At 42.7% G+C, this 72,089-nt stretch overlaps 1 protein-coding gene across 1 annotated transcript; it reads right to left on the bottom strand.

Moving 5' to 3' along the window:
- Positions 1-10,106: 10,106 nt before the first annotated feature.
- LOC145412965 (protein gooseberry-neuro-like) lies at positions 10,107-42,702 on the bottom strand. Its single transcript, XM_080282788.1, has 6 exons — positions 42,663-42,702; positions 37,851-38,182; positions 27,474-27,588; positions 11,498-11,669; positions 10,961-11,196; positions 10,107-10,546 (listed from the first exon to the last, which is right to left on the bottom strand). The coding sequence occupies exons 1-6, from the start codon at positions 42,700-42,702 to the stop codon at positions 10,107-10,109; spliced, it is 1,335 nt and encodes a 444-aa protein (XP_080138914.1).
- Between the last annotated feature and the right edge of the window lie 29,387 nt (positions 42,703-72,089).

Genomic DNA, 72,089 nt, shown 5'->3' on the forward strand with positions numbered 1-72,089 from the left:
CACACAAGCAAATGCAGCATATGATTCATGAGCATGCGTGTCCAACGGCGTCTGTGGCAGGCTCGACCATGACGATTGTCAATTCTCTTCCACCCCATAAAGTACCCCATTCTGAACACTTTTGAAAGGTGAACTTTACTGAAACCTGATCTTTTTATCAGACTCCACAGCTCATAGTTCATATTGTTTACTCCTGTGTCCTCTTGTATTTAATAGTTTTCATAACTGACAGTTTCCCTCGCGTGTATATTGAGTGATTTTCGTTTTACTTTTCATTCATGCTTAACTTTCAGAAATGGTAAAAGTTCAATATTTTTTTAGCTTTCAATTTTCTTCCTTTTCAGTAATGTTCATATTTCAGTAATGTTCACTAATACTCACCTTTCAGTAATGTTGAACTTTTAGTCATGTTCAGATTTCAGTTTTGTTCAGGTTTTAGTGTTGTTCAGATTTCAGTATTGCTCAGCTTTCAGTCATGTTCAACTCTCAGAACTGTTCAGGTTTCAGAATCGTCCAGGTTTCAGGAATGTTCACATACGGTAATATTCAGCATTCAGTAATGTTCATATGTCAATACCGGTAATGCCTAGTTTTCACAATTGTTCTTAGTCTCACGAAGCCGGAATAGTTTCGTCGGCAATAAAATTTCGTAATTGTAAGCCTTCTGTATCGTCGATTTTAACTGTGGCGATGGATTTTGCCTTCTAAATAAAAGTATATATTTAGATATATACTAAATAAAAGTATATATCTATCTATATACCTAGGCTGCTTCCCCCAAGGAAAGGGAGGTAGCCGAGACAGGATGACTCACTCTCCATTTACTCATCCATTCAAACACATTCATTCGCATCTTAGCCCCAAAGGGGAGAACGGACAGATCCTCACCGCACCACACCGCACAAGGGTCAACTGGGCAATGCAATCAGTGACATCCGCAGCAGGGCCCGACAGCAGAACTGGTTTACCCCTGCCACATCATAACAGACCCATCCCCTTACCCGCACCTGACCTGACTAGCTGATCAGACCAAATGCGGGAGAATATCCGCTCAGGGCTGCGTCATCACTTATTCATTCACAATTTCTCTCCATTTATTTCTGTCACGCACAGCCACTCTTCCTTGCTCAACAGACATCCCTCTCGCATCCAGCGCTCTCTTCACACTGTCCATCCATCCTATTCGTGGTCTTCCTCTCAGCCTTACACCTCTCACATCAGATCTAGTTATCTTTTTCACCAATCGCTCATTATCCATTCTCTCCATATGCCCAAACCATTGCAACACCCTCTGCTCAACTCTGCCAGCCATCTCCCGAACAACTCCAGTTCTCCTTCGCACTTCATCATTTCGCACCCGATCCATACGCGTCACTCCACACATACTCCTCAGACATCTCATCTCCATTACATTCAAACTTTTCCTCTCTGCTACACCCATATTCCATGTTTCAGCCCCATATAATGCAGTCGGTACCACAACACCCTCATACAGCCTTCTCTTTACATCCATTCTAAGCGAACGACATTTAAACACTTTTTCATTCCTCCCAGCACCTTTCCTACTTCATTTATTCTAAACTTCACTTCTGCATCTATTCTTCCATCCACAGCAACATGTGACCCTAGATATTTAAAACAATCTACCTCCTCAAGCAACTCACCATTCAAAACTATATTCATCCCCCTACCATCTATCAACCTCGTACACTTCATCACTTTACTCTTATTCTCATTTACTTTCAATTTCCTCCTTTCACACACCCTTCCAAACTCCTCTACCAACTGTCTCAATCTCTCCTCTGAATCAGTCACCAGTGCAGTATCATCTGCAAACAGCAGCTGCTTCAGATTCCACTCTCCTCCATCAACATTTCTACCAGACTCAGACCACCTAAAACTCTTGCATTCACCTCCCTTACAACACCATCCATGTAAATATTAAACAACCAAGGCGACATCACACATCCCTGTCGCAGCCCCACTCTCACGGGAAACCAATCACTCACAGCATTTCCCACTCTTACACACGCTCTACTATTTACATAAAAACTTTTCACCCCTTTTAGTAACCTACCATCAAGTCCATACAATCTTAAAACAGTCCACAAAGCCTCCCTATCAATTCTATCATACGCTTTCTCTAAATCCATAAATGCCCAAAACACATCCTTGCCTTTCGCTAAATACTTTTCACACACTTGTCTCACAGCAAACACCTGATCAACACATCCCCTCCCTCTCCTAAAGCCACACTGCTCATCACTAATCACTCCCTCTGTACCCTCTCTAACTCTCATAATTAACACTCTACCATACACCTTACCTACAACACTCAACAGACTTATACCCCTAAAGCTAGTACATTCATACTTATCACCCTTGCCTTTATACAACGGGACCACACAAGCACTTGCCCAGTCAATTGGCACCATACCTTTCTCAAAGCACACATTCAACAATCTTACTAACCAGTCAACAATAGTCACTCCACCACCCTTCAGGCATTCCACAGCACACCCATCCATACCTGCAGCTTTCCCTGTTTTCATCTCCTTTTACTGCCTTCTCCACTTCCTCCTTCGTGATCAAGGAATCATTCAACTCTCCCAACACATTTATACCTTGCACCCTTCCATCCGCCACAATCTCAGCCACCCTTTCCTCCTCTACATTTAACAATCTTTCAAAATACTCTGCCCATCTCTTCCTTACTGCATCCATCTCAATTAACATCCTTCCATCCTCTGATTTTACTCGTTCTTCCTTCCCAGACTCTCCCTTTCGCACCCTTTTCACCTCCTTCCAAAACATTTTCTTATTCTGCTTGAAAATTCTCTGTCAGCCGCCTACCCCACCTCTCATCTGCTGCCACTTTAGCATCACGCACAGCCCTTCTCGCTCTATTCCTCTTCTCCTTATACCTTTCATATGACATCTCATCCTTCCTCTGCAGCCACACTTCATATGCACGTCTCTTCTCAGCCACAGCCATACTTACTTCCTCGCACCACCATTCACTTCCTTTTCTTACACCACCACCCACACGTCTCACACCACACACCTCTTCTGCATGCCCCACCACAGCACTCTTAAACAACTGCCATTCCTCCTCCACGCTGCCATTTTCCCGATCTTTCACTGCGTTCCACTCATCTTTCAATTTCTCCTGATACTCTATCTTTTTCTCTCTTTTATCCAACTCACTCACTTTCAAAACCTCCCTGCCACACCTAAACCTCCTAGCTCTCATCCATCTCTTTCCTACTTTTAACTTTCCCTCCACCAGGTAGTGGTCAGACATACCTCCACCCTCCCCTCTCAGAACTCTCACATCCAACAATCTTCCTATTACATTCCTAGACACAACCACATAGTCCATCAAGGCTCTATCAACAACCCTTCCACCCTCCTGTCTCACCCATGTATACTTATAAATATCTTTCTTCTCAAACAGCGTATTCCCAATCACCATCTCTCGCTCAACACACATCGCTATCATTCGTTCCCCATTTTCATTTATTCCAGGCACACCATGCATACCAACTACACCTTCAACTGCTACATTTCCCACTCTAGCATTCAGATCTCCCATCATTACCACATTCACATTCGCTTCAAAACTCTGCAGACACTCATCAACATCATTCCAGAAAGACTCTCTCTCTTGTTCATCCCTTTCACTACCAGGCCCATATGCACTCACAAACACCCACAACTCACGTTCAAATTTCGCTTTCACCCACATCAGTCTCGATGACACCTCCTTCCATTCAATCACACATTGCTGAACTTCCGGACTCACTAACAAGGCCACACCTTCTCTTGCCCTTCCTCTATCAACACCTGACAATCTTCCATTCACACTTCCAAACATAGATTCCCCCTTCCCTTTCATCTTCGTTTCACTGAAAGCTAACACATCCAACTTTCTTCTCACAAACATTCTCCCAATCTCCTCCCTTTTAGCCTCAATCGTACTACATCCACGCACATTCATAGACCCAATCTTCAGGGTACGAGGATAACTCCATCCCCCATCCCTTTCTCTGGCCTGTCTCTTTTTAGGAACTACAAAACAGAGGAGGGGGTCCCTAGTCCCCTCACCCCGCCCCTTTTAGTCGCCTTTTACGACACGCAGGGAATACGGTGGCAGTATTCTTCCTAACACAACCTGGCCGCAGAGGTGTTGTGTCCCCCCCGCTTGTAAAACACACACACACACACACACACACACACACACACACACACACACACACACACACACACACACACACACACACACACACACACACACACACACACACACACACACACACACTGATACAGTATTGCAAGAATTTACTGCAAATCTCTCAGAATATATTCTCAGTTTGCACAGCTGCAGGCGCTTCCTAAATACAGCACGAGCAAAGATTTTCGAAACTCAGTGATGTGGTTTTCAGATACCAGCAAAGTTTTCAGACTATTACGCAAGTGTTTCTTAAGAAGTTGAGCGATATTACTGTCTGCGATTGTGAGTCCCCTTCCCCCCCCCCCACACACACACATTAAAAAAAAAAAAAAAAAAAAGTTTGCGGACATGCTTCAAGTTCCGAGCCGCATATTTAAGTCCAGGAACATTTTACAATAATTTCTAGTTTTTGTTGGCAAGAGAGGCTTTGTATCACATCATTCTAGGCAATTTATTTTGCATATTTCACCTTAATGACATCTTGTGTACTATTTATATCCTTCTAATATCGACACAGTCTGCATCATACACAAGAACATTAAGGAGTAACAGATAAGATCAGTCGCTTAAGATGAGGGTATACGAAAAGCTCTTCAATATTCCATAGTGTGTCGCCTGTAAAGAGGTCCATCCAATAAAGCATAAACAGACACAACGTTGCCACATTGCACGAGACTTGAGGCTAACATGTAAACGCAGGAGTGGACGGTATTGAACAGTTGGCATCAAAAGTTCTGTTGCCTCTCTAGCTTTCCTCTCCATCGACTGTGAAAATCAGTCTGGCAGATCTTCAGCAACCGACACTGTTGGCACTGTGCTCTGGCTAAATAAAGGCATTACTGTAGGTTTCTGCAGATTCACCACACGGATTTTCAAAGTACTTAGAGAGGAGCACAAGAGGCTACAGGACTTCTGATGTCGACTGTACATCTCATTTTCTTTTTTACTGATATACTGGAGAGGGGATACGAAAAGTAAGACACAGTTTATATTGATTCACTTTATTGAGAGTCAGTTCTGCAAGCAAAACAGGTTCAGCGCTGGAGGTACCCAAGTCTGTGTTAGAGAGGGAAATGGAGTGAGGGATGAGGGGTACCGGTATGATTAATTTCCTGCTATGACGTCTTATACTATACGTTATTCTTTCACCAGACGATATTATTTGTTAGGAAGGGCCTTGTTAAGTGAGGGGGGGTTAAAGGAAAGCTTTTATAACTCCTGCTGTTTCAAGGGGTCTTTCCTATGCAAAATCGACTGGTGGTAGGAAAATTAGATAAAGACGTCATCGTGTGTGTGTGTGTGTGTGTGTGTGTGTGTGTGTGTGTGTGTGTTCATGGAAAACATAATTAGGTAAAGATAGGTAACAACTACGGTCATTAATTATTTTACGAGTTCACTTTCTCCAAACACTACGATCATGCCAGCCTGACCAGTGATATTCAGGAGAGTCAGAGTTCGGAACCCCAAATGTGTAAACGAATTTTTGCCCGCGACTGTACCTGAGTAATAATCGAGAAATACCTTAACTTGGCGAAGAGTTTCATCATTTTGCTTCTTATTTCCCGTTGTTCAGGGGCAGAATAAGATCGTACAACAACTCTACATCCTTCCCGTAGCACTTCTGCGTGACTAGTAACATATTCTAGCGTTAATCTCTTGTTGCAGTCTGGAATTCAAGATGGGGAGACGGCAATTTTAAGCCAGGTTAGAGTGGACAGAGTAAAGCGTTGTACAGCAGTGTTCATGCTTTCGTACAAGCTACTCGAGTTTACTTAGAAGCACCGGTGTCCTTATATGTGTACGTGAAGGAAATAGTAGTTGATGTGGGCGTAGTGAAGTATATAAAGTTGCCCTCAGTAATATAGGGTGGCCCATAACTAACACTTTTTTCCCACTCGGCCGGATGATTTCTACCGTGTTACGGGAATGGCCCTGCATCGTTTATTCATTTCCTGTTCGTAATGCCACACCCACGTACACACCAATACACCGAGCCGTCCCCACAACACACAAGATGTCATCGGGCTAGTTTTTATTGGAGCGCTATTTACAGATCACCCTGCACTTTTACAAGCGTGGGGTTTTGCTGGAGTGGGACGTCTTCACGTGGTAGCACCAGTTTACCTGGGCGACTTCTCTACCAGGTCACACAAACGTCCCTAATCTCCCTTCTGATCCGCTGAAAGGAGGAAATGGCTGCGGAAGAAGGGCAACCGCAAGCTTCTGTCCACTGGGTTCACGTTTCAGACCACGTTTGGGACCACAACATCAACAACACCAACACGCCTGAGGTTCCAAACTGCTGAAGCGTAAGTCCAACCCTTTCAACTCTCCTGAATGCTGATGGTCTGTTTAACACGGGACATCATTTAGGTGGCATAGGAGACTTCGGAGCAACTCTTTCTTAGCGATTTATCGTGCTCAGTACAACCTACCATTATCTTTTGTTATTTACATCGTTTTCATATCGACATAGTGTGCATCGATAACATGAAAGAGAAAATTGTGAGATGCTATGTGCAAAATAAATCGCTAAGGAAGAGGCGTTACGAAGTCTCCAAAGCCACTCAGAATGCGACCCAGGATGTAATAAAGAATTCTGGCCCAGTTTGAAGATCGCGTACAAGCATCGTAGACCGTAACAGCACGTTTGATGGTTCACTCACAGCTTGCTTTACACACACTTAACTAAAACTATGTACACGTGTGGTTTCCGCTATGCATTAGTTTCATCTCTACGGTATATACAAGCCAGGTGTTTGTCTTCCAGTGTGCGGTATGTGAGAGTCAGTCAGTAAACCAAATAAGCTTCATAACCTCTCGCATCAAAACTACGAACATAACCATCAGCATCATACCTGCGAAGTATATGCCGTAACTTCCTCTCTACGTAACCAAACTTGCGCTAACATAAAGCAAGAACTTAAACCCACACGCAGTCTTAAGCCTAGTAGTAGTAATAGTAATAGTGGTAGTAATAATAATATAGTAGTAGTTGTTGTAGTAGTAGTAATAGCAATGGTACAGTGACTTTTTTTGTTTTCATTCGAGAACCCTGTACAAATTTTGCTTCCTACACTGCATGAATTAGAAAACCCTCACCCCTTCAGCACGATTACGCCTTTTTTCTTTATGCTATTGCTGGCTCCAGACGATTTTATTCAGCAGCGGCGAGGGTCTTCGAGATGGAAATATTATATATGGTTTGTCACCCCTTCACATTTAAAATGTTCTGTTACTCGTATGCTGAATAAAATCGCCTGGAGGTGGTAGTGGTGATAGTAGTAGTAGTAGTAATAGTAGTAGTAGTAACAGTAGTAGTAATAGTAGTAGTAGTCCAAGGTTCATCTAAAACGTGAACCCGATGGACTGATCATCTGCAATTCACCATCCTCCTTTTGCGGGAGAAGGAGGTAGCTAAGGGGTGCTTGTATAGCTAAGCAGCTGAGCGACCTGGTTATATCGGTGTCACCACACGAAGGCGTCCCTTTCCAGGACCTGTCTAGTTGTAGCAAGAATGAAATAAAAATGGCGTCCGCGGGCTGAAGGGGTTGAGGTGTGATGCTGGAAGTCCATGGTGTTCATCGGCGTCTGAGAATTTTGTGCGCATGGGTACGTGAGGGAGGGTGGCTTGGGCAGGAGAGAGTGGAGACAAGTTCTGATGGAGGACCGTATCTGAGGTGGCGTAGGCAGTTTCGTATCACCCTTACTTAGCTATTCGTTTTGCTTATTGCGCCTTAAAATTCTCTAGTAGACAGATAAAGATAGATAGATACTCAGACTATCATTTAATCATAGTCATTCAGGGTTCTCGAATGAAAGAAAAAAAAAATTGCCCGTAACATGACGCTGACTAATGCACACTAACAGTTACCTTTGGCTAAGAAAATAATAATTACACTGATAAGAATGATAAGGAGATGATCGGTGAGTGAGGTGTGTCCCTGGGTTTGGGTATGCTAAGATTAGTGGTGTTTGAAATGTAATGGGTTTTGTGTGAATTCAGTTATCTCTCTCTCTCTCTCTCTCTCTCTCTCTCTTTGTCTCTCTCACTGCATTTTTGTCTATTCAACTGTCTAAATATTAATTCAAGTAAGACACCGTAGACTCCTGTACTGATCTGCCTAACCCCCTATCCTAGCCTGCTGGGACGCTAGGCTGAGAGCTAGGCAAGGCACTAGCATGAGTCGCCAGGCAGCAAGCTAGGAGGGGATGGTGAAGATGGTGATAATGGTGAAGTGGATGATGGTGGTGACGATGGTGTGGGGATGGTGAAATGACGATGATGATGTGGATGGTGGTGGTGAAGACGGTGTGGGAGATGTGATGGTGATTGTGATGTGGATGATGATGATGATGATGATGGTGGTGAATATGAGGTAACTGAAGATGATGAGTGGATGGTGGTAATGATGATGATAAATAAAGGTGGTTAGAGATGATGTGGTTTACGATGTTGGTGGAGATGTTGATAATGGCTGTGGTGATGAAAAGCGATGATGATGATGATGGTGGGAAGCTGATTAGATAATACTGGTGATAACGGTGAAAACAGTGATATCTGGTTGTGTTTATGAAAGTATGGTGATGATGATGATGATGGGGAGGACTGTGCTTGTTGAATATGAAGGTGAAAGTGAACCCAAATGAGGCAGTAGTGTAAAATAACGTTACCAAGGCGATGAAATGTTAAAAATGGTGATAGTGTGAACCATATCACTAAAAACACGCAGTTGGTGATAGTGCTATGTGGTGAAGATGAAGGTTATGACGCGTGTTCTCTTCCCGCCTTCACTCTCACTCCTGGACTCGCCTGGACGGACTGGAACGCTTAACCTTTTCAGTACGAGGACCACATCGACCCCCTTCTAGGTCAAAAAATCCCCCCTTAAACTGAGGAAAATCGTCTGGAGATAGGGTTGCATTCTAACTGTCTTTTGAGATTTCGTAACACCTCTTCCTTAGCGATTTATTCTATTCAGCACACCTTTTATATGCTGTTGGTGAATTTTTTGTTGATGTTAAAGCTACATAAATCAACTAACTAGAGAACGATAGGGTGTAATATGCAAAATAAATCGCCATGGAAAAGGTGTTACGAGGCCATCTTTGTCATCTTGAATACACTCGATAAAATGAATAAAAAAATAAAATTCGTCTTCGTTCTGAAAGGGTTCAACAAGGGTATATGGTAACAAGTCCAGAGGGGTGAGGAAGGGGACGTACAGGGAGTTGGAAATGTTGCCAGTGTGTTGGATATGATGACTCTAGTCCGTTCATCTTAACTTGGCTTAGGTTTTAGTCCTTTTGCAGTTTATTCCCCATAGGTCATCGGTGGAATAAGATGATACTACGGCTCTTTCTCCTTTCCATAGCACTTACTCGTGACTAGCGGTATGTTCTGTTGTTAATCTCTCGCTACAACTCAGCATTTAAGATGGTGAGTTGGTAATTCTAGGCCAAGTTAAAGGGAATGGAGTATAGGAGTAATTTCTGTGGTGTATTCTTTGTGTGGGACGGCTGCAAACATAAAGACAAAAAGGGGAAAAAATATGTACAGTAGCTTATATAAATTTGGTAATCATTTTGTTATTTCCTGTTGGCTGTTGTTGTTTGAGTGCATAGGTTAGTTAGGTATGTAGATTATTGTGTGTGTGTGTGTGTGTGTGTGTGTGTGTGTGTGTGTGTGTGTGTGTGTGTGTGTGTGTGTGTGTGTGTGTGTGTGTGTGTGTGTGTGTGTGTGTGTGTGCTTATTCAGTTGTGTACTTTGGCTGATTCATTAATGGTTCCTGTGTACGTCTGTGTAGGCTGTAGTACATGTGTACGTGTGCTTGTGTGTGTGTGTGTGTGTGTGTGTGTGTGTGTTTGTCCTTTAGTGCACCCTGCCGCACATGAGGGAAGACGGGTCGGCGAACTGAGGGAAGTATGCCGGATAGGCTGCGGCTGTGGCGGTGGTGGGAGGAACGTGGGTCTTGTCGGCCATGGGCGGGGCGGGGGCGGTCATAGCGTGGCCCATATTATAGCCCTGCCCGCCTAAAAGTCCGCCCAGCTGATCCCCGCCCAGAGTTGAGAATCCAGTGTTCCAGCCGCCCATGTGAGGCGAAGAAACACTCTTGACGCTGTTCCAACCTGTCGCCTCCGTGGGTGCTGTGGAGGCGGCTGTGTTCATGGCGGGGGTCATGGAGGGCATGGAGGTCACTGGGTAGGTCATGGCGGCCATAGGGGAGGACATGAGCGCGTGAGAGTTGTCGGTCGGGAAGCTGGCGGCAGTGTAGTCGTAGCCGCCAGGGGCGCTCTGCCACGCGGTAGAGGCTGGGGGAGGGAGGAAAGAGGGTGATGAAATAGAGAGAGAGAGAGTATATGTGTGTATGTGTGCCCACGCGCACGTGCATGTGTACTTTCAGTAAGGACGGAAATGCAGGGTCATGAGTGGCAAAGGAATTGTTTTGGGAAGAAGTGACTGGACGTGGTTAAAGTGGGAGGCTAAAAGTTGAAGAAAGAGTGAGTTGTGAAGGGTGATGTATTCCTGACAGATAGGGCCTATATGAAGATCCAACATAATGGAAACTTGTGGTCGGAGAGAACTTTGAAGGATACGGGTGAAAGAATGAAAGCAAACATGGAAACAGAAAAATGTATGAGCAAGACTTCGAATAAACGTGCATATATTGCAGTTCATTTTTTTAATAGCAAGTGAAAAAAAAACGAGAGAGGTCTCATTCTCACAATGATAAGCTGCGGCCGCGCTTGCTGCTGCTGCGACTGCGGTGTGGTCGCCGGCTGGAGGTGCGTACTGGTTCATATATGAGGTGGCTGCGGCGGCTGCGGCTGCTGAGGGCATGGCTGCAGCTGGGGGCATGGTAGAGGAGAGCCCCGCCAACTGCTGACTGCTGAGGTGCTTCCTGAGCCGCGCCCGCCGGTTGCTGAACCACACCTGCACACGCGCCTCCGTCAGCTTGGCTCTGCGCACCAACACAGAATGTTAACTCGGCTGTGTTTTTCAGGCCATTTTTTGGGGTTACTGGTATCATATATTGCCAAGTTATAGGTGTTACGAGTGCATATCCCCCCCCCCTCATCCCTCTCTCTCTCTCTCTCTCTCTCTCTCTCTCTCTCTCTCTCTCTCTCTATGTTTATATATATATATATATATATATATATATATATATATATATATGTATATGTATATATAACTACCTATCTCTGCCTGTTTTTCCATGTCACTGTTACTCTCCCTCATCCTTCATCTCTCCTTGTACTCACTTCTGTGCAAGCTCCTCCCTGGTGTACACATCCGGGTACTGGGTCTTCTCAAACGACCTCTCCAGCACCTCCAGCTGCTCGGCCGTGAAGGTAGTCCTCGAACGTCGCTGCTTACGCTTGAGTGGGATGCCAGGCTCGCTCTCGGTGTCACTGTCGTCACTACCCCCACCACCTGCACGGAGAGACGGACGGGTTAGGTTGTACAGTGGGAAGGGTTAGATAGACAGATAGATACATAGATAGGTAGACAGATAGATCGACAAACGGATTGATAGACACAGACAGATAAATAGATAGATAGATAGACACACAGATTGATTGATTAATTGAGAGAGAGAGATTAATTAGGAGGACCGAGGGAGTACCAAGAAGAAACGAAGACTTTATCTATCAGTCTGTTTATCTATCTATCCGTCGGCCTACCTGTATCGAACCGGATGTATCAAACTGCAATTAGGCCCGAAAGGAGAGGATATCACGTGATCGGAAATGAATCGTTTGTTTCCAATGTCGTCGCTCACTCACTCGCGCCAAATAACCTTTAGATCTCGAGTCATTACGAAAAATAAAAAAATAGAATACTCTTTTTCGTATTGTGTTTGGATATATGATAAATATGATGCCAGTAATAGATAAAGTAGTTGATAGACAGAACTAAATAGACAAGTGGTACATAGATAGGATTGTACTTAAATATGTGGTGGGTGGGTAGATCTGTGGATTGATAAATGGTGGACGGATAAAATTATAGGTATGGAAGTGGCGTGTGTGTGTGTGTGTGTGTGTGTGTGTGTGTGTGTGTGTGTGTGTGTGTGTAAACAAGTGGTGGATGGGTAGAACTGTAGACAGACAAGAGGTGGCTGAGTACAACTGTAAACTTAAGAGTACAGCAGTGAAGACCGTATATGTAAGGAAAAACAGATGTAATTCTTTGATAACAGAAATGTACGGTAGTCTGCTACATACGAATAATATAGAAAAATAGATAGATAGACAGAAAGATAGATACTTAGACAGACAGACAGATCGATGGCTGGATGGACAGTTAGATGGATGACAGATACAAAGATTTATACAAACAGGAGCGCTGAATGAAAAATACAAGCCATGAAGGTAGAGAGGCTGATAAAGGTACAAAGAAGTCACGATTCACCCCCTCCCACTCCATGCTGGTCTGTAGTATTTCATTCTGGCCACCTTCGGACAATTTTATTCAGCTTAGGGAAGATTTGGGTAGTGTACTGTAGGTGTAGCTTACATTCTACCATCACAGCTCAACCCAGCTATATTCTCTACTCCATAACCATACTGAAGCATTAATTCCACAACCACAACTACGCCACACCACCACTCAACCACATCCACAACATAAACCCAACAACCAGCACTACACCATTAATTCCACCACTACAGCCACACCATCAATTCCACCGGAGCATCAGTTTCACATCCACATCCACATCATAAATTCCGCATTTATGACTAGGTTCTCAGTTCCACACAACCACAACCACACCATCATCACCTCCATAAACACCACACTATAGATTCTACACCCACACTCACAACCACACCATCACTTCCACAGCCACAATCACAACCACACCATCACTTCCACAGCCACAATCACAACCACACCTTCACTTCCACAACCACAGTCACAACCAAACCATCACTTCCACAACCACAGTCACAACCACACCATCACTTCCACAGCCACAATCACAACCACACCATCACTTCTACAACCACAGTCACAACCACACCATCACTTCCACAACCACAATCACAACCACACCATCACTTCCACAACCACAGTCACAACCACACCATCACTTCCACAACCACAGTCACAACCACACCATCACTTCCACAACCAATCATAACCACACCATCACTTCCACAACCACAGTCACAACCACACCATCACTTCCACAACCACAATCATAACCACACAACCACACTCACAACCACACCATCACTTCCACAACCACTCACAACCACACCATCACTTCCACAACCACACTCACAACCACACCATCACTTCCACAACCACACTCACAACCACACCATCACTTCCACAACCACACTCACAACCACACCATCACTTCCACAACCACAATCACAACCACACCATCACTTCCACAACCACAATCACAACCACACCATCACTTCCACAACCAATCATAACCACACCATCACTTCCACAACCACACTCACAACTACACCATCACTTCCACAACCACAATCACAACCACACCATCACTTCCACAACCAATCATAACCACACCATCACTTCCACAACCACAGTCATAACCACACCATCACTTCCACAACCACAGTCACAACCACACCATCACTTCCACAACCACAATCATAACCACACAACCACACTCACAACCACACCATCACTTCCACAACCACACCATCACTTCCACAACCAATCATAACCACACCATCACTTCCACAACCACACTCACAACCACACCATCACTTCCACAACCACAATCACAACCACACCATCACTTCCACAACCAATCATAACCACACCATCACTTCCACAACCACAATCACAACCACACCATCACTTCCACAACCACAATCACTTCCACAACCAATCATAACCACACCATCACTTCCACAACCACACCATCACTTCCACAACCACAGTCACAACCACACCATCACTTCCACAACCACACTCACAACCACACCATCACTTCCACAACCACACTCACAACCACACCATCACTTCCACAACCACAATCACAACCACACCATCACTTCCACAACCACACTCACAACCACACCATCACTTCCACAACCACACCATCATTTCCACAACCACACCATCATTTCCACAACCACAATCACAACCACACCAATCACAACCAGACCATCACTTCCACAACCACAATCACAACCACACCATAAATTCCATAACCACACCATAATTTCCACAATCACAACCACACCATCACTTCCACAACCACAATCACAACCACACCATCACTTCCACAACCACAATCACAACCACACCATCACTTCCACAACCACAATCACAACCACACCAATCACAACCAGACCATCACTTCCACAACCACAATCACAACCACACCATAAATTCCATAACCACACCATAATTTCCACAACCACAACCACAGTCGCACCATCCTTTCCCCAGCCACAACACCACCATTTCGTCTTAGCCAGCATTATGGAAGCAGCAATTAGGAGTTAAGAATATTATTGCCAGCATATCAGAGAGAGAGAAAGAGAGAGAGAGAGAGAGACGGGAAAGAATAAGAAGTGAGTGGGCCATGAAAGTTAATTATACCCATTTCACACTTAGCCCATTTTTTTCCATTGCAACTTATTTTACGTAAGTCAGTGGCAGAAAAAGTCAGTAATTCAACATCCCTCTCATAATACTTCTTCGTAACAAGCATCATATTTTATTGTCAAACTTTTACCTTGTCTCAGCTGTTGAGGTGGAGAGATGGAAAAGCTAGGCCAATCAGGAGTAAGAGCAGCGTAGTGAAGTGAGCAAGTAGAGAGACTGAGTGTTATTCCATGGGTAGTTTATTGCTACCCAAATCAACAGTACAACCACCACTCCAGCCTTCACAACTACTACCATTACAGCAATTACAACTACCATTACAACCATTAAAACCACCATTACAACTACATTTTCTGCTATTAAGTGTGTACAATAAACAACCACGAGCAAAATAACCACACCTACCACCACCAGTACACCAACCACAACAACCATCACAGCATCAATACATCTACCACAACAGTCACCAAAATATACACCACCGCATCAACCACATCCACCACAATAACTGCTGAATCACATCTACCACCAAGTCAATCACAGCTACTATCGCATCAACCACAACTACCACAACTGTCACCGTACCATCTACCACCACATTAACCACAACTACCACCATCGGCCGCAGGATCACAAATTTAGGGTTAAAGGACTTTAAGGGAAGGATGAGTCAGGGTGTTTTAGGCTCCTTCTGAGAAGCGGCGGAAATTTGCTCTCCTTTTTCTTGAGAGAGAGAGAGAGAGAGAGAGAGTGGAAGGAGCAAGAGGTAAAACTGCAAGGGGCAAGTGGGGGAAATCAGGAAGGTAAGAGGGAAGAAAGGAAGGAGGGAGAGAAGGAAAGGAAAGGAGCAAGAAGAAGGGAGGGCAGCAGGGAGACAAGACTGAAGACGGAGACGGGGAATAAGAAAGGAGGGAAAGAGCAGACGAGAAGGAGAAACTGACCATAAGGAAGGAAGGAGGGAACAGGCAAGATGAGTGGAAGGGAAGCTGTGAGCAAGAAATAGGGAGGGAAGGATTAAGCAAAGAGCAATAAGGGGCATCAAACAGAAATATGAATTAAGTAGCAAAGAGGGAAGAAGTTAGGCGGGGAGGCAGGAAGTGAGGGAGGGAGGGAGGCAGGCAGGCAGGGAGTGAGTGCGTGCGGGAGGGAGACAGGGAGTGAGGAATGGGAGAGGGGAGTGAACGTAGAATGCAGGAAGTGAAGTGGGTAAGGGAGGAATGCAGAGAGTAACGGAAGACAGCAAGGAGTGAGTGAATGCGGGAGGTCGAGAGATAGACAGCGATGAGTGAAGAAGTGTGGAGTGAGTGAGGAATGCAGGGAGTGGGGGAGGGAGGCGGAGAATGAGAGAGGCTGACTGAGACAAGCAGGGACTGAGAGAGAGGTTGGGAGTAAGGAAAGAAAGCAGGTTGTGAGGGGGGTATTGAGAGAGAAAAACAAAGGGGCAGGAAAAAGGTGGGGGAGTCAGGGAGTGAGGAGGACTGAAGGAGCGAGGGAGGTGGGGGGTAGGGCAAGTGGAGACCTCATAACCATAAAGCAGCCGGGGTGGTGGAGCGGCAACCTGGGAGGCCGTATGTGGGTGTGGGTGGCCCTCTGCCTGCTTACACACACACACACACACACACACACACACACACACACACACACACACACACACACACACACACACACACACACACACACACACACACACACCACTATCACCATTTTATTTTATCCAGTACGCCAGTTTTTATGCAAATGAAATTGCTGTGGGAAACATTTATCATTTGCACAGTATTTTTTATGCCTACAGTATAATGTATTTTTCCTTATCATAATTGTCACTTATATATAATCAGTGTTCATTATTTAAATATGATAAATATGTTACTCTATATATATATTGATGTACTATAATTTTCTACCAGCACAAAATTAGTGTACGAGAGTTTTTCAACTTTAATTTCGCTTTATATAGTATGTCACGGTGCTCATGTAGCCTCTACTGATAATGGCACTGATAACGTTGGCAATTCCTTAATCAACATTTCTTTATAATCTAAAAAAAAGGTGGAAGGAAATTGACGCTTTTTGTGACTGGTATCTCTCTCTCTCTCTCTCTCTCTCTCTCTGTATATATATATATATATATATATATATATATATATATATATATATATATATATATATATATATAATATATAATATATATATATATATATATATATATATATATATATATATATATATATATATATATATATATATATATATTGTCTCATTTTAGGTGTTGACATTTTGGGAATGTAAAGAAGCGTGTTTCAGGACGCTTTCTGTAACCTCCAAGTTTTACCATACTTGTGTCAGTAAAAAAAGCTGAATAGTTTATTGAGAGAGAGAGAGAGAGAGAGAGAGAGAGAGAGAGAGAGAGAGAGAGAGAGAGAGAGTAAAGTACCTGTTCGATTCTCAAATAAATGAAAGCTACATCATAAAGAAAACAAGAAGCGGTGCTAAGGCACAGCAAACCCGTCCCCGGCAGTCATTTTAGTGCTGACGTATAAACACAACAGGATATCTAGTCAAATATGTCACATATCAAATTTCGAGTAAATCGGGTGAAAGTTGACGATTTTATGGCCATTTGAAATTTTAGGCCCGACCCACTTGACACTGATCCCCCTACTGCTAACTGGGGGGTGACCCCCCTGATGCAGTGAAGCATGTTATAGGATGCAGATTTGAAAGACGCACCTTTAGGTTTTGCTTTCATGTCGATATGACCAATCTGAATGGAGTTATGGCGAAAAAACGATTTTTACCCGTCCTTTTTTTTTGGGGGGGGGGGCCTACAGCCTGGGCCAGTTTGGCCCAGAATTTAAGCAGGTGATCAGAAGGTCATAGCCCATCATCCCTGTAATTTTATAGTCTGTCTCAGGAAAAACGAATGTAGAATATCGTCTATTTTACTCCAAAGTCACTGTCAAAGGCCGAAGGCATCTGATTTAACGACCTGTGGGAATACAGGCTGGCCAGGGTCAAGGCCTGATGGCAAGAGGCACACACACACACACACACACACTCGTCATTAACGTGGCGAATGATTCCACCAGTGAAGAAGAAGGTTTAGATGAGGGAGACATGAATATCGAGAGAGAGAGAGAGAGAGAGAGAGAGAGAGAGAGAGAGATTGTATTTTCAAGGGAAATTTTAGAGTATAATGAATATTTATTAAGGAAATGCTACTGTTGATCCTTCGATCAGTAAAACTATTGTAAATCAGTTTATGTTTTTTCATAACATTTTTTTTTTCATAAAGAATAGTAATAAAACAATAAAATTAAATAAAATAATTTTTCTTCATCTTTCATGGCTATTTCATTGGCTTACCATAACCCTCCCCACATTCTGACCCGGGCCACTCCCATCCTCCATCCCTCCTCATATGGACCGATATCTGGGCACACCACCCCCCTGAACTCAAAACATCATCCTTCCTGCCTTCCTATCCATCCCCATCCCCTCTCTTCACCTAGCTTTTTGCCCACATACACAAAATTTGCACACACACACACACACACACACACACACACACACACACACACACACACACACACATGAGCTGGGATCAGCAATCCGTTTCCCATTGTGACCTCTATTTCCTTACCCAAAATTCCTTCCCTATCCCTAAGGACTTCCCACTTCACCTGTCCCTTGTTTCTCTCCGTCTTTGTGCCGTGATTAGAAATCTGGACAGAATAGGGTTGAGACTGAATGGCTTGTTCTTTGTTACTTTGTTAAAACGATATATATAAACAAACACGTTTTTTTAAATAACTGACGACCTACCAAAAAATCTATCATTCTATCAGAATATATATATATAATATATATATATATATATATATATATATATATATATATATATATATATATATATATATATATATATAACTTAGAACTATAAAACTTATATGTAAACTTCAGGAAACTGGCAAATGGGGACCCCCCTTAGAAAATTCCTTGGTGCGCCCCTGCTGGGCACTGATAGATAAATAGAGGCTTCACATTGTTTTATTAATTAAGCGTCGTGTGTGTGTGTGTGTGTGTGTATGTTTTTTCATAGTGATAGCTGAGTAACCTATAGGGAAGAGGAGGGATCGGATTAACGGGATGGGGGGAGGGGGATTCCACCAGTGAAGAAGAAGGTTTAGATGAGGGAGACATGAATATCGAGTGATAGAGAGAGAGAGAGTGAGAGAGAGAGAGAGAGAGAGAGAGAGAGATTGTATTTTCAATGTAAATTTTAGAATATAATGAATATTTATAAAGGAAATGCTACTGTTGATCCTTCGATCAGTAATACTATTGTAAAGCACTTTATGTTTTTTCATAAAGAATAGTAATAAAACAATAAAATAAAATAAAATAATTTTTCTTCATCTTTCATGGCTTCCCAACCCCTCCCCACATTCCGACCCGGGCCACTCCCATCCTCCATCCCTCCTCATATGGACCGATATCAGGACACTGACAGATAAATAGAGGCTACACATTGTTTTATTATTTAAGCGTCGTGTGTGTGTGTGTGTGTGTGTGTGTGTGTGTGTGTGTGTGTAGAGGAAAGAAAACGGAAGAGGGAAGGAGGAAGGTCCAGAATCCCGAGGGGACCTCTTAATCCTTCACACGGTCACTCGTGTTCCGATTTTGGCAAAGGCTTTGTAAAATTCTCGCATTCATGTTTCCTGAGAAAGGGTATAGTCAAAATCGCACCTGTAGTTTTCGCGTAAAGTTGTTAATAGACAGTCAGACAGACAGACAGGCAAACAAGCAGACAGACAAACCGAGTGAAAGCAATACCCGACCCCGAGCTCCTCCGGAGAAGGGACGGGTAACGAGGAGAGGGGAAAAAATGAACAACGCTTCCCTATTTTTACCGCGCCACCAACTTTTTTCCCTAGGTAGACGTGAGCGGTGGCGGCGTCTGTCTTGGGGAAAAAGACAGGAAAAGTACAAGTCACTGAGAAGGGAGTCATTTTCTTTTCTTTTTTTTTTTTCTTTTTTTTCCTTTTTTGAGGGTGGATGATGTTTTTTCTCATGGACGAAAAACAGATGAACTTGCTCGATAAAAAGAGATATAGACTACGTTAGATAATTTGGACAGTATATTCTCTTACTCTTCCATCTCCGTCTATTTCATTCCACATGAGCTCCACTTAAGCCTGTACCATCCACCCATCTACATTGCATTTCCTGTCATTTCCACCTGTCTACCTTTATCTCGTGTTTTATTATTATCAGTTGTTTTTATTTTTATTATTATTACTGGTAGTAATAGTTGCAGCAGTAGGTGTTGTAGTCGTAGTAGTAGTAGTCGTAGTCGTAGTAGTAGTAATAGTAGTAGTACTGCTACTATACTATTACCACTACTGCTGCTGCTACAAATAATTAGAATAATAATAACAATAATAAAAATAATGATAATAATGCTACTACTACTGCTACTGTTATATTATTATTATTATTATTATTATTATTATTATTATTATTATTATGTGGTAGGTGGGGGCGCTCACCATCCACTCACTCAGTGTAATGCTGCTCTCGGGTGTCTGCCCAGTCATCTCATCCATCCTTCTTTCCTTTCATCTTCTGTCTTTTTTTCCTTCATTCTTTCCTCGTCTTTCTGCCTACGGGTGACTTTACACTCCCTCTTCTGTCTTTAATTCCTTCATTCTTTCCTATTCCTTCTGCCTGTGGGTGACTCTACACTGAGTGACAAGCCAACTGGTTTCCTGTACCCCAGGAAACCATTTACTACGCTGGGTAGTAACCATATAACCAAATTTTGGCGCCTGGTGGTTTAGTGGGTAATTATTGTGCTCCAATCGGATTGAGCAGGTGAAGGTTTATATCCAAGGGGTGGTTGGGGTTGATTGCTTACATAATGCCACTCAGGGATGAGTGAGGTTGGTCACTCTCATCTTAAATGTCAGGACCAACTGCCTAGCCCCGGGCTCCTACGTTCCTCATGGGGCAACGTAGGATTGGATGATGAATGGATGGATTATTATTATTATTATTATTGTTATTATTATTATTATTATTATTATTATTATTATTCATACCATTACACAAATTTATCCAGCTTAGGAGAAATTAATGGTACAAGGGTAGTAAATGTTTGCCTTCTCGAACCCCTTCCGTGAGAATGAAGAAAATTATTTGGTGAGAGGAAGAATTAAGCACAAATGGAGGTACAACGTAGTGAAGCGATTAGCCCCACGACACTCCTCTCCATCACCTGACGACACCTCCACTCACCTGCCTCTCACCTCCATGCCACCTCCACCCACAAATCATCCACAGCTCGCGTTCTTCCACCCACTACCACAGTACCTCACCATCTCTCTCTCTCTCTCTCTCTCTCTCTCTCTCTCTCTCTCTCTCTCACTCTCTACCAACGCATCACTCTTCCTCCATTCGCTCCCACCCACTTTTCACCTCTCCACCTCCTTCCACCTACTAATCATTCCTTCTGCACCTCTTCCCACCCATTTTTCACCTTCTTTACCGCTTCCTTTTCTTCTTGTTTTGTTATCGTACTTGTAGTCATCTTTGTAACAGCCACGAAAGGATTATTGGGTCATTTGATATTTGCTTTCCTTTGTACTCTTCCTGCTCCCTCTTCGACTAGATCTTTCACTCAAATTTCTGTCCTCTCTCACTCATCTTTCACTCCTCTTCTACCTCTCCCAGTTAACATTCCACTACTCTTCTATCTCTCCCACCTGTCTTTCATTCATATACACCTGCATCCACCCACCTCACACTCAAATATTACTCCTTCCATCCCACGTTCCGCTCTCCCTAACTCTCTCCCACTCACCCCTTCCTCACCCCCAGTCACCCTTCCTGCGCCCCCTTCCACCCAGCACGTATGTAATGGCCAAATCGTGTAGCTATTAATGTCTGCTTTGCTTTACACGACTAAACATCCTTATTTCACCGGGTCGACACCTTTACTGCCGCCCCCCGCCGCCCATACTGGAGTTAACGAGGGCGGTGTGGTGGGTCCCGCGCCCGCCCACTCTCACCTCCCGCCCACACGCCTCCCACTTTCCCACAGTCTGCTCCTACGCATCCCCCGACCTTCTGTCTGTATCTTTTATCTCACCGCCGTTGCTGTGTCTGCCTTAGATACTCCTCACACTCGCTACTCTTTCATCACCTTCCTGCCTACTCTGCCCCTCTCTCTCACCCTTCTGCCTACTTCTCTACACCTCTCCAGCTTCCTCTTTACCTACTCTCCTACCTCTCATTTCACCTGTCTCTACTTCCCCTCCTGTCAAATTCATCCTGTCTCTTTAACCACTCCTTTGCCTGTCAGCTTTACCCCTTCAGCCTATTGTCCCACTCATCATACCCATTATTCTTCCATTCCTCTACCTTTATTCCACCTTCTTCCCTATCCTTCGCCCCACCTTTTCCCCCACCTCTTTACCCATACCTTGTCCCCTACCTTCATCCTTACCTTCACCTACCCTTCCTCCCCTGCCCTTCACCCCTTCATCCCCAATTTCTCCCTCACCCCTCACTCACAGCTTCTCTCATACCCTTCAATCACACTTTTCCCCCAACCCCTCACCCCCACCTTTCCACTCTCTCCCCTAGCTCTCATTCTCGCGTGTCTCCATTATCCAACACCTCTCCCCACCACAGTGCATCCTGTCACCGCCTGTCCACCTATCCACACCTACCTACTATTATCAGATACTTACACGTCCACCTATTACTGCACCTGTCCATTCATACGTCCGTGAACATGTACAGGACTTATATCGTACTCCACTCCTTTGTTTACATAATCAAACACTCTTTCATACTTCCACTCGTACGGACAACCACTTTCTCTTTCACTCTTCCTGCTTATTATATCTCTTCTTAATCACTCAGTCAGCCACCATTCAGTTAGTTCAGTCAGTCTCGCACTCATTCTCTCTCTTATTCAGCCATTCACGTATCCAAAACACCGCTCACTCGATCTAGCACTTCCCAGATCTGCTAATCATTTCTTCTTCTGTTCATTCAATCGGTCACTCACTCCTCCCTTCGCTCACTCAGTTAACTACTTAACAGATTATTCACTCACTTCATCCCTGCACTTTTTCGCCTAATCACTCACTCACCAACCAAACGTATCCCACTTACTTATTAACCTGTTCATCAAGCCACACACACACACACACACACACACACACACACACACACACACACACACACACACACACACACACACACACACACACACACACACACACACACACACACACACACACACACACACACACACACACACACACACACACACACACACACACACACACACACATTCTCTCATCTTCTTCAATAATCCGTTCACCCAGCTACATTAACAAGTCCTAATAGCCACTTACTTTCCACCGTCCATCCACAATACTAAGAAGGCGCCTTAATCACTCCCAAGGTCATACTCAACCTCTTCCTCATTACCATCCATCATCGACATTGCCAAGTCTACCAGAATTGATTAATCTACCAGCTTTAACCATTTCACTTATTCTTCTTCCAGTACAGATTAAACTGCCAATATTAACAACCATTTTACTGCTCTGGACACCCCCCTCCTTTTCTCTTTTTCTTATTTTTTTTGTTAAAACTCTCGCTAACGCCAGGCGGATTTTGTGTGGCTCAGAGAAATCCTAATCAGTCATGTGCTTCAAAAAAACCTCACTAATTCCACTCCTTTCGATGGACGCATGAAGGTACGTTTTTTTTTTCTTATTAACACCGTGCGATGTACTTCACCTGGAAAATCCTTAACATTCAGAGGACTAATTTTGTCTTCTTAGGCGTTGCAGTTTCTTACCTGCACGACTGACTCTATCTCTTGCATGAGGAGTACTGCCAGACACCCTAAACCAGTTGTAACTATATCCATAACAGCTGCAGCAATAAGAAACTACCTGCTACCACAACTACTTACTACCACAACCACCACAACTACAATGTAACACAATTAAAACTATCACAAACCACCCAAAGCCTAATCTACATATCACCATAACCACAAACCACAACTACAAACCACGCAAGCCACAACCACAAAAATTACAGGCCATCACAACCATGAATAAAAAACCACTACTACCACAGCCACAAATAGCCACAACCACGACTACAAACTATCACAGTCACAAGTACAGATTATTACAGTCACAACCAAATATCACAACTACCACAGTTACAAGCTATCACAATTGCAACTATAAACCACCACAACCACAAACCCACAAACCACCATAACACCAACTCAGACTCATCACAACTACAGCTACAAGCCAACACAGCTCAGATTACAAACACCCACAACCACAACTACAAACCACCACAACCACAACCTCAACTAAAAGCTACCTTAACCACAACTACAAACCACCACAACCACAACCACAGTCACACCACCACAACTGCAAGCTACTTTAACCACAATGACGCCACCACAACCTACCACCAACATACCCGCCAACCTCACACACTTTTACTGTTACATTCGACATTACAAGAATTACCGCACGTAAAAAATATAATGGTTTCCGTTCCCATCACATTAGTGGATCGAACTGGACTCTTGTGTAGTTTTATGACAGCCTGATTACTGTTGTGTCGCGTATATCGTGGGCTTATTAGGAGAGTTTATGTATGTGTCTGTATGTATGCAATGGACGATGAATAAATGTACATATAAGTATTTTCTGCTCATAAGTGTTGATAATGAGGGTAATTATAATGCATGAGAACTGCCATTTAGTGAATATGTTTTGCCTTCACTTGGCCCGTTTAATAATATGGATGATAATAATAATTAATAATAATAATAATAATAATAATAATAATAATAACAACAACAACAAGCCGGTAGGCGACGATGGCCAGCTCCAAGCGGGCCAAGCTTTACCAGCTGCGGAAGTTAGTTTCGATAATAAAAGTCATATCTATATGACTTTTTTTTTTTTTTTTTTTTTCAAACTGAAGGGATTAGGTATGGACTTCAGTAACCCCTTCAACACGAGAGATAGTTTTCACCCTGAATAAAACCGTCTGAGAGTAGCATGAATAAAATAAACAAGACGTCCTCAGGCTGAAGAGATTAAGTCCTGAACAGAAGTTGAACCTTTATCTGCTCCCCGATAGAAGAGGAAGGCTCAGGTAAATGCCTATCGACGAGTGTCATTGAAGGAGACATTCAGAGTTTGATGTCCCAGTCTTCCCCCACTGCACCCTAGAACACGACCCACAGTAGTTGGTGTTATATCCAGGTCCCCAATTGTAATGTTGGGGGAATAGGGACAAAGGGGGAAACAGACTTTGTCCGACAATCTGACCGGTCGGGAATCGAGCTGGAACTGTCAACCACACACCACCGGCTCCTCATCCCCGGTGATAGAGGAAACCAGGGGTGGGACTCTCAGTTGTTTCTTGTAATTTATATTCCTTTTTGCAGGAAGTACTAGTGACACTGGAAGATTCTGCACTCTCCATCCCTTGTCCTTCGTGCTAAATAAATGTATCTTTGCGGCTGTTGTTCTCCCGTAACAATAATTTTGTTTTTTGTAGGAGGAATAAGAAACGTGGGTAGAATCTACTCTCTCTAATTCTCTGTACGTTTTAGGAAAACAAAGCATAGTTTCAACACGGAATCAATCATAACTGTATTTATGAATCTATCACGAGGCTTCCTTCATCGCACATAACCAGAGAGTGCTTTTAAGAGAATCAGAATTGCTGTAGTGTTAGCCCTAAAAATGAGTTTCGCATGATCGTTTCCTGATACTGGAACTTCTATATAATTTCTTCCGAACAATCTGTTAATCGATTTTGATGCAGACAGTCAAAAAATGGTTAGTTATGTAATGCAGAAGAAAATTTTGAAACTTAAAAAAAAATGATTAGTTGAGAGCTGATGTTCTAAAATGCTTTAATCTGTGTTCCATAATTCTTATGGGATCCAACCTTCATCGTCATAAATGATTGGTCTTACTTGAGGCAGAATCATCAAGGTCTACTGCTACTCTCCTAGGATTTATGACTGGATCGTGTAGCTTTCTCCAGTACAACCGCTGCCGTGAAAATTGCGCGAATAAACTGTTTTGCCGCGGAACTAAACCACGGAACACGCAACATCGCGCTGCATCCGGGAAACGTGTTGTCCGGAGTGATGGATGAACGGCTTGTGTTGCGTGTGTACGTTACACGATGATACTCGTATATACGTATATGCCTAATTCCTGTTATCGTGACGCTGTATATTGCTGAACAACGGTAAGCGTTACTTACAGTGAATAGGGATAAGTTTGGAAACAGATTGATATGTATGTTATGTAAATGCGATTCTGTTAACAGAACCATCCTTACCGCCATTTCATTCTAATGATTATATTTTCGTTGTTCGGATTTCACTGGTATCATATACATCCCGCCCTCCCTGGCTTCCTCTCTCTCTCTTCCTCCATTTCACGTTGTTTTGGGAGCTGATGCTGAGGTCAGAAATAAATCGAGGACCAGAACTGTTAAATGACTGAGACGACGAAAAAGTGTTACTTAGAAATAGTATTACTGGCGTTACATTCCCGGAGCATATTTTATGAAAAGGTGTAGTTAGTGGGGGAAAATGTGATGTTTGTCCTACCGACTGAAGTAAGTATACTTCGCTCGCGAAGAGCTAAACTCTGTGGTCCAGTGAGTATAGGTACTGGTGTACCAAGTGCGTCAAGCTGGGGGTGGTTGTCAACAGGCCGAGATTTTCGAAATCCCGCAAGCAACAATGAACAGTCTCGATAACCTAAATTACAACCTGGTAAAATATTTTCTGCGTAATAAATACTTGCAGAAGGGATGGTGAGACCAGCAGTTGAGTTCATTGTTTACGCATTAGTGTAAGGTATTATTCATATAAACAGAACAACTATTGACAACCAGTTGTATAGAACAGCAGAACGATCACAAGACTGAATGAAGTCCACATTCTCAAACCTATACAAATATGAACCTTAGCCATCAGGTAGCACTATCATCGCCTAGCGTAAAAAGAGTTAGGCATGTGAAAAAAAAAAAAAGTATTTTGCTTAGGATTCGTTAGTATTGTAGTCAGTGATATGGTACTTTTGAAACTTAAAGAATTCTAGGAGTTAAGACTAACATACAAGGAGTGCAGAACCACCATGCACAGTATGTTAGCAACACAGGTCGTACAGTAATAGATCATCAACAAAGTAATTTCAGGACACGCTCTGGATAACGTCAGAGTTGTTTTCCTTGTAAGAGTCGGAGTAGCTTAGGATCAGCACGACATCTAAACAGTATGAATGTTTAAAAATGGTTGCGACTCACAGGACTCACCCAGAATGTAACTGATGATGTTGTAGGTTAGTGATGTAGTAGCCTAATCAACACACAGTAACATTACACCAAGAACGCATTGATCAGCCAAAGACAAGTACGACTCCCACAGCTTACCAAGGATACCGTCGATACTGCGATTCGTGTAATTGCATAAAAATCAACTTAATATCAACACAGCAATATCAGCTAGAGATCAATACTACTCCCAGCACTCACCCAGGATGCCGTCTATGCTGTGGTCCTTCCTTGGGTCATCGTCCCTCTTGCCGCCCCTCAGGATCCTACTGATGGAGCTCACGGACGGTGCCGACGCTTTGTCCACAATGCCCTCCTGAAGCGGGACAGGGGACAGGAGGGTCAGTGAGGGGACGGGAGGGGGAGGGGATCATGCAGGGGGACAGGGAGGATGGTTACGTGATACTCAGGTCAATACATTGTGAAGGTTGATTGGCTAGTATGTAGGTTGATTGAAGAGAGAGAGAGAGAGAGAGAGGAAGTACCGGTATTCATCTGGCTTATGTTTGTACAATTGAATGTGATGCATGTTTGTATCAAATATGATCAGAATGCAAAGGGAAAGGTGATGTGGAGAAGTTGTTACTAAGTAAGGATGCTTATTAGCCGGGGTGATCCATCACAGAATATGGCTCATGAAACAGATGAAGGTGGTGATGCTTCTAATTACATGAGAGCTATAGTAATATGATGATAAGAGTGATTTTCTTTTTTTAAAAAGCAGAACAGAGGAAGGAAAAACAAATGAGGAAAAAAAAAATAATCCATACACCAGATTACTGGTGTCCTCCATTTATAAAATATCTGTAACACTTGGACTTGAACTGCTGTTGGTTGAAGTTAGGAGGGAAACAACTCTGGGGAAGCGAGTTCCAGAGAGATGCATTTCGGGAAATGAAAGAATTCTGATAGGCAGAAGTTCTACAATTTGGCTGAGTGACGTTCCGGTCATGAGCGCTGCCAGATGCCCGTTTAGCACGGGGGAAGGCGTGACGAGGTGGCACAATGGATGCAACTTCGTCTGAGCATTTGCCATAAAAATACCTGTAAAATAATGCAAGGGAGGCAACATTCCTTCGTATTTGTAGGGGAGGTAGTTTATTAGTAATAGCAGGGTTATTAATAATTCCAGCAGCTTTGTTCTGAATTTTGTCTGGTTGTTTTAATGCAACCTCTCCACATCCACTCCACAAGGGTGAGCAATATTCATGCTGAGAGCGCACGTGACCCATACAAATTATAGCTAACTGCTCGTCAGTCAATAATTCAATGTATTATTTTTTGGAAAACGACGCAGTAGTGTTGCTGATCATATAAACTTAAAACCATCCAAATAAAAGCACTGAACCAATACAAAGTCCCCCATCACCCGAATAACGCTAATCGACTCTTCAGATATGTAACTGGCAAACCTTAGTCCAGAAATGACTTACATCAAATTCCATCAGGTGAGCATGCAAGGTTAGCCTACAGCAGTCACACTCCTGCCATTCTGCTTCTAAATCTCTCCAGTGGTGCCTCTGAGCGCTGGGGGCAATCGTGTGTGTGTCCACCAGATAACATCCATGGCCTCTTTGACGTGCCATCCACCCTCATTGTTGATATGTGGTGCGTGTGAATAGCGAAGAGCAACGCGAGGATGACGTAGGGAAGATATAAAGAAGCTTTGTAATGGCGCCTGCACGATCCAGCCAAGGATCATACCGGAGAAATTTCCTGTCTATTGAAGCGGTCATCGAATGTTGCAAGGAGTCAGCAAATGAGATGATGTGATAATCCCGTGCCTCCCCTCTGTCCTGTTTGTGTACTTCCCGTCAAACCCTGTCATTCCTCCTGCGCTGTCATCCCGTCTCCTGGCTACTCTGTGTTTAGCTATTCAGGTCTTGCCCGCCCATCCGTCGCTTGGAGGTCATTTTTACCCTTTATCGTTATTCTTTTTCTCCCTCACGGTTTGACGTATTGTTAATGTTATTTGTTACTCGTGATGTGCATGTCGTATCCTCTCCTCCCACCCGTCACTTTTACTTGTTACCTTTGATCCACCCTTCCTTCACTGTCCCTTCCTACTGTCTCCCTCACCTTATGCCACCACTGTCCTCCCTCACTCCACGCTGTCAGTTTTCTGCTGTCACCCAGTTGCAATACTACCTCTCTCTCACATTTTGTTTGTTAAGCTCCTCTTCTTCATGCTGCATGGCCAGCTTTCCTCTCATTATACAGCCATCCGTGCCCCAACTGCTAAACCATTATCAGTCCCTCACTCTGTACCTCCTTTCTTCCTTCTCCATACCACCCGCTTTCTCTGCCACTCCCTGACCTTCCCCTCAGTCCCCTACTCTTTCCTTCGCTTAATCACCACTCTCACTCTACCTTACCCCCTGTAGCACTAAAATACCAATACCCTTCTTACAGTACCACAAACCTAGGGTATCTTCCCACTACCCAGCTTTCCCCACAACCGTCATCCCCACACATTCCAACATTATTGCCTCTCTTGTTTCCTTTCGTCGCTCCCAAAATATTTGCAATTCCGTTTTCTGCACTGCTCGGTGTTCTTTTTCACTTTCACCTATATGTGTACCTGTATGGCTTGATGCATGGGAGTAGGGGTTTCCTTTTCCGGCCCTAACTTAACCTAGCAAATGGAACAACTTAATATTTGTGTAGAGTTACTGTGGCTCGTCTGAGTGTGTCTCGAGTCTAAGGTCTGAATCCAAGCTACGTTGGACATCTAAAGTGGGTTCTCTAAGTATGCCCTGTCATGTGCTTGAATATGTTCGTACTCTGTCGGTTCTATCTGTGGCATATACAGATTCTGACACACAGACGTAGCCATTACTACATTTCTGCTTTCTCATGCGTCACTCTTCTACAGACCCTCCTTCCCCATTCATACTTCGCCAGCTTGGGGAAGGATTAATTCTGGCTATCATGTTCCCTCCAAGGAGAAACCAGATTTTATATTCAACCTGATAAGGACTATTATAGATACAGCATTTTTGTACCTTCAGCTTTACGGATGACAGAATAATAAAACTGACTTAGACTACAATTAACCCAAACAAACCAGATTCTTACAGCTATAGGGCAGTGTGAGGTGAGGGTGTGGGGAGTGACGGGACAGGCAGACGTCCACATACTCAAAAGAAGTGACAAAACAGGCATGACAACTGACAGGGCGAAACGGATAAATGCGAAAAGACAAGAGAGAGAGAGAGAGAGAGAGAGAGAGAGGTGGTGGTGGTGGTGGAGGAAGACAGGAGGTAAGAGAGGTAAAGGGTGAGATGAACCCTGACAGGCAGGGGGGAGGAGCTCCTGTCACTTCCCTGTCCGCTGTCATTTTACCTGTGTGGGGCTTATTCAGTGTGTGTGTGTGTGTGTGTGTGTGTGTGTGTGTGTGTGTGTGTGTGTGTGTGTGTGTGTGTGTGTGTGTACTCCTTTCTCCGCCTTCTTTCTTCTTGCTTTTCTATCCTTGTCCTAAACTGATAGAATGGTTTTGGTAGTTGTAATCTCCCCTATACCAAACAGCCACGAGAGGACCAACAGGCCTGTTGCTGTATGCTTTTCTTTGTACTCTCTTCTTCCTTTTCTCGCGTTCATACAAACTCACTGCCTCATTTTCAATTTCCTTCTTTCTTTTCATACTTTAAAGTTATTTTTCAATGTCTGTCTGTATCTGTCTGTCTGTCTGTCTGTCTCTCTCTCTCTCTCTCTCTCTCTCTCTCTCTCTCTCTCTCTCTCTCAGTCATATTCATCTCTTCAAGCCTACCTTCCTATGACCTCTCCATTTTACTCCTTTACCTGTAACATCCTCATCTATTTCACCCCAATCCTTATCTGTCCACTCATAACCTCCTTCCATCCGCCCAACCTCCCCTCCCCCTTTTATTGCCATCCTCGCATCTCTCATCTCCCTACCATCCTCCTCTCTTTCTACCCCATCTCTCCCTTCTCCGATCCCCCTTTCTCCAGTCTCTCCACCATCCCTTCCAGTCCTTCCTTTTAACAGCACATCTATTCTTTTTCTGTCCCAAAAGCTGAGTTCAGTGTCTTCCATATTCCACGGTTCTTTTATCGCCATCCCAATCTGCTCCAGTTTCTCCACCTTCCTCTACCCTTGTCTAGTCTCTGTACCTTCATCTCCCCCAATCGAGTCAGTTCTGTTCTTCTTTTCCTTTACAGTCTCTCAAGTCTCTCCCCCATCTTTCCTTCTTCTCTCTTGTACCACAGTTCTTTGCCATCATCTCAGTCTCCTCAGCCTCTCCTCGTTCCCCTTTTCCCTGTACCCTATGTCACACTTCATCCCACAATCCTTGACCTCTCCCCACCCCCTTCCTTCGTTCATTTTCCCTCCACCTCCTATCTTCATCTTAACTTCCCTTCCTCTTCCACCTTTCTACTTGTTCTGCACCACAGGCTTTTACATCCCTTCTTCCATTTCTGTCCATCTCATCCTTCTGTTCCATGGCAGTCTCCCTACTTTCCTCCTCTTTCCCTCCATAATCCTTTATTTCCCCTCTCCTTTCCCTCCAACTCCATCCTTCTATCTCAACCTACCCCACTCTCTTCATGTTCCTCCTCTTCCTCCTCCGCAACACTTTACCTTCCACTCCCATTCCTGCGTCCCAGTCCACCCACTCTCCTCCTCTTCCTTCTTCATTCCCTTCCCACAACTCCCTTCTCCCCATGCTTACTTCCCCTACCTCCTCCACGTTCATTCTTTCTTCCATAACCTTCAATCCCCTTTCACTCTCATTCCTCAGTCCCTCCTTCACAGTCCTATACTTCCTTCTGTCCCAATCCTCCTCATGTTTTCTCCTTTCTCTTCAGCCATTTACCTCCCTCCATCCATCCCGTTCTTCCATCCCAGTCTTCCCATCTTCTCTCAATCCTTCTCAACTCTTTACCTCTCTTCCTTCGTCTTATTCTCCCCACCTTTTCTCCTCACATATCAACCCTTTAGCTCCTTCCCTCCTTCCAGTCTCCGTACTTTTATTCTCTCCCTCCTTAACAACCCTTGACCTTCCTCCCTACACCCCAGTCTCCCCACCCTCCTCAACCCTTTACCTCCCTCCCTCCCTTCATCCATCCATCCATCCATCCATCCATCCATGGAGGTAGGACTCCACGCATCCATCCATCCATTCCAGTCTCTCCACCTTCTTTCCCTCCTTTGCAACCCATACCTCTCCCCTTCAGCCCTATCCCTCTATCTCAGTCTCCTACCATCTCTCCCTCCTCAGCTCTGTACTTCCCTTCTTCCATCCTATCCCTCCATCCCAGCTTTCCCACCTTCCCTCCTCCCACATCAACCCTTTTGCTCCCTCCCTGCGCCCCATTGCCTCTCTCTCGCTGCCCAACAATACGGATAATTGTGAGAGCAGATTAACCCTGTGATAGCACTAATGTGGGCCCTTATTGCCTACCGCCCGGATTAGCGAGGAGGGTTGGTCACCGCGTCGCTCTATCTGGATCCTATCGCACTCACCCACTTTTTTTCTTTTCTCTTTTTTCTCTCCACCTTCTTTCATCCCGGGTATATTTTTCGTCCTCGGGCACATCAATTACTGTCGTGGTCTTCATCAGCGCGGACTGTTTGATGCCCGTTGCTACTTTGAATTGGTGTGTTTGCTTTCAGCCGTGTCGGTCAGCAGTACTTTTTTCATCGTGTAGGTGTTGATATGGAATTTCCTTGTTTCTCTCATACCTTTTCAAACATCAGTTTATACATGCGTCTTTGTCTGTCTCGAATTATGCTTTCGTGTATGCATAGTTCTGTTTTTGTTAAATTTTCCTTTACACATTTGTCTTCCTAATTTAGTTTCAGGGTTGGATTTTTTTGTGGGGGTCTTCTTTCCCTACAGTTTCTTGGTTTTCAGCTTCGCATTTATTTTTCTAGTAATCTTCGTATTAAAGTAGGTTTAAAGTTGGAGTTCTAATACAGTGTCATTCTGGTACATATGTCCTTCTTAAACCTCTTGCTGACTTGGTAATGTCGTGATGCAAATGTTTTTCCATGCACTCCTGAACTATAACATGACCCAAACTGCCAGACCTGTACATCGGTTTCCTGGTGAATAGAGCCATACCTTCTCAAAGTCCCCCTATGCCTCTAAGACCACCCACCCAGCCCGGCTTCGATCTCCCTTAATCCGCTCACTCCCACCGCCACTTAAACTTGACTTCTTAATCGCTCTTAATCCCGTCTCATTTTGGCGAGGGCGGCCGGTCGTGTCCATCAGAGGCAAGGCTGATCACGGTAGGCGAAAATGGACTCTGGCTGTGAGACTGAAGCTTCTGTCAGAGTGGGGGCAAGGGCTTGAAGATAGAGGTGTGTTTTCTCTTTGATTTTGCTTCCCGCGGTTAGTCTTTCTATTTGTCGTCTATCCGTCTTTTCCGTCTTTCATTATTTTCCTTCACTGTTTAACTCGTTGTCACTCTGTCTTTTTCTTTCTTCTGTCTTTTCTTTCACTGTGTAATTCGTTCTGTCTTCCGTCTTTTCCTTCGTTTAGTATTTTCCTTCTCTGCTTACCACGTTCTGTTTCTCCGTCTTCTTTTCATTTTTCCCTTCACTGTTAAGCTCCTCTCCTCTCCCTCTTTTCATCAGTGTTGAATTGTTTCTGTTTTATCTTTTCCATTATTAATTTTATTTCTCCCTCTTCTGCATATTATTTGATCGTTTCTCTCTTTGCTTTTTTTCTTAACATTTAATTTTGTCTGTCTCGGCCTACTATTATTGCTCTATATTTCTTTTACTCTTTGGATTTTCGCACTGTCTCTCCGCTTCATTATTTACATCGTTTTTTTTTTTTCCTTAATGTTTAATTCTTTCTGTCTCTCGGCCTAATATTATTGCACTGCTTTTTCTGTCCTCTTTGTCTTTTTCGCTTTGTCTCCCCGTGTAATTATTTACATTCTTCCTTTTCTTTTTGAGGAAAAGTGTTTCGTATATACAGTAGTGTATGGTATGAAATAAAGGTTTTTGAATATTGTAAAGATTTTCCACAATGGTATGATAATGCCGTAATCAGAGAACTCCAAACATGAAAACCATGATTTAAGACGAATATAACTGAAATAATGAAAACAGTTCTGATTATCTAGATGCATAATTATCCATTTGAATCCAAGAGAAATCTAACATTAACTCAGTATGTCATCTGATGTGTGTGTACGGAATGAAGACTTGGAGCAAAGGAGTGAATGATTTGGGGGACATGGTAAGGTTTCGGCAATTGAGTAAACATTAGACTTATTGTAATAAACGGAGAGAGGGAAGTTAAAATGAGTGGTTATCAGTGTTTTCGTGTGTTGTCCCAATGGCCATTCATTTTATAGAAGGATGGGATTCAGAAAGAGGTCGGAAAAGGTACAAGAGTGAGAGAACCTGGAGGGAAGATGATGGAAGACGGTGAGTGATTTTATTGTTCCGTATCAGAAGTGTCCAAATGATACGGTATTGTGTGTTAATAATAAATGTGGCTTTTTAGAATGGCTCGGAGTGTTATTTATGAGGAGCATTGTCTGGAAGCTGATATGTAATTAAGAGTAAAGTGATGCATGATGACTGAACGTGACTCTCAGTGTAGTGTGCAGGTGGATGGAGAAAGACTTGATGTGACTAATAATTTAACGTAGTGGCAGAAAAGAAAAGGAAATGTGAAAGTCAATGACAGGTAAAGTGACATACAGAAGAAAACTGGTTAAAGTTATGATATTCTGATAAGGAACAGAAAACTAAGCACAGAGTCTGCAACAGGACTACATAAGGACGTGTTAGTGTTCAAATTAATGTGTGGGTGTGAGAGGTGGGTATGGCATGAATATCGAAAATTTAAAGTAACAGCAGTGGAAATGAGACTATCGATGAATATAAGGAGGCGTGTAGACTGGAGAAAATAAGAAATTTGAGGTCCGTGAAAGATGTGTCTCAAAGGATTAAACAGTATGGACTTTTTATGGTACGGTAGCACGGACAGATTACATACAAACTAGGTGGTGAAAAGAGAATGATTATATGATCCAATGTGATGGTCGGAGGCAATGTGGAAGACACCCTGATATGGACTACAAGGAAGCAGACGGGCTGAGAAAAGGCAGAAGTTGATGGATGAAGTATGTATGGCAATTTATATAACAAGGGACGCTCCCCTTTGCATCATGACGATCGACGAAAAAGTTTGTGTATGGTGGAGCCGAGAACTTCGAAGGCTTGGATGATTGAGTGATTATATTCCTGCTTGTGTGTGTGGGTGTGTGGGTGTGTGTGTGGGTGTGTTTCAGTTGTGGATCCTCCTACCCAATTTTTATGTGGAAAATAGACTTAAAATAACATGAAGGAATTCTGTGTGTGTGTTTCCATCTCTTTCGTCTTATTTAGCACCTCTGCGGCGGAAACAGAAATCGTGGTAGTCATTCAGTAAATTAATGGAATCTGCCCAGTACACTCGATCTCTTAAAACGTGATTGAAGCTGATGAGTAGGTATTCTTTTTAAAACCCCGAGAGAAAGGGACGCAGGCAATACTGAGAGAGTGGGACAGAGACACCTATGTTGCCAAAGGTGAGTGGACAAGCTGAGAGACTGAGTTCTGAGGTAGTGGTAACTCCTAATGTAATGTCTGCCGTAACCTCATCGCAAGTGGTGCTAAACGACACCTGGGAGAGACGCTTTTTTAATTTTTGAAGACCTCGGTAATATAATGAGAATCACCAGCTTCATGAATGAGGCAAGTAAGGCTTCGTACAAGATCAGTGTTGAAAATGGGAGGGAGAGGAGAAAATAAAAAAGAACACTAAGAACACCACAGTCTGTAAATATAGACATGTCCATCAACAGTAAAAGGCTTGCACTGGCTAAAAGGGAAATTAGAAAAATAAAAATCAGCCTGATGATAAATCAGTGGAAAAGTTTAAGAATTTACAATTTAGATTAAGATTGTCTTTGTCTGAAAAGGAGGTTCTTAACTTTTTTCACTTGCGTTTCCCCATTCCATCTTACGGTTAGGAGATTTTCCCCTCCCAATCTGATTACCAGAAAAAAAAAAAATCATTATCTTTTATTTACGAGTAAACTTGCACAGCTGCAGCCAGGAACGGTCACAGTTACGGGCGCTCCTACCCATACTTCACAGCCCAGGCAGCGTTATTAACTTCCAAGTGTTATATTGTTATTTGAAATGTTATGCTGCCGACCCATTACACACAATTGGAGGAAGGCTCTTCTCATTGTAATGAAATATTTAAAAAAAAAAATCTCATTTGTTGTTATAATGCACATAATTTCCCTAAAGAATCTTCATATTGTCCCAAGGGGGAAAAGTCACCCTCCCCCCCCTCCCCGTACAGAACCCATGGTCTAAAGCACTTGGTAAACCCGGTAAGTAACGATAAGTTGCACCCGCGGATGAAGGGGGCTTACAATGTGATAGGATTGGAAGAACACTAGTGGTGGAATGCAGATGCTTCTGTTTATTATTATTATTATTATTGTTGTTGTTGTTGTTAAATTACTGAAAATCAACGAGACATGAAGTATAAAGTTAAAAGTGAAATAAGAAAAAAAATTGCCAGGCGAAATTTAGACTATCACTTCCATCATCGCAACCCTTGTTCCCCCCGACAGAGGAGTGTGGAGATAAATGCCTCATATCATCTGGTGGGCGTTTGGGGGAATCACTCGGATTACCCCGCCCGACTGTGTACACCTGTGACGGCCATAAATCACTGGCGGGATTAGGGCGAACACGACACTAATGACTTGTGACCTGGCATGACCCGACCCAGTGACCCCCGGATGATCCTAGCGGCAAAGGATCATTCCCGGTTAATCCCATTACCGCAAGTGGCTGGTAATTGACCCCGGGTTGTCGCCTTCTCCTATCCACTCTCCTCCCCCCACCCTCCACTCCGTGAAACAGCCTGGTAATTACCTCATCAAGAGTCGGGTCCTGTCATGAGTTATGGCCGGGTGACGTGTCGGGTTTGCTGTGTTTACGAATTATTCCCTTCTTTATTTTTACTCGTTTTCAGCTTGTTGTTATCCCCGGCTGTTACTCTGCCTAACTGCGGAAAAGATTTATTTACATTCCTACCGGCAATGCAGTGGCTGGTGATTGTGGTTTCTCATGATCGGAGGAGTCAGATACTTAATATGTAATTTTAGTACCAGCCTGTTCACCATGCACAGTCAGAGAATATACCTCACTAGCCAAACGAAACACAGGAATTACAGCTGTAGGATAACAAAGTGCTCAGGAGCTAAGGCTGTGAATGCAAAAGATCCAACACAATGCATACTCAAACACAGATCTGCACCAAACCAACTCTACCTGCAGCTAATACATGACAGGTCAACACAATGCCCTGCCCATGACCCGCACACTGTAAGCATTACACACAGTCCTGCATACCACCCCACACCTGGCATATCATAAATTCACAGGTTACACACAGCCCTGTCCAACACCCCACACCTCGCACATCATACGTCCACAGTTTACTCACAGTCCTGCCTATCATCATGCATATACTAAGATTTATACTATACAAATAACTCTGCATTAAAGCCCCCTCTCACCTTAATGAGTTTGTCCCTGATCTCCCACGAGAAGACACCCGGGTTCTCCTTCTTGTAGTCGTCTATGCGCTTCTCGACGTCCGGCGTGGTAACTTTCGGTTTGGATCCGCCGATGACGCCGGGCCTGATAGATCCGGTCTCCTGGTAGCGGTTGAGGATCTTGGAGACGCAGCCGTGGGAGACGCGCAGCTGCCGCGAGATGACACAGGGACGCACGCCCGCCGCCGCCATCTCCACGATCTTGAGGCGGATGTGGTTGGGGAGAGGGCGGCCGTTGATGAACACGCCCCCCAGCTGGTTCACGCGGCCCTGACCTGTTGACACACCACCACCTGCCTTCAGGGTTAGCTAGCCTGGTCCTCAGACATGCACCCTACATGGCTACGACACACACACACACACACACACACACACACACACAAGCAGAAACGGTAATTGAAACAGCCAGTGCAATATTGCTGCCTTCAGGGTCTAGGCTGCCGTAGTCCAGATCACTTATGGGTAGGTGGAGCTCAGCGTAGTACATAACCATCATCACGATTTGTGCCCGTAGACCACTAGATCACCAGACGTTTAAGAATTCACACACTCGGAATAGACGCACGCGTATAAATGAGATGCATACTCCTAAATAATGTATACACACCAGCATAAACTGGACATACACAAACAGTCCACAAGTAAACACTTTGTTTGCAAAGTGAATATTTATTTTGGATGTCATTTTCAGGAAGAGGAAGACAGTTGCCTTAGATAGAAAATATATATATATTGTCTATAATGAGTGTCTGCCAGCACTCTGCTCATCTTAGGTTATTGCGAATACTACACACACACACACACACACAGTAAGATCAATTATCACTTTGCTCTTCCTCTGAATAGGGTATTAGTTAAAATTGAAGACTACTCAGTAAAGATTTTGGATGTGGTTCATACCTATGGGTTGGTTGTTTTTCAATATTTATCTTTTCTCCTATAGGCAGATATACAGCATATACTCTTTTTTATATGTCACTACGCTATGAGTCCCGGAAGGATACCTAGGCCTGATCTAAGTTAAGCAAGAACAGGAGAATAAAAAATAATATTATAAGAATGGATCTTTGCTTTTATCAGAACAACTTTCATAACAAATGTTTTGATTGTTGATACTTAAAATAGGTAATAATATAATCACGAGAAGAGGAATGTTAAAAGAACTCTGAAAATCGGATAAGAACTAATGGAGATGACTTGTTAAACACGCTTTATTGGAATGATAGCAGTAATTTAGCGCAATAAACTGAGGAGCAATTTTTCAGAGTGTTGGGGCCTGATATGTAAAGTCTTCATTAACACCTTCACTACCAGGAGGCTGCCTTACCACTTCACGCCGAGGACACTTGTATTCATTATTTTGTCGCTACTGCCAGGTGGATTTTTAGCGTATGAAAGATTTTTAAAGAAGAAAGGAATCACTATACCCTTCAGTAATGCCATCACTACTAGGGGACTCTCTCAAAGTAGAACTGTCTGACCGTGGCAGGAAAAAAATAGATAATACGTAATTGTAACAGACGGTATGAGTAAAATAATATCGTCCAGTAGTAACATTAGTACAATTAGATAGGCGTTTAATTATTTCGTCTGGTACAAGCAAGAATAATATAAAACAAAGGTAAGCGCAGTGACAGTTTAACCTTTACTCTGGCCCGGTACCGACACCTTCCCGTCCGCCACACGTCCACTGATCGCTACGCAGACTGACCACAAACCAGGGGTGGGTTACACAGGCATATTGACACACACACCACAAAGCCAGTCAGGAGACAGGACGTGTGTGCTGGGCATTCCCCAGGTCCTGTCCTGCCCACTTACTGTTTTTTTAATCAGCCCATACCCCACTGACCGGGCTAATGTATGGCCCGGCCTGCACTATATGTGCAGGGAATCTTTCAACGAAATCAACAACAACGGCATATTGACGGTCCAGTTCCTGTCGTAAGTTAAGATTTACTGAAGCAGGAAGAACTAGAGATATGGGTGGATTCCGTGCTTTGTTTTCTATTTTCTTTGTGCAAGAACCAGACATGACTTTAATTTGACACTCCCAATTATTTTGAATTTTTTAAATATTATTATTATTATTATTATTATAAGGAGGAACAGGAAATATGGGAAGACTGCGCATAAATATTTTCAAGAACACACCTCAGGACAGATTCTTAAGTGAGTCGCACAGGCCACATTGTCATATACCCCTTGACTAAAACTTTCAAAGATAATTAATTTCTTTCAGTACGGTGGCTTTTTTTTTCTTTTCTTTTCTTTTTTTTCTTTCTTTTTTTTTTTTTTTGGCAAATACTTTCTGTCGCCATATGATTTTATTAAGTGTATCGGCAGGTAAAACCTCCTATACTGATGGGGTTCATGAAGGCTTTACCTAACCCATTTTGTGTGTAAAGTTTCCTGACTTAAAAAAAAAAAAAATCATCTGAAGACAGGAGAGTTAAAAAACGGAGGCCATCGTCTAATTTAAAAAATTAAAAAAAAAAAAAAAAAAAAAAAAAGGTAAAGTAGTTTTAACGAACTGGATTATGCTGAATTGGAGAGGACACCTAGACAACAGTGTCAGCCTTGGCAGCCATGGTCAGTGTCTCAGTATGCTGCATCGAAATGCACTCTTATCACGACATGAATCTATTATGAAGCTGTATCATTATTTGTGAAGCTTTATACATTGATGATCATATATATATATATATATATATATATATATATATATATATATATATATATATATAAGCGACCACCTGTCAATCGCTTTATAAGCGACCACCTGTCAATCGCTTTATCGGAACCAGTGTTACAGTATAAAGATACTGAATTCTTTGTTTTTTCGTGATGCTGATGCAGTGTGTATATTCAGTACTGATACTGTCGCCACAAAGAAATGAAAATAATGTTGGTGTGCAGTACATTTCTTCAGTTGGTATACTTGATAAAAGATTGAGAACAAATGCCAGCAATATCCTTGTTATGCTTTAAATACAGAATATATTAAGATTCATTGCTTGGTGAAGTGTCACGTTGCGAGCGAGAATGAGATTTACCAACTAAAATAATCTGCTAGTCTTCTTGGTCCGAGTTTATCATGAATTAAATCATGAAGAATTTTGGTGTTCATGATGGGTCAGACTTACTGTTTATAGCTAACGAAACACACACACACACACACACACACACACACACACACACACACACACACACACACTACCCCGTCCTGATGTGTCCATGAAGTATCTCGGTAAGGCCATACTCTCTCGTCCGACTGACTACCTGAATTCCGCCGTGTTATCAGAGCGAGAGTTTTACCGCAATTACCACGCCTCGCTGATTGCTTCATTATCCCTTTTGTCTATGCACGTGCGGGGGTTAATTAGAAATGGTTACGTCAGCCCGAGCATTGTGAGGGAGCCGGTCGGTGGAGGGTAATAACAGGTCCAGTGTAAATTATATGTAAATAGCCTCATATTGCCCCTGCGGAACCTCTGATCATTAAAAAGTATTGGCCGTGGTTGAGGGCATAACACGCTGCCGCTGCTGCTGCTGGAATCACTGCGGTTCGTAATGCCCCGGGTGATGGTTGTGTGAAGATGAGGGGGCATAGGGTGAAGATCTACTTAATATTTTCTTGTTCAGGAAACTTTTTTTTTCCCTGTAATAATGATTAAGCGTCCTGCGGCAGAACAAAAGTTGTTTATATCATAGTAATGTCTGAGCTGTTTATGGTCAGTTTAAAGGAATACAGAATTTCAGTGAATACGCTGTTGGTCTTTAAATCTCTTATATTACAAATACTGCATACACTAAGCTGTGTTAGTGTCACCTTAAATCTGTTGATTTTCTCATGCAAATCCTTGAAGTTAATGTAGCAGATATAAAGTTCTTGATGGAAAGACTTTTCCAAAACACATGCAAAAATGTGACTGATGAAATAGCTTTGCTAACAATTTCTATGTTTGTGTAGATATGGGGCACAAAAAGCAACCATGTTTATCTGCTCAGATCAGACTTCAGGGATGGAATTAGGGTGTGTAGGCTATATTAAATTATAATTGTAGACAAGTCTAGGATTTAGTGAGTTGGGCTAGTGACAGCGAATGTAATAACCACAACTGTTGAGATCGACCAGTTATATAAGTGGATCCCACTACACACGGTTATCATCGTGACAAGTGCATAAAATGGGTGTGAAGGAAATACAGAAAAAAAATAAAAAGTAATTATTTTTTTGTATTTTTTCTAACTTTTCGGACCATACAAAGCCCAGTGAAGCCTTTCTGAAGAAGGGCTATCTGTCATCCGAAACGTTAGAGAATAAACTTAAGTTCTTTCATATGTGTGCTTCCCTCCAGACCATTTTAATCAGTTGTTATCAGTGTCTAGCGGGCGAGACTGCAGCGGTGGGTGTCGCATTAACCTTCCGTGCTGGCGGAACTGCCCTCCGCTGCTCGCATCATCACCATTACCGCCACTCAACTCTTTCCCACATGCGATGGTACAATTTGGTCGGCGTGGCTGCGGCCGGTTGATATGAGGCAAGAACTGGTCCCACCGGGTAATTGGATATGCGTGAGGAGATCGACTGATGATGGGCTCACTGAAAAACTTTGAAGCACAATTGCGAACACTGTCATCGCCCATGAATCTCTATCAGCGAGTTTTGGTTCCCACGGTATGACTGCCCGGTCTGGGTTACTGATGGTTGTGTAAGGTATTGCTGTACCCGACCTGATCGATAACCCACTTAAATCTTACAAATCTTACCTTGGAATGGGTAGCCGGAGAAGATAGGCCTAATCGTCATCTTGAGAGTCCGTCGTCACTTTTCCTCCAGCACGCTGGTAACCGACCAACCACCTTGCACGGTTGATGACGACGAAGCACGCGTCGCTCAGTCCTTTTAATGTGTTTAATGTGAGAGAGAGAAATTCCGCTGGTCCCTTACACCTCGTCCTGTGGTTAACAAGCCAGGCACTGTCGGCGAGACCTTGTAAGGGCCGCGCCACCCACAAACTCAGGTGTCAAACTACAAGGCGGTACACTGGGCCCACCACTTTTTGGCCACCCAGGCTCCGCCCCCACCCCGCCTCGCCATTGGCCGGGGCGTAGCAGCGGTGCCTTTGATACGGGTAGGGGCGGCGGTGATTGGTGAGCGGCGTGTGAAGGAGTTGATGAGGAGGGCGTGGCCTGTCTCAGCCTGCCTTACCTTCGACGTGGGGGGCAGCCTCGCCGGGCGCCACATTCCTACCTCTCTGAAGGGTTGTGGATATGAGCAGAATTTATTCATGTAATTCTTTTGTTAATGTAGTTTACTATTTTTACCTTCTACCTTGTTAAATACAGCACACAGAAAACTTGCCCAATTAATATCTATATTTGTATCCGGAGGTAAATGCCCCGGAGAGATTTTGTTGACAATGAGGAATATTAATGAAGAGGAGGGCAATATCTCAGAATATCAGATCAAGATAAGTTATTTACAAGCGACGGTGAATAGCAGGTAAAATTCATGGTGCCAGCAGGACACGACACGGAAAAATTTCGGGTGAAAGTGGACCACATTGTTAGCGCTGAGGGGGAGATGGGGAGATGAGGAGGGGGGACGCCCACAGGGAAGAGAGAGGGAGGATATAGAGGCTATTTGGGTTTGGGACCTTAAAATGGAAAAAATGAAATTCATATTCAAATTAATATTGATAATAGTAATAATAATAATAATAATAATAATAATGAACTACTAGTGTGTTGGATGAGTCGAGGTTAAAGCTTTCATTTACTCATGTATACGTCTATCTTCAGAACAGCAGTAAGATAGAATTACTGGTATATAAAAGTGAAATTACAGCTCTTTTCATTATATGCTTGGGGTTATAAAACTAAGGATATATGAAACGGACTTGAACAAGAAAAACAGAAAGAACTGAGGAAGAATATAGTTTGATATATTGCAGCGTTTTACATTCCCTGAATTTGCATACTCAAGCACGTAATATTTTACTATTCGCAACTGAAGAGCACAACACGAATTAAAAAAAAGTCACATCCGTTCACTGTGCACTTTTTTTTTTTTTTTTTTTTTTTTTTTTATAACTGTGATGTGTCAGGAAAGCCACAGTCACAAGGCGTCGGGTGGGAGATGCGAGGTTCACATTTAAGTTAATGAAATTGCACCTTGCATCCCTTGATTTAATACAAAGTCATTTACAAACTATTATATTTTGAGTGAGAAGGAGATTTTATCATGGAAGTGGCAGAAGAAAAACTTAAGGATTTATAAATGAACCATATATAAAATGAATGTAACTGGACTAAAGATGGAGACAGGTTTCTAGCAAGCAAGAGCGTGGGTGAACAGTTTGCATCTTTTCATTGTACTGTCGACTACATAAAGACACTCTGACGAACATGCATGACGCATAGTTCTTAACTTGAACTTAGCTACTGTATATTAATTGTTTAAGTTTCAAGAGGCACTAATTTTTACAGGGAAACAAGGTACTGGAGTTAGATTGGTGGGATGATATTATAGACTGTCCCTGCTGCAAATCTGGGATGTGTACCAAAATATCACTTTTTGTGTGTTGCAACTGTCACAGTAAATTGAGGGAAATAGAATATCATCTTTTCTATGTGGCATCTGTACTTACATTCTGGTGACTTAACAGCGACAGCGAACGTCAAATAATGCAATTTAGAACAAGCAGTACTAAGGTACTGGAAAACCAAATAAAGTTTTGTAACCAGCATGTTAGGTGTTATTAGATAAATGTTATTGGCGTTGATAGTGGGGTTATTTGAAATGATGATTGATATTTAACTTTGTCAACACGAGGAAATGTTTTATTATTTTTATTACCAAAGCGAGTGCACTCATCTCAGTAGATTTTTTTTTTTTTTTTTCCCCCGAGCTTCAGGGACTGGATAAGGCCTTCATTTACACCTTCAGTACCAGGGCATAGCTGTTTAAAGTCATCTGGTCTCAGCGAGGACAAAATCTTAATGAGGTCGTCGAACTGAAGAGATTAATTTTGAGTTCTGTATAAGACCGCCACCAAAAATTTCACAATCAAGTTGTCAGGAATATCAAAGTGAAATACAAAAACAAATCGAATTCTGATAATAAATTACTTCCATGGAGACTTCTTTGTCCTGGGGATTAGCTACGACTCTTTATAATATACTCTCCTCTTCATAGACTTGCATGTGTCTGTGTGATAAAGCAATACATAGTTTCATTTGCACAATGTAAGGAAAATTAGCCCATTTAGTAGTAAAACGTTGTCTTTCATTTTTATTAGGTCACCACCAGACGATTTTAGTCATCTTAAGAGGATATATTGTAGTCCTGGTGTTAATAAAAGGCTTTATTGTACCACTTTATGAAAAAAATTCTGAATAAAATAATACTGTCTGGATGGGGTAAGAAAAATGGTGTACTGAGGGTGTTCGCCCCAATACTATGATGGCGCCTTTTTTTGTTCGTGTTACCACCAGACGATTATATTCAACTTACGGAGGACATCTTGTAACAAAAAGGGTTAAAGGAAGTTGATCTTACCTCTTTACCACAAAACGTATCTGCTAACCGGTGTATAATTTGGCGAGTCATTTAGTGGTAGCAGTAATAACTGAAGAAAAAGTCCTTGGGCTGAAGAGGTTAAGACTCAGAACAACAAGAAAGACGATGGTGAACTAAAGTTTTAATTGTCCAGGAACACTTTAACATTTTTAACTCGTAAGCAACAATAGGTCACTCTTTACCTGAATATACTGTATGATGGTAGCAAGAATATAGTAGTCCAGAACTTTTTTTTACTCCTGACCATCTGTAAACCTCTTTTAAAGTGAATGAACCCGTCTTACAGCAGCATAAATAAATAAGTTACAAATTCTGTCGTCGTTTGAGCTAAAGCTACGGATTCCCAGCGGGGAGAAATCCTATATTTGGAGGAAGTCTAGTTGCACATTATTTACGAACTCTTTTAAGCTTTAAGCCGCGTGCGTGCGTGTGTTTGTGTGTGTGTGTGTGTGTGTGTGTAAGATTGCTTTTTTTATGCCTTTATCGTTGCTCATACAGCTCTCGTAGCTTACACTTCCCTGCCAGACTATGCTCTGTTCACTTTAACTGAACGTAATATTACCATCTCTTCATCTTGAATGTTCAGCTGTAACGAGAGATTAACACTAGAATATGGTGCTAATCACGAAGAACCTCTGCGGAAGGAAGTACTGTATTATACTGCCACTGAGCTACGAGGAATAAACTGCAAAGGAGGAAAATTTCTGTCTAATAAAATTGAATGAAATATAGAATGAATACTAAAGCAAAGTGCTACAAAAATAAAGTTATTTCTGATTATTCTTAATTGATACAGGAATCTGTTTATTCTGCAGTGTGTAACATAACTGACAAGCAAAGTACACAACAAACATTTCCCTAAATTATTCTTTTTTTTTACCTCTAATTGGCCATAAATTGTCATCTTTTCAACTTGAATGCGGAGTTGTAACAGTGGATTAACAATGGAATATGATGCTAGTCACACAGAAGGGCTATGGAAGCGGTACAGAGCCGTGGTATTGTCTTTTTCTGCCACTCAGCTACTTGAGGTAAGCTCCAACGAGACGGAAATCGGGCCAAGTCAGGGTAAAAAGGGTGTAGGATACTCAACAATCGCTTTACACATCCAGGTACACAGGTCTAAGTTCGAACAGACTGGGGTAGTGAAATTCTGGCTAATGATTCTAATTGTCGGCAGGGGAATCCAGCTCTGGAATATGTTGCAATTTGGTCAAGATCCTTCATAAATACATTCAATGACGGCTAGAGGGGTGATTAAAAGCTGACATCTAGGCGTTTTATGATTTACCTTGGTTTTCTTCTTGTTATAGTCTACCGAAAACACTTTATACTCTCCTTCCTATGGTATTTCTTGGCCAGTCAAGTCATTTTTATGTCAGTAGTCTATGTTTGTTGTGTAATATACTGGATGTAGTTCAATAATACCGGTATATGGTGTATCGTGGGTTAGGGGGCATGGGAAAAGGGTGCCGGTATAGTCTTTCGGCCGAGTGTAAGAATTTGCCTGCTGAAGTTTAGGAACACTTTATTTTAATATAGCAATAACAATGTCAGACTTTGCTAGTACCTTTCCCTAAATGAGTTAATACGAGAAAGAGTGAGAGATGTATCCATGACACCAGGTGATTAGAGTCATTAAAAGGTATTTGAGGTGTAAAGTAACTAGTGTCAGGTGTTTCAGAATCTCTTCTTTGCATTAAACCAACCAAGACCCCCAAAGGTTATCACATACATTGCTAAAGAAAGGAGAGTCATTAGATAGACCAGCAGAGCAGACAGGTAGATAGTGAGAACTTTCTACATGCCTGTATGGAACAAAATCTCTTCCCCCTTTCCCCTGTACTCTAAGTTTGCTAAAAATAAAAAAAAGTAACTATATTATCCGCATGTATACTCTTGTTCACATACAATCCACTGTTTGCCCTTGATTATGTTTCGCACCTCCGCTACTTGCTTAGGCGTTTTTCTTGTATTTTTACTTTGCAGATGGGAATGGTAGTTCCTCTAAGCGTTATCGCAAAACTGCAAAAACCTAATGAGATTTTGATAACATTAATTCGGTATTAATCTAACCGGCTGGAGTTTGAAGCACAGGCGTGCGAAGAAATCATTGACTAAACTTGTTCTCCAAAATATCACCGTTCAATAGTTCATTTCATAACCATAAGGCCAAGTAATTTCCATGAATGTTTATGTCATCTAGTGGTGTGGCCAGAAGGAGCCGGGGTAGTACTGGCCACCCCTGAAATATGTCTCACCTCCCCAATGACCACCCCAAATTTCCGGGGGAATCACCCAACACTGCCCTCCCCCCTCCACGAGTTCTCCTTGGGCCACCTCATGATTGGATTTGGTCACCCCTTGGCTGCTCCCCCCCACTTTTTTTTTTTTTTTAAATCCCAGCTACGCCCCTGGTGTCATCTACAGTATGTATATTTCGTGTTATCTTCTGGTATTGTACGTCCTAAGATTTGCTGTTTTTTTACTCTTATGTTGTATTATTACTTCCGCCAAGGAGGTTATGTTTTTGCCGGCGTTGGTTTGTTTGTCTGTTTGTTAGCAGGATTACTTAAAAAGTTATGAACGGATTTTGCTGAATTTTTTTTTGGAGAGATAGGATATGGCCCAAAAAACAATCCATTAGAGTTTGGTGGTGATACGGATCATCATCCGGATCCAGGAATTTTTTAAAAGGATTCTTCACCATTGCAGGATAGTGGCAATTTCAACATTTTTGCTTCTAGCTCGATAAAGAATGCCTACAATGCTTGCACAAAAATTACAAGATAACATCTCCATAAGATCTACCACACGCAGGGGTGTGGACAAATGGGGGATTGTTCAGGCCAAGGCCTTGGTTCAGGCTTGGCGGAGGTTTGCATCTCGGATTGCTCTTGTATTATGTTTGATTTTCCCTCCCCTGATACATCACTGTGTATTCATCTTTCTGTTTTTCTAGCTGTCCTTATGTATTTATGTCTTAGTTTACAAGTGTACTCAGTTTTCTTCACTATCGCACTACCGGCACTTCCGCAAAACGTCATATTCACTGTTAGTATTCCAAACAACCCATCTTCTGGCTCTTGGTTGCCTCCCTTCTGCTGCTTCTGTTTATTAATGTACTCTCTGACTCTCCCTTGCTATGTTGTTTCAAGTATTTTGTTGTTACACCCCTCGTAATTTACCGCCCTTGCTGAATCCTTTTAGTTTCCTCGATCTTGTAAGCCTACACGGACACATAGGACTTGATATCATAAACCCAAACAGCAATTACTCAGGAAGAACGTGTTAGAAGAATTCATGTATCGGAGACCATGGTGGATGCTGACGTACTGAAGTATATACGTGTAATTCTTTTCCGGTGTTTGGTATGGTGAACAAAGACAACGCGGTGTGGCTTTCGTTTTGATTGCATCCCGTGTACCCCAGATCTTAATTATATTTTTTACCACTTGGGGCTTGGAGACAGGAGTGTATTTTCAGCTGATACGTTTTTTGACTTCAGTAAATCATATAACGTTAGCGAGGTAAATATGTGTTCATTTCCGTGTAATAAATATTCTAACAGTTGAAGTTTCGAGGCAGGAAATATAGTCTGGAGTTTTCCTTAGAGAGATTTTCTTGTTTACCTCGAGAGCAGAATATGTTGTTATTGGTATGAGCAGAGTTTATGCTTGGTGAACTATATGACAAGCTCCCATTTCCGTCTGGTGTCACTGTTATTGACCAATGATTTCACGGCAACGAGAAAACAATTTGCTCAACGCCAGAGGTAGGGGAAACGGGGGGTAATCTTTTAATGGAGGGTAATAGAAGAAAGTGATGAAATTGTATCAGTATGAGCTCTTTTCTTTCCCCTCTCGATAACCTTTTTCTCCTTGTTTTCCTAATAGTTTTTTTTGTACTTCCTCTCCTCAGCTCCGTTTCTGCACCTCGGTTATCCTCTTTTCATTCATTGACTCTGATATCTCGCATTTTCTTGTCCAAGTCTTACGTTTTTTCGTCGTAATATTATTTTTCCTTATCCTAATCTTTCCTTTCTCCATTCCCCCTTTCTCACTTCTCATTTCTTTTCCATTTTTCTGAGATTTTCTTTTCATTTCTCGACACACATGTCTCTTCTTCATGATTCCCGTCACTTTATGCTGTAGTCTACCGTTCACCAGCCATCACCTGTCCTTTGAGGCTGCCGTTTCTGCCGGTAAATACTGTACTATCAATAATAAAAGTCTGTATATCCATTAAACTGAGGCAGACCGAAGACACCTTGGTTACTGAAGAATATAATGTTCTCAGTATCTGTGAAATTGGGCTAGTGCCGTACATTTTACTTACTGATTAATGACATTCCACAAGACAGTAGTCAGATGCAGTCGTCACACAAAACAAACAAATAATAAGTGCCACGTAGTCCAAGAATATCCTGCAGTAGGCCTAACACTGATAAACTGATATACTGTAATTTCAAACACTTTCGTTTTTTTTTTTTTATGCAAGGGAGAAGGAAGCAAAGCCGAGGGGCCTGCAAATTGCTCCCTCCAAGAAAAAAAAAAAAAAAAAAAGATAATAGAGAGATAACACATAGCCTTGACCTTGACCTGCACTCATCAGTATGCGGCTAGATACGCGGATATTTTTATTAACGCGAAGATTTTAAGAAGGTAAGTTATGAAATTCACTTATAAATCATCAAAACCAAATTTACTGCCAGTGTGACTCGCGATGCTTCGAAGCCGTGCTCGTTGTTTCGGGCTTTTACATCCTTTTTGATCTTTTCTTACTATTATTTCCTGCCAGTAGATTCTTTTGATTTTACATTTGCATTTCTTGATTTTCCGGCGACTATATTAAACTATTTATCTGTTTATTTCACTTACGTAGCCTATGAGTACGATAAGATTTATAATTTACCTGCAGATCCTGCCTGCCGATTGTGTTAATCTTAATCATAAAAGGCTCCTAACCCTTTTACTCAAATAATTCTGCTTTTATGATGACTCTGATATTATTTTCTTCTCTAATAGTTTCCATGTTAATCCTTAATCAATGCAAGTGAAATCTGAAGCTGCAGTCCATTACAAACATAATAGGTTGCAGTGGAGATGCTTCTAGTTCACTGTATTTTTTTTTTCTCAATTTTCTTGACATGTGTATATTAATTTGCACTTGTCATATTACGAAAGTATAGCTGAAAGGTGGATGATGGAATTTAGCGTTATTTATTTATTTTTTTTTTTTTTCGCCTTCACTATTATTATGGAGATGCGTTGTGGTCAGTCATCTTCCAGGGTTCAGGTGTGGACAACAACAACAACAACAAGAGAAGTTTGGTCACACCTCAGTACAGTGTGAGGAGCCAAGTGTAATCCAGACTTTCCAACCATCAGTCGTGAACTAAAGTGGCTTGAGTGTCTATAATTATATTGTCTTTTAAACATGGGTTCTGTTCGGTTTGCCATTTGAACAAACTTACCATTTTAATATTGTCATTATGCATTTGATATTATGATCCACATGGTAAGGTCGATGTTAAGGACTTATATTTCCTTAAAATGTATTTCATTCAAGAGAGAGAAAGTTTTTGGCTGTATACCAATTATCCTTCTTCAGCAAATTAGGTTTTTCATTAAAATGTTATGGAGTCATTAAAAATTATTTATGTGCTTCATTTCTTAATAGTTCAGGTTTTATACAGATTATCTCCCACTACAATCTATCGAGATTCATCTATCGCTGTCAGTATCATCATTTCCCTCTCCTGACCTCTTACCACCAGCACGTTCAGTGATCCATACATGATCATCGTCACTACCAACGGATCACTAGCCCCTAGTGTCATTAGCCAGTCACCATTACCCAGACCTCAGCTTGCTAACGAATACCATAACCATGTGAGGCGGCCTAAACGCACACTCTGGCCCATCAACATACCACCACCAGCTGCCACAGTCACTATCACCGTCCATCACTCAACCCTTTTGATGGGTGCTGGCGAGGGGGACATAATATGGTCTAGCAGTTCCGGTATCCGGTTATACAAACGTCCCCTAACTCACTCCCTATCCCCTGAAATGAGGAAGGTAGACTGCAGAAAAGGGGCAGCCTCAGTCTGAACGGGTTTACGTTCAGATGAACCGGCGTCATAACGACAAACCCATCGATACAGGAACATCTTTTTAAATTTATTCTTGTTATCCACACGAATTCATTCAACTTTGGAAAGATGACTAGTCGTGAAAGGCTAATGAAGGGAAAGTTGTATTTGATAATTCTTGTAAGTCTCTCCAAAGCTTAATATAATCGTCTGCAAATAGCAAGAATGACCTCAAAATGCGTTACCGAATTGAAGGGTTAAGCCACAGTGCACACCCTTACAGTCTGTCCCATGAACATCAATACTGTCTTTTTCATATGTACTGTACATGAGCTAGGGTAACCATGAGGCCCATCAGTCCATCTACGTACCGGCAGATGGCAAAACACACACCATCGCAGACCACCACTAAGGAACAAACACCGATCTGTGTATGCCGAAATACAGTGAAGATATCTCTGCTAGGAATGATTGACAAGAGAGGGAGGGGCAATACCGTGATGAGTTCGCGACCTCTGGAAACCTGCCACTGCAAAAATCAGATCCTCAGCTTGTTGCATTTATAGGGAGGTTTGAACTCAGGAACGCTTCACCCACTTATTTACTTTGTCATGCATATTATTAAGCAGTATTTGCGTGCTTTATATATATATATGTCACGGGGTTTTTATAATATCACGGTAATTTTGGAATATATGCTTTAAAAATTATTTAATTTGATAATAATATTCAATAATATTGAAGAGCAGAGACAATGATTGTCTTGCTACATCAAGCAACGATTACTTTACGCTGACTTGCTAAGATTCTCAAGAACGAGAATTTATAAACTTTCTCAACAGTACACAGCAGAGACTAATTACTCACAATTGCTGAATTACTGTACTGTTAGCCTCTGGAGAAAGTTACATCACCCCTGACAATAAATAACTAATACTAATAATAATAACATCAGGTTCTTGCTGATGCATTAACTCCTGGCACAACGGATTTTAAGTTAATACAACAAGACTGGTCTAAGTACCAGTTATGAATAGTAAATGTTTATGCAAGCTAGGAGCTGTATGGAAAATAAGCTTAATTATGGAGAAATGAAACAAGATTTTTACTCTACATTAAGCTCAAGAAATAGAACTGTTAAATTTATTAATCACAAAAATAAATTTAACATTACATTTCAAATCAAATTAAATGAGACGCACTTTTCGCTCACTCGCACAAAAAGCTAAATACTTACGCCTAGGAAAAACACCTTAACTAAGCTCTTAAAACTAGGAAATACACAAAGGAAATACCAGTCGATGAATACTTTGTATCACCCAGGGGGTGGGAGTTTGAAGAAACTGATACTCTGTGGAGCTTGGGATGCTAGCTGACCTCTCTTCACTTCTGAGCACAGTACCTCTCTCCGTCAAAGCCGCCACTAGACTGAATTCAAATAATGCCTAAGCAGGACGCACAGGCCACCGGAAGAAGGCGTGGCTAACGGTTGAATGAAGCAGAGGCAAACGATAAAGAAATAATTGTATCGCTCAGTAGCGCACTTAGTGACGTGCATTAAATCGGTCACTTTTTGAAAACGGTGACGAATTATTTGAAAAGTATACCCCGGAATGGAGAGAGAAACGGTTAACTGAGCGATACACAGTGAGTTTTCCACTAATAGTTCGTGGCTTCTCACAAAAAGGAAATGTCGCGAATTGATTCGTGACATTACGCCCCATGAAAATTAAATCTTTCTTCCTTCAGAAGAATGATTTCAATATACATACATATAAATCCTAACTCAGTCACACAAGATTCACACTGTGGTGTGTGTGCTATCCTGCTACAGGAGAAAATCGCAGTCGCCAGTGAGTGAAAAAACCTCGTATTTACGTTAATAGAAGCAAGCTTGAGGGAAAAACTCCGTGACGACGGTGAAAATCCTGTACTCAGGTCAAACTGAGCGAAAATTCGCTACATTTACACTGACAACTAATTGTTGTGTAGCGTGGTGTATGTAATACGCGGTGTAGGTGTGACAGTTGTAGTGTAACTGTGCCTACGTGTAAAATGACACAGTAAATAATATGTGGCGATGACGAAGGCAGAGGAGAAGAGGTGGCAGCGTGCGGCAGACGATCGGCTGGCCCGCACAGCAAAACTGCTACACCCATTGCTGAACCTGCAAAACCAATTGAGGTGGAGCATCAAAAGTGTCAATGGGACAAAATTCTTATTATGTTACAATTACTCTCTCTGGCTAGCAGTCAGTACATGCTATGAAAAGTACACTCGAGGTCGCCATTAATTTTAGCACACGATTATGATCGGCAAGTTGAGAATCCCTGTGCAAACTCGGGTCTTCCATAGCCTCGAACCGCACACGGGTCCTCAACCTGTGCCTCAACCTACAGTACTTATATTAATATCGGAGAGCTGAGAAACCTTGTGCAAACTTGGGTCTTCCATAGCCTCAAGTCGCCTCTGCAGAGTTCTCTCTCGAACTTCCCCCTTAACCTACAATACAATACTTATATTAGTACTGGGAAGCTGAGAATCCTTGTGCAAACTTGGGTCTTCCATAGCCTCAAGTCGCCTCTGCGGAGTTCTCTCTCGAACTTCCCCCTTAACCTACAATACAATACTTATATTAGTACCGGGAAGCTGAGAATCCTTGAGCAAACTTGGGTCTTCCATAGCCTCAAGTCGCCTTTGCGGAGTTCTCTCTCGAACTTCCCCCTTAACCTACGGTACATATATTAGTACCGGAAAGCTGAGAATCCTTATGCAAACTTGGGTCTTCCCTAGCCTCAAGTCGCCACTGCGGAGTTCTCTCTCGAACTTCCCCCTTAACCTACAGTACTTCTATTAGTACCGGGAAGCTGAGAATCCTTATGCAAACTTGGGTCTTCCATAGCCTCAAGTCGCCTCTCAACTTCCCCCTTAACTTAAGGTACATAATATGCATGTACAGGCCCTGGACATACTGTGTCCTGTGGGGCCAATGGGCGAGACGTCAGGTCTGCACCCACTTCACCACTACCCTGTCTCTCAACTGACTCAGAGATTACAGGTGTGGTTATAAATGGCACAGGAAGGGCATGTCCCTGAGTAGTGGCGATACTTTGGCACACACTGCAGGAACGGACAAAACTATCTATGTCCCGTCCCATCCCTGGCCAGAAAAAGTCAGCTCGGATACGGCCCTGGGTCTTCCTTTTCCCCATGTGACCTCCTGAGGCTGAACAATGACCCCATTGTAACACTGCTAGGCGGTACTTGGCGGGAACGACAAACTGCAGTCGAACCTCGCCCTCGGGTGTTCGTGACTCACGTAGAGCCGTCCTTGTTTACGAAGGAACTTGGCTCTGACCTCCCCGTGAATACTTAATCACTCGACCCTTTTGTTTGTTCCTTGCACGGTAGCAAGTGTCGGGTCAGAATGTTGTTCTTGCACAACAAGTTGACTACACATCAGATCTTGCGGCGATTCAATGATCACTGGGGTGACACAGTCTGGAGCCTCAGTCATGGCTCGTGTTACCGCAGCAGCCGAAGTCTGAGTGGCGCCATCATCGGAGCAACTATCCTTGGCTCCTTGAATATTGCCTACTATCAAGTCAAATAGAGGCTCTGGCATGACAACTGCAAGTGTCATACCAGTATAAAATGGAGATGCCACCTGGATACATGCCTCAGGGAACAATCTCACTGATCCATCAATAAGGCTTGCATGGATCTGTCGACCTGTATACTGCTCAGGCCGAACTAAACTCTGCTTAACAGAGCAACCTGAGGAACCATTGTCTCTCAGGACCTTCACAGGAATGCCTCCCACAAACCCTGGCTGTACAAGGAAGGTACTGTCACCTATGGTGGGGCCTGTGGAGGAAGCAGCTAGCCACTCATGAGGCTGCTGAATTGATGTGGCAAACATTGTGCCTTGAGGGTTATATACTTGAGAAGATGGAACATTGGCCATCTGTGGAGGGGGGTTCACTGTCACTGTGGGACTAGTGAACTGTGGGGAAGTACCCACACTGGTAGGGACGTGACCACCAGATTGCTGCTGAGGAATGAAGGCTGCATTCGCTTCCTGCCTCTTTTGAGTTGGTGGTGAAAAACTTTGTCCCGTCGGTCGGTTGCGTGGCTGATACTGCTGCTGGTTAGGGTACTTGTTGTACCTCTTCCACTCAGGTTTCTGAGTGTTTTGCCCCTGGTCCTTCCACTGCGGTTTTGGACCTTGACCATTACTCTGAGAACGGCCTTGGTGCTGGGATTCAGTCTGAGACGGCTTCCCAGACTTGGCGGTATCTTTTCTGCTCCAGGTGTTTTGCTTACGAGGTTGATACCCGTATGCAGTAAAGAATGCGTCAGCCTTCTCTGCCATTTGGCTGGCATCTTTCACCTGGCAGATCTTAAGCTGTGCTATGAGCTCAGCAGGCCACGACCTCTCTAGCTGTGTACGCAGCATAAGGTCAATTATCCCCTCACGCGTGGAAGGAGTTTCATCTTTCTCCATCCACTCATTTAAGTAAGCTGTGAGACGATCAAGGAACTGAACAGCTGTCTCCTTGTCTTGGAGACGAGCTCGCATGAACTGAACTTTGGCGTCGTCTACTGTGAGACCATACGCCTTAATGAGTGCAGCTTTCATCATCTCATATGTGAGATTGTCTCCACGAATTCTGTGGAGAATATCGAGGGCAGGGCCCTCAAATAGGCTAAGAAACTGAAGCCGCTTAGCTGCCTCATCCAGTTGATATAAGTCTGCCATGTCCTCAAAACGAGCAATGTACGGCTCGATCTGCTCGCTTTCCTTGTATAAAGGAAGCTTGATGCGTGGGGTCGCCAGGACATGTGCAGGGGAACGCTCGTGGAGCTTGGACCAACTGCACCAGACGTGTCTGAAGCCAAGGAATCTCGCTTGAGCTTCAGCACTTCAAGTTCATGTCTCTCGCGTGCTTCTCGCTCGGCACGTTCGTGTTCTCGTTCTCTGTCTCGTTCCTCACGCTGTTCTCGCTCATGTTCTAAGTCGAGTTCGCGCTGTTTTTGCTCGTACTCGCGCTCCTTTTCACGCTGCTCTTGTTCATATGCACGCTCTCTTTCACGTTGTTCGCACTGTTCTCGCTCGTATTCGCGCTGTTCTCGCTCGTATTCGCGCTGAATCTTACGCTCTTCACGGGCATCATTCTCGCGCTGCTGCTCCTGATTATGCCGTGAGAGTATATACTCTTTAATTTCGGTTGGGTCCGAAAGACCCATATCTTTGGCTTCCTGTAAAAATACAGTAGTAGCCATGGCGCTAATTTATTAAGCAAACCGAAATTGAGTACTGACTGCTTAGCGACGAATACTAATAAACACAAGTAAAGAATACAGACACAAGCTAGTGGTGACCAGTCTTATCCAGTTAACTGGCAAAGAATAAATAAAAAATGTAAATGACTGGGAAGACTCAATAATAAACACAATGGGTACGGCGACTTCCCAGGAGCGAATAAAATCGTCTGGCGTTACCAAAAATAAACTAGAGTTAAGTACTCTATGAATTGATAAAGCAAAATTCACTTGCTAAATTAACGGTAAACACCAGTAAGCTTGTGCCTATAAACTTTAATGATAAATACCTAAATATGAATGAGTGAGCACTATCTCGTGAATAGCTTTAGAGCTAGGAGTTAATATCCTGGAATGAGGTCGCCAATTGTCACGGGGTTTTTATAATATCACGGTAATTTTGGAATATATGCTTTAAAAATTATTTAATTTGATAATAATATTCAATAATATTGAAGAGCAGAGACAATGATTGTCTTGCTACATCAAGCAACGATTACTTTACGCTGACTTGCTAAGATTCTCAAGAACGAGAATTTATAAACTTTCTCAACAGTACACAGCAGAGACTAATTACTCACAATTGCTGAATTACTGTACTGTTAGCCTCTGGAGAAAGTTACATCACCCCTGACAATAAATAACTAATACTAATAATAATAACATCAGGTTCTTGCTGATGCATTAACTCCTGGCACAACGGATTTTAAGTTAATACAACAAGACTGGTCTAAGTACCAGTTATGAATAGTAAATGTTTATGCAAGCTAGGAGCTGTATGGAAAATAAGCTTAATTATGGAGAAATGAAACAAGATTTTTACTCTACATTAAGCTCAAGAAATAGAACTGTTAAATTTATTAATCAAAAATAAATTTAACATTACATTTCAAATCAAATTAAATGAGACGCACTCGCTCACTCGCACAAAAGCTAAATACTTACGCCTAGGAAAAACACCTTAACTAAGCTCTTAAAACTAGGAAATACACAAAGGAAATACCAGTCGATGAATACTTTGTATCACCCAGGAGTGGGAGTTTGAAGAAACTGATACTCTGTGGAGCTTGGGATGCTAGCTGACCTCTCTTCACTTCTGAGCACAGTACCTCTCTCCGTCAAAGCCGCCACTAGACTGAATTCAAATAATGCCTAAGCAGGACGCACAGGCCACCGGAAGAAGGCGTGGCTAACGGTTGAATGAAGCAGAGGCAAACGATAAAGAAATAATTGTATCGCTCAGTAGCGCACTTAGTGACGTGCATTAAATCGGTCACTTTTTGAAAACGGTGACGAATTATTTGAAAAGTATACCCCGGAATGGAGAGAGAAACGGTTAACTGAGCGATACACAGTGAGTTTTCCACTAATAGTTCGTGGCTTCTCACAAAAAGGAAATGTCGCGAATTGATTCGTGACAATACATATATATACATATATATATATATATTTATATATATATTTATATATATATATATATAGATAGATAGATATATTTATATATATCATAGCATTTGCACTCCACTTACGTTTGGACATCTTTATGACAGCTAATCAACTACTTCACTCCGATGACGTATTTCTTATTTAAAGATTGCTACATTCACTGGCTTTCGCTGAACTTATGAGAGGAGTTTCGAACAGGAGGGGTTAGTTATAGCTGTCATTAACCTTCGCACTACTAGGGTGCTCTTCCTTAGCTGAATAAAGTCGTCTGGTTGCAGCAAGGATAAAGTACAAAAACAACGCCACGGGACATAGCGGGGTAAGAGCCAATCCCAAAGTCCTTGATCTTTTCGCACGGACAGGTAATCGTTTTCATATAAATTCTAGCATCTCAGAAATCTTGTTCATACCTTCTGCTGCCGAACCATCAAAGCAATTTTTAAAGTGTCCAGTATGAGGAATCACGTATATTACCTTCATACCTGCCTTTCAAAATGAGTAAAAATACTGTAAGCCTCGCTCTACGTAAGTGCTTTATTGGAACTGCATCAGCGCTCCGTCTGTAGTGAATTTGACAGCAGTGAACAGAAATATAAGGCTTGGCGAAGGTTATGACTCCTCTGAATCCCCAGCGTCCCCGTAGCTCTGATCCATCGGCCATAAATATCACGAGATCCCGCAGCTGTCCCTTGTCATCACTGCCTCTCCTCCCCGTCAAACATTCCCGTCTTCTGTGCCATTTCAGTACGGCGCACAAAGTTTCCCTTCCCATAATGACCCACCCTAACCTACCTTAACCTAAGCCCCTCCTAATAATGTATTCAAACTTACCATAACCCAGCTTCATCAAACTCCAGCAGACTAACCTACTCTAATCTGGCCCAGCCCGCTCCTGTTAAAGTATCCTAACCTAAGCTAATTTCACTCGACTCCAACAGACTAACCTAACCTAACTTAACCTAACCTAAACAACGTCGTCCCTTCCTAAAACCTCCCTGTTCTTGTCCAACTGATTCCTCTGTTATTTCCCTAATTCGGTCAGTAAGTATCCTACCATATACACTGCCTGTTACACTAAGAAGACAAGTGCCCCTATGATCACCACACACCTAACTTCACTTAACTCTAACACACGAACCTAACCATAACAAAGACTCCTGGGAAAGATAAGCCTGTATTCTCGTCGACTAAGGAAGCTCCCATACACCTTTTCCTAGGCGATTTATTTTGCTTATTAGACCTTACTCTCCTGTGCTATTTAAATCATTGTAATATCATCATGCACTACACGGATAACGTTCATAAAGACATTCACCATCCATAACCCGAAATAAATCGCCAAGGATAAAGTGCTAGGGAGTTTAACCAAAAATAAATCGCTAAGTATAAGGTGCTAGGGAGTTTAACCAGAAATAAATCGCTAAGAATAAGGTGCTAGGGAGATTGACCAGAAATAACTTGCCAAGAATGAGGTTCGAGGGAGTTTAGCCAGAAATAAATCGCTAAGAATAAGGTGCTAGGGAGTTTAACCAAAAACAAATCGCTAAAAATATGGTGGTAGGGAGTTTCCTTAACGGATAAGAATAGGGGTCAACGTGCCCCAATCAACCAGAGTTCAGAACCCTGCGTCACCGTCACCACAAACGTCACCAGCGTCACTACGTCAGGCGTAACATCAGGTGGGCAGCAGCTTCATTTGCCGCACCTGTCATTTCGGGCGGTAGTGAATGACTTAATAGCAGCAGCGGGCGCCTCCAGCAGGTAGCAGGGTGGATGGTGGATGGGGAATTAAGCAGGGTGACATCAGCAGTAGCAGCGGTGGTGGTGGCCTACCCTCGTGTGTGTGTGTGTGTGTGTGTGTGTGTGTGTGTGTGTGTGTGTGTGTGTTATGCCCTCAATTCGATGACTTGTTTTGTGTTTTATTCTTGCTCACACCAGACAATTTAAATCAGCTTAGGGCAGATCGAAGGGGTTAAATATAGCCTCCATCAACCCTCTCACCACAAGAGATCTTCCAAGTACTGAAGGAAATCGTCTGGGGTTAGCAAGGAGAAAGTGAAAATTACGCCATCGGAGTGAAGTGGTTAAAATACAGTTAGGACCAAAAGTTCTCCTGCTATTCCACCGCATCTGCTTAGCACTTACACCACGTCCGTCACTTTCCATCCTGACACATCATAGCAAAAAGAATCATCTACAGTATGCCCAGATAAACATGCCAGTCCTCTCTCAGCTTAGCAGAAGGAAGTGAGAAGCAGGAGTGAAAGATTAGGCAAATTTTTTACTCGACTGTACCTGGTTGAAGAGGGGATGGCTCGGGTGGTTATGGGTGAGGGAGTTTGACCTCTTATTTATCAGAAATTTCATTGTGACGGGGACAAGACATCTGTATTATAAATTTACATCCCTTTGGGGCTGTATTTGCTGTTTCATTGTTTTCATCTAAGGTCGTCATAATTTGCCGCTAACTTCAGACAAAGTCATGGTGTTAACACACTAATGTTGCATATAATATAGAATTAAGACTAATTGAACCTCTTAGGAGTCCGGAACTTAATCCCAGTCACTCTCCAGGCAGAATTGCCGATAGAATCCCTATAGCTAGACGACGTAGACAAATTTTATAATTTGTTCTGACCAACACCAAGCGATTATATTTACCTGAGAAGAAGAACCTTAGATTGAAAGGTTTAAGGAAATCAAACCTGAACACGCATGTTCTTGTAGTCCAAACGCCAGCAGTGATCCAGGTGTGGGTACAGGTGGCCAGGCTGGTGGTAGCACAGGTGGAGGCCAGGTATGTCATACGTGTCGGTGCTTTAATGAACCAAGGTGTGCCCAGGAAATGGAAAACTCTTTGGCCTCATGCTTCACCTAACTGTTGGAGACCTTGAGGAATGCAAGCGTTTCTTGACAAATACAGGATGCTTTAATGGACGCAGTCACAACTTGGTAGAAGAAGGTACCCGGTTGCAGGAGGAGCGTGTTAGAACAGGTACATGAATGCAGGACACTCTAGCGTGTGTATAAGGATTGCATGATAATAGAGTGTATCGTGACGACAGACGTTACTGGATGAATGTGAACTCTACAAACGCTAACGCTGCATTGTGGTTTGTGTGTGTGTGTGTGTGTGTGTGTGTGTGTGTGTGTGTGTGTGTGTGTGTGTGTGTGTGTTAAACTGTTGAATGTGTTCGAGAAATGTCTGTGTGTGGTCCTCACATGTCAGCACGAACATTAAACTGTGAAATCCAGCGACTGTTGTGGCGACACTCATCATCTTCAGATCTGAAAAATGAACTTTGAACTTTTTTCAGAATAGATTTGAAGATTTCGTAATACATCTTTCTAGGCGATTTTTTCTACACCACAGTGTCTTTTTACATGTCACTTATACAATCTGCATTATGTCAGCATTAAACAGTTAAGGTGTGATGTGCACTATAAATGACAAAAGCGATCCTTTAATCTCAATAAAAATAAACCACTCTACACCTGGTCTTGTGGTGTCACTACTGTAACGGACCAACACCCTCCTCGCTACTTGAGTGTGACAGCATGGATAACTGATGGTCTGTCTAACTGCTAACTATACGAAGTCTAAATACCTAAACTGTTTATATCTCTTAAACTTAAATGCATTCTAACAGAGGCCATATAAATGGTAAATGCCTGTTGTTTCTTCCCCCGGACGCATCACCACCTTTAAATTTTGGCAGTTTGCAAGAATGCCTTCAAACATAACCTTCTGGGAAAGTTTTAAAGCTGTTTTTTTATATTTTCAGATTTTAGATGAAATATCCTGGGCCTTTCTTATACGAAATTCCTTTGTCTTGACACAAATACGTTTGTGAAGACCTTGTGATACCTGTCTGCATCAGGCTGTATGTGTCATCTGTGACATTATATGAAAAATAATGTTTTATGTTTCAATCTTAGGGTAATTCAAATATCAGCATTAGAATACTATTCAGTTTTTTTTTTTTTTTTTTTTTTTTTTTTTTTTTTTTTTTGCCTATCGACCATTGAGGCCGAAGCCTCTGGTCATTAAGGCAAATATATATATATGTATATATATTGACACATATATACATATATATACAAACATATATATATATACATACATACATACATACACACATCCATGCATATGAACATACACACTTTCATGCACACGTACATATATATATAATAATTTTTATTTTATTATTTTTTTGTAGTTTTATTTTTATTATTTTTATTTATTTTTTATATTTTTAACCTTATATTACTTATAAACAAAATACCTAATCTAAAGACCCTAAAACTAACCACCTAACAGACAAATCGCTAACCTATACTAAATCCTAAGAGACAAATAACTAGACCTACACTAATGTTCAAAAAGCCTCGACCAAGAGAACACCATCGACTGCAGATATGTAATGCTTTTCTACATTACATACCTGCACTCATCACCTGATGACTGTCAGTCGAGGCACAACCTAATATAGGGGACATCAATATATGAAAGGGAACCAGACGAGTCAGGAACATTTCCATATACGTCAGCTGTCGTCCCTAATTAGAATAACTTAAGCAAGATAATATAATGTATTTACATAATTTATACAAAAATTGAAGAACCTCGCCCAGCAGACTACCATCGACTGCAAGTGCCCAATACCTTCCTATATTGCACACTTGCACTCATCAGCTGGTGACTGTCAGGCAAGGAATTTGGCTTAATGTAGGGGACATCTATATTAGAAATAGATCGGTGGGAGGAGGAACTATTTAAAATATGTCAACTGTCAACCCTAATTAATATTACAATATATACATATTTACTGTTCAATATTCAGTTATATGATTATCATGTATTATTTGGGAAAACTGATGATTAACAGGTGGATGTACTGTGTGTGAAACTTCAGTTTCACCATTTTTCTCTCATCCATATTTCTTTTACTTTTCTGTCTTAGTCCTACCACTTGTTTCCGTTTTTTAAAATTATACTTCTTGTTGACGTAATCATTCATACTTCTTATCAACCTTCAGTTCTTTAGGCTGCCTCCTCATTCTTCCACTTTTTGTAGTTCATCCTTCCATTTGCCTCCTATTCACTTACTGACTTTCCTATCACTTATCATCCAGCCAGCCTCCTCGTCACCCCCCTACTGTTCCCCCAGGTTACCGCATCATACAGTACTTCCTTCAGTTCGGTAGCATGGTTTTTATTGTGCTCTTGCTATTTCCTCAGCTGGGAGTAGATTTTTCGAACTGGAGGGGTTAGATGTTGCCTTGGTTAATTCCATCACCACTGCAGATCTTTCATAAGTTGAAGAAAATCATCTGGATATAATAATAATAATAATAATAACAATATCTTCCCTTGACTGAGGGGGCTATGTTTTTCAACAGTCTCCTACTTTTCTTGTTAATCTTTTTTTTGTTCCCATTTTTTTTCTTTCGCTTCTTTCCTTTTCTGCCATTTATGATTTCCTTCTTTTCCTTTTTCTTCTCTTCACTTTCCTGTCCTTCACCGCTTTTCAGGTTCCTTTCCCTGTAGTCCTTATCCACCTTTCTTTTCTCCCACAACAATGCCAACAGCCACTATTATTCTTTCGCCATCCAGCCCCTTCCCCCTCTCTACCCCTTTTCTTATTTCGGTCTCCCTTCCTTCTCACTCTCCCACCCTTCTCTCCTTTCCCTTTTTTCTTTCCTTCTCAAATCTTTCTCGTCCTTACTCTTATGCCCACCCTTCGATTCCTTTCCCCTTTCCCTCCTCCTTCCTACCCTCGTCTTCATACCTTCCTCATCATCCCTCTTTGACCCTTTCCCCCTTTCTCCAGTCCCTTCTTTGGAACTCATAAAATGGATACCACAGTCATGACCTACTTAGTAACAAACGGCCACTTAGGGAGCAGTGTGTCTGTTGCTACTTGCTTTCTGTTGTATTTCTCTCCATACTCCTGTTTTATTCCTCCCTCTTCTTATCTACCTACTTCCCTTCCAGCACTGAATTCTTTCAGTCCCTCTCACCCTCCTTTCAGATCTCCATTTCATTCTCCGTCTTCTCTTCTTCCATATTTCTTCTTTCATGATGTCTGATCTCTTTCCAATTTCTTCCTCTTCCACATTCTTTCTTTCTATACACCTCCTTTTCTTTCACATTACCTCCTTTCTCCTTCTATCATTCCCCACTCTTCTATATACTTAACTTTTGCTTTTCTCCCTCTTTCCTTTCCATTAAGTCAGCTTTGCCCCCCTGCCGTTATTTTTCCTCTCCTTTCTCCTTCTCTCCTCCCCCATCCTCCTTTTTGCTCCATGTTTCCTCCCGTGTTCCTCCTTCTCCTTATGCCCCCACTTCTCAATACTCCTCCTTCCCTCGCAGTTTATCTCAGTATATGCTCTTCTTCATCCCTTGTTTCTCATTTCCTCTCGAGTGTATTATATCTTTTCTCCCACAGTCTGTTTCTCTTTTCGCCCAGTTATCTTCCTCCTTTTCCATTTTCTTCCCCCCCTTTCCTTGTTAGCGTCCATCTTCCTTCTCATCTTATTTCTGAATCTCCTCTTCGCCTCTTCCCCCCTCCACTTTCCTCCATTTTTCGTTTTTGCTCCTCATTCTATATCTCCCTGTTTTAAACCCTGCTTTTTCTCGTACTCATCTCTCGTCCCTCCTAACATCTTCCTTCTCATGTCTCTCACACTTCCTTCCTACACTACTTCACCTTTTCGCACTTCATACCTTCTTCCTGTCCTTTCTCTTTGCCTCCTCTCTCATTCCTTCGTTCTCTTCCTCTCTTTCCCTCTTACACCCTCTGTTTTTCTCTCCTCCTCCCTCTCTCCAGCTCCAGAAAAATATATAATAACGTACATGCCAATCCCCCTGCCCCCTCCCGCGTCTTCTTCCCCTACTCCTTCCCTTTAACACACAAAATGGCCGCCTCAGGATCACTGCCCACGGCCTTCATTGTCTCTGTTACATCGTGCGGGTATTTCCTCCGATCCTTTCTGTGTGTGTGTGTGTGTGTGTGTGTGTGTGTGTGTGTGTGTGTGTGTGTTTATTTGTCTGTAGCTGTCTTCTCTTCGTTATTCCTCCAACTCCTTTTATCTCCTCTGAAACCTTTTCCTTTCTCCATCCCCTCTCTTATCTTCCTTCTCCCTCTGTCCTCCCTGCTATTTTGTTTTTCTCCTAAACGTTGTGAGTTGTATCGCCTGCTTCATATTTCTTCGCAACTCACGTGTCAGTCGCCAGTAAGCCTAAACCACCACATCAGCAATAACATCCTCTTCTCCATCTCTGCCAGGCCTCTTTCTGTTCCATTTTTCTGCTCCTTCCCGCTCAGCCAGCGCCTACCAACTCACACTGGCACAAACTGGTATATCTGGTGTCGTTACTCGTCGAGTGGATGGTATAGGGCTGTAGGGTTGTTCAGTCAGCGGCGATGTCCACACACCGGCAACGTGGCAAGAGCCGTGAAAAATATCATGGTTACTCAACAATTGCCATGACACACGACACCCCCATGCTCTTTAATTTCGTGTGCTGCACGTGGAAAATGGATTCCAGGGAACACTGTGACTAAATTATTTTAAACTGGAAAGAAATCAGTAAAGCTGGCAGAATAGGCGTATTTCTGATTACAACTTTCCGTTGAAGACGTCAAACCAAAACTTATTATAAAACTTTAACAACCAATACTAATAATAAATAGGCTGTGCAGGTTCTTCCTGTTCGTTCAGAGAGAGAGAGAGAGAGAGAGAGAGCATGGAAACTGCATACCCAATTCTGTGATATGTATGCCGATTTGGAAGATATACATAATAGTGGTAGTAGTAGTAGTAGTAGTAGTAGCTATAGCAGTTAGAGGATGGGAGTCCATTCTACAACATGTACTAAGATATCAAAGCAATATCTGTTCTCCTTCCCGTATTTTGCATCCTCTACAAGTTGTGATGGGGGCTGACCCCCAAAAAATAGTGAAGGAAAACTTTATATACAGAAAGACATTATCAATGAACCAAACGTACTGACTTGAGAAGTTTCCATGAAATCCATTAGCTCGGTTTCCCTTATTTCTAATGGTTTTTATTATTATTATTTTTTTTTTGGGGGGGAGGGGGGCTGACCCTTTCAACAATCATTCAGGAGGGAGGTCACGTTCCCCAATTGTCACATAACGGATGACTGTTCACTGTACAACATGTACTGAAATATCAAAGCCATATCTGCCGTCCTTTCACTATTTCTGAGACTTATTTTGGTGAGGGAGGCTAATTCACCTAAAAATAATGGTTGGAATATTGTATATACTGGAGGACCTTCGGAGCAATCATTAGACCCAGCCTGGGAACTTTCATTCACATCCATGTTATTGTCCTGGAGGAGTTAAGATACAGACACAAACATTGACAAATATACACTCGCAGACAGGCTGAATCTCCTACAACGGTATAAGGTGAGTTGCCCGAATACTGACCTACGTCGCGGCATTGATAATGAATATTTGATAGGTAACATTTATATTATTTAACCGGCTAACGTATCAGGTGATAGATTTGCACAATGAACGGTCACCCCCAGTTCCGTTACATTATTATCTTGTATTTCAAGTGCATTGGAAGCCGCGCCTATCAATGGACAACTTACTTCGAGCTGCTTCCAATTACTCAGACGAGGAAAGTACGTGGAACCCACACCTGTTTTATGGCCAAAATCTCGAGCAACTTATATGATAAAGGAGGCGGGGATTGGCTTTTCGAAAGTATTACCAACCTGATGCGTCACACCCACTTTATATATTTGTGGTTTCACATTTCCACATGTTATTAGAAAAACCACGACGCAGGGGAATAGGCTGTGTCCACTAGGGTGATGGTGTGGATACAGTCACGCTTTCGGGAACAGATGATTGCATGTACATTAGAGACCTCTGCTGAAGGCTTCTAGAAAATAATATATATTTACCATTCTTCAGACATCCTGCTTCCCCTGTAGTTGTTTGCAACCTTTTCTTTCTATAACTCTCCCATCTCTCACTGTCCTTCTCCTCCCTCACACTTCTCACTCCCACTTCCCCCTTATTCCTCCCTTTCGTCTCCCTGCTCCTCTCTCTTCCAAATTACTCCTGTCTATTACTTCCCTTTTGCTCACATTCATTCCTCTATATTTTCCCTTTTCCTTCCAGTTTGCCTGGTGTCCACATCTCTTTGCTTCCCATTTCTTACATGCCCATTTTTTTCGCTTTTTTCTTCCCTTTATTCTCTTCCACCTCATGTTACCTTTAGCCCTCTTCTTACACATTTTCTTCTGTCTCTCCTCTTCATTTTCTGTCTATTCTTACTGCCTCCCACCTCTACTCTTTTTCCCCTCTTGCCGTCACTCGTCTCTTTTCTCCCTTTCTTCTCCATCCTGCCTCAACTTTTTCCTCCATCCTACTTAGCTCCTTAATCTCTTATTTCATTATTTGCTTTCCCTTTCCTCATGCCCTCTTTCTGATTCCAATTCTTTCCTTTTTTCAACTCCTTCCCACTTCCCCGTCTCACCCTGTTCTTCCTCCTCATCTCTGCAATACCTCTGGCAGTTCTCCTTTACTGTCTCTTTTTACATTTTCCACTCCCCCTCTCTCGTCTTCTCTTCTTCCTCTCTCCATTCCTCTTCCCTTCTCCCCTTTTTCTACTCTTTTCCTTCTACCCATGCACTTCCCATCTCCCCCTCCCTTTCCATCCCCTTCTCTCGTTTCCCCTCCCCTACCCATCCTGTCTCATCTCCCCTTCCCTCTTCTTTAGCTCCCTTTAGCTTCCTTCCTCCTCTTCTCTCTTCATTATCCTCTCCTTCTCTTCATGAGTTTCACACCTCTCCTCTCCTCTTCCTTCTTCTCGTCTCATTTCCCCCTCCATTCCACTCTCTTCCCTCTCCTCTCCATTCCCCTCTCCCTTCCCTCTGCCTTCATGACGTCATCGGGACCATCAATCAGGTGGGAAGCTGGAACCCGTCATTACCTTACCTGACGAAGGCGCTGCAGGTGTTACAAAAAAGAAAAAGGAGAAACAAGAAAAAATAAAACTTCCCCGACTAAGGGCTGATTCCTCTGTGCATCTCTTCATTTATTTTCCACTCCCCTTCTCTCTTCTTCCCTTCCTCTCTCCTTCATTAGCTTCATTACCCTCTCCCTTCCTTTATCCTGTTCCCCTGCCTTCTTTCCATTTCCTTTCTTTCCCTCTCCTTCTCTCTCCATGTCCTTCTCCTTTCCTCTTCTCCTTCCCTTCCCCTCTCTTCTTCCTCTCTCCATTCACCTTTCTTCCACCCTTTCTTCAGTACCCATCCCCTCACCGTCCCACTCTCTCCTCGTCCCTCTTCTCATTCCATTCTCTCTCTCCTCTCTCATCATTCAGGAGGCAGCTGGAGGCCATTATTACTTGAAGGAGGCGCTGCAGATGTAAAAAAAATAAACACAGGTCACCTCTCCCAGCCCAGACCTGACTCCTCTATGCATTCCTGATATTCCTTGCCTGGCTGTCGTAATGCTTCGGGTGTTCAGCTGTGTGTGTGTGTGTGTGTGTGTGTGTGTGTGTGTGTGTGTGTGTGTGTGTCAGAGAGAGAGAGAACAGGTTCTTTTTTTTTTTTCATATACGCCTCTGGTTGTCATGTGTGTATTTGTGTGTATGTGTGTGTGTGCGTGTGCGTGTTTGCGTTCTTTTTTATCTTAAATGCCCCTGGTTGTCCTGTGTGTGTGTGTGTCTTGTGTTTACGGAATCGTATACGCTTTTGATTGTCCCTGTGTACATGCGTATTTGTGTTTATGTTTGTATCTGTGAATGAATGGATCGATCGATGCATACATGCATGATTTGTGTGTGTTTGAGAGAGAGAGAGAGCGTGCGTGGGTGCGTAAGTGTGTGTGTGCATATGTGACCTACGTCTGTTCCTATGTACATTTTTTTCCCGTCGCACCCCAGTCTCCTCCTGCGTATTACCTTAATCTGGGCCTGACTCTGCATTAGCCCGTGTAATGCAGGTGATCAGCGGGGAAATGAGACTCGGGTGGCGACCGCGAGAGGTGCTGTGATGAACATTCTGACGGCTGGCGGCGGGTCTGAGGCTTGGCTTACTACATTCTCTTCACTTTTACCTGACCTAATTTTTACCCTTCCCTCCCTCTTCATTGCTGAAGTATTGCAAGAGATTATCACTCGAATATGGTGCTAGTCACGAAGAAGCGCTATAGAAGGGATGTAGAGCCTTAGTACTGCCTTATTCTCCCACTGAACGCTACAATTCGCTACAAAGTGACAGAAATCTTCGGCCAGCTCAAGTGAACTAAGGAAACAAGTTTACGATGAACGTGCTGTCTTAACTATAATTTGATTTTGCATGAAGGATAAAGGGAGTGCAGAGTTTTTCCTTTCCTCTTGCTTCCTCTACGATAAAACAAATCTTCGTTACGAGAGGAATATCATGGTAGGTTATATTTGTTTATTCATTTCTTTATTTGCTTACTTATTTTCTGAGGTAGAGAGGTGGCCTGCAGTCCTAACGGACCCAGGTTCGAATCCCGGCTGGGGCAGGGAACAGTTTAAGGATTTGAATTTCATTAAATCAGGCTTTACTGATCAACCAGAAGACCCGCCGACATGTCGTAAAAATACCCCCGCTAATACCAATACACCAGTCCTGTATGAGACAGCCCTAGCATGTATTCAATATGGACGGTGGGTGTTAGCGCCGAAGTGGTGACATGTAGAGGTGTATGGTATGTAGGAGGACTGCTGGGCCTTGATAGCAGGCTGTGAAGCCTATGCCCAGAGTCGAACACACACACACACACACACACACACACACACACACACACACACACACACACACACACACACACACACACAAATCTTCCCATAGCTCTTGATCTTTCTGCTAAGCAAATTTAAGTGTGTTAATGAAGCCATCCTTAGTTTGGTAGTCTACGTGTGTGTGTGTGTGTGTGTGTGTGTGTGTCTCTCTCTCTCACACACACACACACACACACACACACACACACACACACACACACACACACACACGGCCCATGCTTAGTCCCTTGGCATAGTTAGTATTTGCTTTGGGGGGAATTGAGCCAGATATTCACTTTCCTTTGTCCTTCCTGCTAAACCTAATAGCATATGATAATTTTTCTCTTGTCACTGAGATGTGTTTTTGCAAAGAGGCATGGCAAAGTTTTGCACTGATATGTCCTTTCATACTCTACACCCAGATAAACTTTTTTATTTCACACTAAAATAAAAAGAGTTTATCTGAGCTGAAATATGAAATTCTGTGTCGTTACTGGAAGGAAGTGTTTCTTGGAAAAAAGGATGAAACAGACTGAGAGAAAGTGTTTTTTTTTTTTTCTTTATTTCAACTCAGAGAATGCATCGAGAAGTAAATGAGGGCTGAATAATTGGATGCTGTTTCCGTATATTCATACTCGATTTCCATTGCTATTATGTGTAATGCATAAGATAAGGGACAAAGAAAAGGAAGCGGGTAATGTGACGTGTGGGCTGAGTGTGGTGGTGGGGATGGAGGGTAGGTAATGACTCTTTTTTTACCATGTGAGTGATGGAGTGTGTGGAGCAGCACGTGGAGGGACGGAGATGAAGATGTAGCTGGTCTGTCTTGGTCTGTCCCACCATGATGTCTCTCTCACCCTCACACATTATTACGTCTCTCTCCCTCTCCCTCTTCCCCTTCCCCCTCCGGTGCGTCTCATTCTGTCCCTCCCCACCTTATTACGCTTCTTTCCATCCCTCCTTACGTTGTTACTCTGTTTCCCTCCTCACCTTACTGCGTTTCTTTTTGTCTCTCCCAGCTTTATTACGCTTCTTTCTGTGCCACCTCATCTCAGTGTGTTTGTATCTGTCCCACTCCTTTTTACTCTTCTCTCTCTCCCTCCCCACCTAACTGCGTTTCCCAGTCCCTCCCCGCCTCAGTACGTTTCTCTCCACCCCTCCCCTATTACGTCTCTTTCTCCTCTTTCCCTCGTATTACGTTTCTCTCTGTTCCTTCCTTCTGTTACGACTCACTTCTTCCCCACCCACCCCCATATTACGTCTCTTTAATCTGTCCCTTCTCCCCATTGCGTCTCTGGCCGTCACCCTCCATTACATTCTCTCTCTCTCTCTCTCTGTATGTATGTATGTATGTATGAAGGTATCTATCTATCCATCAGTTTATGGATGTATGTATATCTATCTATCTATCTGTTTCTTTGTCTATTTTTAACCTGGTAGTCGACTGAGAGGTTCCACAACAAACACTTCGAGGGCGGTTTAATCATTTGAAGGAACAGTATAATCGATTACGCCTGTAGGATGGAACCGAGGATTTCCAAGGCTTCAGTGATATGTAAACAGACGAATAGCCGATTTCACTGGGCACTCCTTTTATGTTTCCTTGTTTCAGTTTCTGGGATGATGATGATGATGATGATGATGATGATGATGATGCTTTCTCCTTCTTTTGTTTCGTTGCTTCAGTTCTTCTACCATCAACGGGGTGGTGATGATGACGATGATAATGATGATGATGATAATAATACTTCGCTCATCTTGTTAACCTACCTCTTTCTCTTACACCATCTCAGGGTTGTCATTCTGTTTTCTAAATATCCTACTATTATCCGGCGGAAAGAGGGACCAGTCCATGTTAATTTTTGCGTTAAACATCTTCATTTTTTGCCGTATCCATGCAAATCATTTCTTATCCTTAATTTTATCCTCATTT

The sequence above is a fragment of the Coenobita brevimanus genome, chromosome 94 (genome assembly GCF_032717465.1).
Source record: "Coenobita brevimanus isolate Jiangsu-jjx chromosome 94, ASM3271746v2, whole genome shotgun sequence".
In the NCBI taxonomy this organism is placed as follows: domain Eukaryota; kingdom Metazoa; phylum Arthropoda; class Malacostraca; order Decapoda; family Coenobitidae; genus Coenobita; species Coenobita brevimanus.

Coding starts and splice junctions, on each gene's coding strand:
- LOC145412965 (XM_080282788.1), bottom strand. CDS start 42,702: ATGACGATTAGGCCTATCTTCTCCGGCTACCCATTCCAAG. Junction 11,670..27,473: donor CAGCATAGACGGCATCCTGG/GTGAGTGCTGGG, acceptor CTCTCCGTGCAG/GTGGTGGGGGTAGTGACGAC. Junction 11,197..11,497: donor AGGGAGGAGCTTGCACAGAA/GTGAGTACAAGG, acceptor GTTGGTGCGCAG/AGCCAAGCTGACGGAGGCGC.